The sequence below is a fragment of the Selaginella moellendorffii genome, unplaced genomic scaffold, assembly GCF_000143415.4.
Source record: "Selaginella moellendorffii unplaced genomic scaffold, v1.0 SELMOscaffold_32, whole genome shotgun sequence".
Lineage (NCBI taxonomy): Eukaryota > Viridiplantae > Streptophyta > Lycopodiopsida > Selaginellales > Selaginellaceae > Selaginella > Selaginella moellendorffii.
Genome location: NW_003314293.1, coordinates 350193 through 410157, shown reverse-complemented (window position 1 = coordinate 410157; position 59965 = coordinate 350193). Strand labels below are relative to the sequence as shown.

The window sequence follows — 59965 nt, the reverse complement described above, 5'->3', positions numbered from 1 at the left end:
GAAGCGGCGGAAGAACCTGAGTATCAAGTTCTTGATGCCAAAGCTGAGCCTCCTAGCGTGGTTGAAGAGAGCACTGATCAACCAGTGACTTTGGCTGAAGAACCAGCATCAATTGATCGTGATGTGCAAGAACCAACCATCGGGACAATGGGACCAGCCGAGGTTGAAGAACCAGCTCTTGGGACGCCAGAGACAACGACAGTGGAAGAACCAGCCGGGGATAAGTTGGAGACTATGGATGACGCTATTGGTAAAGAGGACGCAACAGCATCTGAGCCAGGTTTGGAGGAACCTGTTGAAGGAAAAGCAGAAGAACCAGCATCAACTGATCGTGATCTGCAAGAACCAACCATTGGGACAATGGAACCAGCCGAGGTTGAAGATGAGACGCCAGAGACGGAGAAACCGCCCGAGGTTGAAGAACCAGCTCTTGGGACGACAGTGGAAGAACCAGCCAAGGATGAGTTGGAGACTATGGATGACGCTATTGGTAAAGAGGACGCAACAATATCTGAGCCAGGTTTGGAGGAACCTGTTGAAGGAAAAGCAGAAGAACCATCATCAACAGATCGTGATCTGCAAGAACCAACCATCGGGACAATGGAACCAGCCGAGGTTGAAGATGGGACGCCAGAGACGGAGAAACCGGCCGAGGATAAGCTGGATACTACTACGTCAACTACGGATGACGCTATTGGTAAAGAGGAAGCAGCAGCCTCTGAGCCAGCTTTAGAGGAAACTGTTGAAGCAAAAACGGAAGAACAAGAACCAACTATGGAAACAGCCGAGGTTGAACAACCAGCTCTTGGGACGCCAAAGACGACGACTGTGGAGGAACCAGCCGAGGTTGAAGAACGAGCTCTTGAGCCGCCAGAGACGACGACTGTGGAGGAACCAGCGGAGGTTGAAGAACGAGCTCTTGGGACGCCAGAGACGACGACTGTGGAGGAACCAGCCGAGGCTGAAAAACCAGCTCTTGGGACGCCAGAGACAACGACTGTGGAGGATCCAGCCGAGGGTAAGTTGAAGGAACCTGCTGATGGTGAAGCTTCGCAAGAGCCGGTGGAGACACCCCCCGTGGACGAACCAGCTCACGAGCCTGCTGAAGTTTTAGAACAAAATTTGAAGGAACCCGTGACTGAGGAACCATCAACTGCTAAGTTGGAGGAAGGTGAAGCTTTGGAAGAGCCAGCGGAGGCACCTGTCGTGGATGAACTAACTTCTACTCGAGATGAACCTGTCGAAGTTCCAGAACAAGATTTGAAGGAACCGGGGGTTGAAACAGTTCAAACGACGAGCGAGGAGGAACCATCTGCTAATGTGGAGGAGCCTGCTGAAGTTGAAGCTTCAGATCCTGTCAAAGTTCCGGAAGAGCATTTAGAGGATGAAATAGCTCCAACCACGAGCAAGGAGGAACCATCGGCTAAGTTGGAGGAGGCTCCTGAAGAGCCAGTAAAGTCACCCGTTGTGGACGAACCAGCTCCTACTCAAGATGAACCTGTTGAAGTTCCAGGACAACATCCAGAAGAACTGGTGACAGAAACAGTTCAAGCAACACGTGAGGAGGAGCCTGCTGAAGTCGAAACTTTGGAGGAGCCCGTTGAGACATCCCCCGTGGATGAACAAGCTGCTATGCCAGTCGAAGTCCCGGAACAACATGCAAAGGATGAGACTAGTGAGAAAGAACCATCTTCTATGGCCGAGGAGGACGAGCCAGTTGTGGATGAACCAGCTTCTGCTCTAGGTGAGGCAGTCGAAGTTCCAGAGCAACATGCAGAGGATGAGACTACGAGCAAGAAGGAACCATTGGTGGTGGAGGAACCTGCTGAAGTCACAGCTTCGGACGCAGTTCTGGATCAACCAGCTTCTACGCTAGATGCTGAGCCAGTCGAACTTCCAAAACAACATGCAGAGGATGAGACTGTTCAAACGACTCGTGAGAAGGAACCACCTTCTATGGCCGACGAGCCAGTTGTGGATGAACCAGCTTCTGCTCTAGGTGAGGCAGTCGAAGTTCCAGAGCAACATGCAGAGGATGAGAATACGAAGGAACCGGTGGAAGTTACAGCTTCGGATGAGTCAGTTGCGAATCAACCAGATGCAGAGCCAGTCGAAGTTCCAGAAGAACATGCAGAGGATGAGACTGTTGAAACAACGAGTGAGAAGGAACCATCTTCTTTGGTGGTGGAACCCGATGAAGTCACAGCTTCGGACGAGCCAGTTGTGGATCAACCAGCTTCTACTCTAGATGCAAAACCAGTTGAAGTTCCAGTCGAAGTTCCGGAACAACTTGCAGAGGACGAGACTGTTGCGAGTGAGAAGGAATCATCTTCTGTGGTGGCGGACGAGCCAGTTGTGGATCAACCAGATGCTGAGCCAGTCGAAGTTCCAGAACAACTTGCAGAGGATGAAACGACGAGTGAGAAGGAACCATCTTCTGTGGTGGCCGACGAGCCAGTTGTGGACCAACCAGCTTCACATCTAGATGCTGAGCCAGTCGAAGTTCCGGAACAACTTGCAAAGGATGAAACGACAAGTGAGAAGGAACCATCTTCTGTGGTGGCAGACGAGCCAGTTGTGGATCAACCGGCTTCTACTCTAGATGCTGAGCCAGTTGAAGTTCAAGAACAACATGCAGAGGACCAGACTGTTGAGACGACGAGTGAGAAGGAACCATCATCTGTGGTGGCGGATGAGCCGGTTGTGGATCAACCAGCTGCTACTCTAGTCGAAGTTCCAGAGCAACATGCAAAGGATCAAACGAGTGAGAAAGAACCATCTTCCGTGGAGGAGCCTGTTGAAGTTGACGAGCCAGTTGTGGATGAACCAGCTCCTACTCCAAATGAGCCAGGCGAACTTCCAGAACAACAAGCAGTTCCTGAAACGGTTCAAACGACAAGCGAGGAGGAAGCAGCTGCTAAGTTAGAGGAACCTGCTGAAGACACAGCTTCAGAAGAGCCACTACTTGAGACGCCAGCTGTGGATGAACCAGCTAATGAGTCTGTTGAAGTTCTGGAACAGGCTGAAGAGGAAACAGTTGCTCAAACACCAAGTGAGGAACCAGAACCAGCTGTGACTGTGGAAGAGCCCGGGGAACAAGAAGCAGACGAAAGAGCTCTTGAAACACAGGAACCAGTAACGAGCAAGGACGAGCTCGATCCAGCGGTCGTGATGGATGATCCAGTGGAGGTTCCTGAAAAACAAGTAGACGAACCAGCCAGTGAGACACAGGAGCAAGCTGAAAGAACTAGTTTGGATGAACCAGCTGCAGAATTAACCAGTGTGGATGAGCCAGTTCCTGCAATGGTGGAGCATTCTGAAGGAACTCCTGTGCCACAAGAAGCAGTCCAAACTACGAAGCTGGACGAACTAAAACAGGAGATTCCGGAAAAGCACGAGACAATCAACAATGAAACACAGGAACTGGAAGCAAAGGAACCGGCTGCCACGACGGAAGATGACAAAGCTCTTGAAACAGAAGCAGTAGCTCAAGCAGATGAACCAATGGAGGAGCCTGCAGAGAAACACGTAGAGGACGACACACGGGAACTGGCGGATCAAACGACTGGTCTGAACAAACCAGCTGCTGAAATGGACAAGCCTGCTGAAGCACAGGAGGAGGAAAGAGCTCTAGAGATACAAGAGCCAGAACAAGCTGTTACACTTCCTCCACATGAACCAGCTGAGGAGAAGCTTGTTGGAACTGCAGAAGAGAATGCTGCTGGAGTCGTGGAGACGCCTGGAGAACCCAAGGAAGTGTCGCATCAAAATGTGGATGAGACAACAGCCGAGAGTTCCAAATCTCCCACGGAAGAGTCTACTGAAACACCAAGCACAGAAGAACAACCAGCTTCGGTAGAGGAGGAAAAAGTTGGCGAACAAGTTATATTCCCAGAAGGTGGCGAGAGCACAGACGCTGCATCAATAGAAGAATCAAATCCTGCTGCAAACATTGAAGCGGCGGTGGAAGACCCAGCGGAAACTCCCGAAGCTGACATCAAGCCACTGGAAAAACTTGATGCACCAAGCCTGGAAGTAGCCGGATCTGAAGAAGCTGGAACCGGAGACCGTGCAATGCCGGAAAGCCAGCCACTCATTACAGGTGATCCCGCGAAGGTTGAAACCGTGGAACCCGAACCAATCCCTGGCAAAACCGAGACACCACCAAGCCTCGAGGAGACTCCACTGAATGCCGAGGAACAAGAACCAGTTGAGAAGCCAGAGAAGATTGAAACCACTCCGAAAGACAATGAAGTACCAGCGGCCCTAGAGCCGGGACAAGCTGATGAGAATCCAGTCGTGGAAACAGCGCCGGATGAGGTTGAGAAAGCACCAGCAGATAGTACACTAGAACAAAGTACACCAGAACAAAGTGTGGATCAGACAACAATAGTTGACCTTGGCGAGAAGTCAACGGAGGAAGTAAACGCACCAAGTTTGGACGATGAACCACAAGCGACCGAGGTGGAGAATTTAGCAGCTGTAGCAGAAGAAGTTCCTGCCAAGGAAGAAGAAGAGAGTACAATGTCAACGGCCGCTGACCCTGAAAAGGTGGAAGAACTGACTTCAAACCCAAAGTCAATTGCAGAGGAAGCGCACGAGAATGAGATGCCAGCAGAACCTGAAACCAAAACCGAACCTGAAAGCAAAACCGAAACTGAAACTACGAAAGAATCTCAGGAAGACAAGCCCGTTGACTCTGTTGAACCAGCCCATCACGAAACAACCTCGGAAACAAAACTATCAGATGAAACAGCAAAAGTAGAACCAAGCAGTTGATCGCATGACAAAACACAGAGCCAATATGAAATAACTGAAAACGCGAAACAGCTCTCTCTACGGAGAGCTTCCATGGTTTGGATAAGAAGCTCTGTACATACAGTTATATAGTATAAAGAAAATTGTGTTTGGTTGATAAGCTCTGTATATTATTCTCGTCGATGTGGTGGGAAGGAATATAAATGCTAGCTTGCATGCAACCAAAGAACTATTCTAAAAATCATCGTCAGCTTGGACAGCTTTATGTCGGTGTGAATATCTTTTAGAATTTGGATTCCAATCTTTGCCACCTTTTGGATTGCCCACATCATCCTCCATTTAAACTTCTCCACCTAGTGGCCAGGAAAAAAGAGAAAAGAATGACTGGACAGCTAGCCCTGTGTGGCCCATGCCAGGCTGGAGGACAGTTTGGACGGTGCCGACCAAAAAGAAAGGTGATGTGGATAGATGCTGGGCCATGTGGACCTGACACGCAAGCATTTTCCCGCCCAAAGTTTTTGATCCGATTCCTTTCTGGAAGGAATATTGTAGGAGACAAGACGTTGGCGGTGTATGTGGATATATGATGAGATTTTAGGGTGATTATTTCTTCTCAGTGGATTAAGATAGGTTGTCCTTGGCGCCTGGCGAGCGATCCATCGGGTTTCGATCGATCTTTGCGATCCCGGGCTTGATTCTTGGAGCAGAGGCGGAATCTGTTCTTTCATTGGAGGATCGATCGATCCGTGGTGCTGTTTTTGATCGAATACCTCTGCCATGGGCCTAGATGATGCGGAAGTAAATAGCGACGCGATCCAGGTATGGCTTAGAGATCTTTAGCATAAGATTTTAGTGGCAAGATTTTGATTTTTCTATCGCATTCTTCTCGTAGGCTGCCGAAGAGAGCATCGCCATCGAAGGCTTAGCTTTAGAAAGCAAGAGTGAGAATAGTTCTTTGAGCGGCGTTAGTTTTTTGGATAAGGAGAAGAGTGGAGTAGACAGTGATCAGAGTAAAAAGGACTTAAGCGTTAGATCTGGAGAAAAAGAATCAAAGCCTGTCGAAGATGGTAAGTCTGAGGAAGAGAATCCGGCGGCTGTTTTAGTGGAGCCTCTGGACGAGAAGAAACTTGTGGATAAAGTCGAAGAAAATGGTGGTCAAGCGTTACTTGAAAGTAAAGATGACGGAGAAGGAGCTGAGATGAACGCAGTGGAGGAACCTTTACCAGCAACCGTGACGATTAAAGCAAGCGAGAAAGGTGATCCAGCAGTAGAAGGTGATCGTGATGCTGCTCCAGTCGAGCACGGGGTACAAGAGGTTGTGAAAGATGGTGTTGACGAAGACAAGGCAAGTTCACAAACGGACGTATCAAGCGAAGATCTTGATGGTAAGGTTCTTCTCGAAGATCAGACTCTTGGAAGTAAGCTAGAAGCCGAGGATCGAGTAGCAGAGGCAACGAAAAATGGGAGTGGACAAGAGTCACTGGAAGAAACAGATCCACAGCAAAGCAATGATCAACTCAAGTTAGACGAACCAAGTCTGGCCGAGGTTGATAATCCAGCGAACACTGAAGAGGAAAGCGGATCAGTCGTCGGGGAATCTGAGAACAGGAACACTTCTGATGAAAGTTTTCACGATAGTGGAAAAGGTGGCATCGAAGTTGGAACAAGCGAACAAGCAGCACCTCGTGCAGAGAGTGATGCCCAGATCCCTGACGAAGAGAAGTCCCCTGAAAGTCATTTGGAACATCAGATCGAGGAACAGAGTAGTCAACATGAGAATGAAACAGTAGCCGAAGGGACATCGTCATTGGAAGTGGGAGGTAATCCGGAGAACTCGAGTCCGAAAGAAGAAGTTGGAGCAGCAGCTGATGTTGATACTTTGGCCTCGATTCCAGCGACAAGCGACGGAAGTGATTTGCAAGAAAAGTCGGACATGGTTGAAGAAGCAGTAACTGTTGATGCAGCAAGAAACTCTGGAGATCATGGCCAAGAAGATTCAGCGACTGAAGGCACACCAGGAGATGACATCGTGGATACGGTAGCTGAAATAACAGAGGATATTGAGCGTCAAAGCTTGCCTGATGGGGAACGCGACCTTACTGTTCCTGATGAAGATGTTAAGGTGGAAGCGATGGAGGAAAGTGGAGCCAGGAACACTGAGAAGGAACAAGGGAATAATGACGAAACGAATGACAAAACACTCTCGGACGCGGTAGAAACATCTTTAGAAACAGTTTCTGAAGAAGTTACTCCGCATGAAAACGACGCTAGCAACGAGGAAAAGAAAACAGAGGATGATACAGGAGCGAGTGTTGAGACACCAGCAGTCGTTGCAGGCACGGAGGAAACGGAACCAGTGGACGATGGAGTTAAGGAAACAGTGTCTGATCAGACCGCCATCGCTGACGAGAAGGAAACAACATCCGATAGTAAAGAACAGGTCGAGGAAACTGACGTGCAAGCATCTTTAGAAACACCAAAGGAGATGGAAGCAGCCGATCATGAAACTAGTACTAAGGAAACAATGCCTAATGACTTGGAGACTTCTATAGAAACACTGGTGGTGGATGAAGTTGCAGCCGATCACGAAGGAAATACTGTGCTTGGCGGAACAGTGACAGAAAATAAGGAGCTGGTTGATGAAGAGGAAACAGTGGCTAGCCAGGAAAACACTTTCTCAGAAACAGTAAAGGCACCAAAGGTGGTGGAGGAGATTCCGGAAACAACAAACGATGTAAAAGTTGAAGAGACAGTGGCTGACGAGCTGGATACTTCTGTAGAGACACAAGAACCGGCTCAACCGAACGAAACAGCTATGGACGAGCCAGTTGAAGTGATGGAGCAGGAAATAGCTCTTGAAACACACAAACCAGCTGTAGCAACGGGCGGGGATGAAGAAGCTGCTACAACTTTTCCAGAAGAACGAGCTGAGGAGGAGCTTGTTGAAGCTCCGGAAGAGGAAGTTGTTGAACCTGTGGAGACATCTGCAGAAGCCACTCATCAAAATGTGGATGAGACAACAGCCGAGACTTCCAAACCTCCCATGGAAGAGTTGACCGAAACACCAAGCACCGAAGAACAACCAGCTTCTACAGAGGAGGAAAAAGTCGACGAACAAGTTATATTTCCAGAGGCTGGCGACAGCACAGACGCTGCGTTGATAGACGAGTTAAATTCTATTACAAGCATCGGAGCGCCAGTGGAAACTCCCGAAGCTGACATCAAGCCGCTGGAGGAACTTGTTGAAGCACCAACACTGGAAGTAGCCAGATCGGAAGAAGGTGGAAACGGAGACAGCGCAATCCCTGAAAGCGAGCCACTCATCACAGGTGATCCCGCCAAGGTTGAAACCGTGGAACCCGAACCAATCCCTGCTGAAACCGAGCCACTCATCTCAGGTAATCCCGCCAAGGCTGAAACCGTAGAACCCGAACCAATTCCTGCCGAAACCGAGCCAGTCGTCACAGGTGATACTACCAAGGTTGAAACCGTGGAACTCGAACCAATTCCTGTCGAAACCGAGCCACAACCAAGCCTCGAAGAGACTTCACTGAATGCTGAGGCAGTGAGGATTGAAACCACGCTGGAAGACAGTGAAATATCGCCGGCCGTAGGGCCAAGACAAGCTGATGAGAATCCAGTCGAGGAAGCAACGCCAGACGAGGCCGAGAAAGCAGCCGATCTTATGCAAGCACCAGCAGCGAGTACACTAGAACAAAGTGTGGATCAAACAACGCCAGTTGACAAGTCAACGGAGGAAGTAAACGCACCTGTGGAGGAAGAACCAAAACCGACCGAGGTGGAGAATCCAACAGCAGAAGAAGATGTTCCAGCGAAGGAAAAAGAAGCAACGCCCGCTGACCCTGAGGAGGCAAAAGTTGACGAACAACCTATAGCCCCAACAATCGGAGCGCCAGTTCAAACTCCCGAAGCTGATATCAACCCGTTGGAGCAGGCTACAAAAGTGGAAGCTGGATCGGAAGAAGCTGGAACCGGAGAAGCAGCAAGCGAGCCACTTACTACAGAAGAACCCGCTGAAGTAGAGACTACGGAACGAAGCCCTGTTGAAGTCGAGCCATCACCAAGCCTCGAAGAGACATCATTGAATGCTGAGGAACAACAATCAGAGGAGGAATCAATGACCGTCCAGCAGGAACAAACTGATGCGAGTCCAGTTGAGAAAACGATCCCAAACGAGGAGAAACCACTCGATCCTGTGGAAGCGGCCACAGAGAGTATATCAACTTCTGAGACGGCAGATGAAGAGAAGTTCGAGGAAACAGTGCCTAGCCAGGTAGAAGATCTCTCAGAAATAGCAGCTGCCACAAACGAGGACGACACAGCCGGTGATGAAGTAAAAATTGAAGCAACAGGCCAGGTGGAAACTTCTCTAGAAGCACCGATGGAGGAGATTCAGGGAACAGCAGACAATGACGTGAAGATCAAGGAGACAGCAGCTGCTTTAGAGACGAGTAATCAAATCGAGGAGGACTTCGCCAGCACTGAGGAAAAGGAAGCAGTGGACGATGAAGTGAAAATGGAGGCCGAGACGACTAAGGTGATTGGAGTCGTTCCCGAGGAAAAGGAAGTAGCAGCCGATGAAGCGAAAATCGAGGAAACGGTATCGAGCGAGGACGCTTCTAAGGTGATGGAGCAGATTGAAGCCGTCGAGTCGGCGAATGATGAAGACGTGACTGGAAACACAGTGCCTGACCAGGTGGAAACTACTGCAGAAACACCAGAAGTAGCAAGGGAGATTGAATTGGTCCCTGCGACGGCAACAAATGAAGCAGACACGGATGAATCTACGTCGAAAATGATATTAGAGAAGCAGGAAACGCAGGACCGTGAAGAGCCAGCAGCAGAGCAACTTGAGGCGGAGTCACGGGACCTCGTAATAAACAGTGAGCTGAATAGCAACGAAGAATCACAAGTGGAGGAGCTTCAGCTGGAAGACAGGGTCGAAGCAGCAGGAAACGCAGACAACGAAGCACCAGTAGCAGACTCTGAACAACTGGAAAGCAGGCCCTTGAAGAACACCACAATCGAAGACAAAGATGAGAAGGCTGGAGATCTCAATGAACCCGAAAAGCCAGCAGAGGCTCAGGAAATCGATGATGCGCGGAGCGAGGATAAAGTTGGGGAAAGCAAAGAGAAGGTCGATGAAAACGCGAGAATTGAGTCGGAGATTACTGGTACAGCAGAAGCCGTTGACAGTAGACAAAATGAGGACGTTGCAACAACACCAGAGAGTGTCACTAAGGAGATCCCAGATCAAGCATTGAGTGCAGCATCGGACGAAGCAGATGCTGCGTCGCTAGGAAACGAAAAACCTGGTGAGGAGCAGAGAACATCATCGCAAATTGTTGACAGCAGGGAAGTGGAGAAAGAGGATGAAGCTGCAGTGGATACAACAACAGGGACGGAAGAACGAGCTGATGAGCTGGTCGATGTGGCAGAAGATCCAGAAAGTAAAGTGCAAGCCGAAGAAGAGCTGGCTGACAAATCTGGGATACTCGAGGAAGCTGTTCCAGACGGAAGCGCAAGTGTTAGTGAGGAACAACTAGCAACAGAACCGATGGAGGAGATAGACGCCGCAGAGGAATCTGGAAGCAAAAGTGTCGAAGAAAAGACGAGCAGTGGAGATCACGAAGTAGACGCAGGCGAGGATCATAGAACTGATCAAGTATCTGCTGCGCCAGAGTCTGATGCTCAAGACAAGAAAGAAGCGGCTGAAGAAACACCACGCGAGGCTGAGCAAGTCCACGAAGCAGAGAATGAGACCACATTGCACGGACAAGACCAAGTTGACGGGACACCAACCAAAGACAAGGCTGATCAGGAAGGCGAAAGTTCCAACGTTGAAGATGCAGTACCTCTAGACAAAATCGAGGGCGACGAACTAGCTGCCGGATCATCAGAAGAAACAAAAGATACCGTTGCTGTTGACAAGAGAACCGAAGACGAACTACCAACGATGACAACAGAAGAAAGCGGGACAACTTTGGACGATGACGCCAAATCCAAAGTTGAGGCTGACGACGGCAGAGATGCACAAATTGAGAAGCTGGAGGACTCTGGAGTTACCGAAGATCATAGCATCCAGAAAAGTAAGGATACAGACGAAGGCAGTGCCGTGGAAGTTGAACCAGCAACAGATGAAAGTGTGGTCACTAAGCAAGCAGGAGAACAGTTGGATGGAGCTGAGGATCAAGCAGCAATAGACGCAGATGGCAAAGAGAGGACTAGAAACGATCAAGCGTCTGCTGGCGAACTGGTTTTGGAAAGTCAAGGGCCATTGAAGACAGATGAGGCTGACAGAGGACTTGAGCTTCAAGATGGAATTGAGAACACAGCTGCTGAAGAAGTCGGAGAGAAACCACACGAGGAGATTACGCTGCAAAGTGAAGCTGATGATAAAGGGGGAGAAGACTTGCCGTCGACATTCCAAGATGTCGAGGGAGCTATCGAAGCCAGGGAGGAAGCGGAGAACAAGGCAGTCGAAGGTGGTGACGAAGCAATCCAGAATCCAGTGGAAGGTCGGCATGAAGAAGGCGAGCAAGATATTAGAGATACCGAGGAGTCAACAAATCTGATTGAATACGAACCTTTGAAAGACGAAGCCGTGGACAGGACTGTTCCAGCTGCTGGCGACGACGAAGAAAAGGTGCAAGAAACAGTGAGCAGTGAAGAAACTCGGGCTAAGATCGCAGAGAACTTGGAGATGGAAGCAGCGGACAAACGCGAGGAAAGACTTCAAGTAGCAGAAGATCAAGATCCAAGCGGAGAGAAAGAGAAAGAAACAACAGTTCTCCGAACGGATGATCTTTCCACGAGCACTCAGGCAGCAGAAGACATAATCCCAGACAAGGAAGAGATCCACGATGAAGCTCAAGTAGCCGAAGATATAATTCCTGACAAGGAAGAGGTGCACGACGAAACCCAAGTAGCCGATGATATAATTCTGGACAAGGAAGAGGTGCACGAGGAAACTCGAGTAGACGAAGATATTATTCCGGACATGGAAGAGGTGCACAGCGAAACTCAAGTAGCAAGAGATACACTTCCGGACAAGGAAGAGGTGCACGACGAAACTCAAGTAGCAGAAGGTATAAGTCCGGACAAGGAAGAATTTCACGACGCAGATGTCGCCTTTCCGGACCAAGAAGCTGAAGAAGCAACAGTTGAAGAAACATTGGTATCTGCGGACGAAGAGAAAGAAGCGGCAGTAGCTGCTGGTGAAGGAACTCATCCAGCAGAGAATCGCGAGGATCGGGAGGCTAAGGAGATCGAAACAACAAGCATCGTCCACGAAAACGACAAGGAAGAAGCAACAACACCAGCCGACGACAAAGGCGACATTCCTCTAGACGAAGCAGTTTTCATCACTGCCGAAGACGATGGAACTCAGCTAGCAGAAAGTCAGGAGGAAGACAAAGACAAAGCAGTACCAGAAGTTTCCACACCAGGCGAAGACAAAGGTCTCATTGTTCCAGACGAAGGAACTCAAAAGAAAGAGAAAGAAGCTGAAAGAGTACCACAAGATTTCACACCAGCCGAAGACAAAGGCATCACTGCTCCAGACGACGCAGCTCTCATCACTGTCAAAGACGAGCCAGCAGACGCTCAGGAGGAAGACAAAGAGCAAGTCGAGGAAACGACTCCCACCAGCGAGGAAGAGAGTCCGCTGCTACAAGAGGATCCAAAAGCCGCTAGCAAAACCGAAGAACCAGCAGTAATCAGCGAAGGAGAAGAACCTGGAGTAGCCGCGAAGGCCATAGACATCGATGATCTTACGACCCCTCCAGCAGCAGAAACTAAACAAGAGAGCTCGCCACCACCGGCAAGCATCAGCGTCGCGTCAGCCTTGAAGAGCATTGTGGCAGCGTTGTCCACAAAGCCTTCCAAGAAGAAGAGGCTGAGACTAAAAAAGGAGCTGGCCAAGGAGCTGCAAGCATGAAAGCAAGGATGTTACTACACTTAGATTTGTTTGAGAAATAAAAGCACGTTATTCCAAATTCACAAAAGAGTCCTTTAGTCTAAGCACTGCCAAGTAGCTGCCTCAACACATAGTGCAAGATTCCACCGTGATTAAAGTAAGTCTTCTCAACCTGTGCATAGCCAAGTGTAAAGCCAAAGATCAAAACTCCACCAGCAAAAAGAAAAAAAAAAAGTTTTCATACCTCCGTATCAAAGCGAAGTGTGCAAGTAAACTCCTTCCCCGTGTTGGTCTTCACAAGCACGTCCTGCCCGGGCTTGATCTCCTCGATCGTGGATGGCAGCTCGATGGTGAAGGTTTCATGTCCAGTAAGACCAAGCGATTCTGCGTCTTCGCCATTCTTGTAGCACAGAGGGATGATGCTCATTCCAACAAGGTTGCTCCGGTGAATTCTCTCGAAACTCTTAGAGATGACAGCTTTCACTCCCTGCCAACAAAGCGATCCATGACTTTAGCTTGAAAACTTAATTGGTCTAACCTGAAGGAAGGGCCCTTTGGCTGCCCAATCTCGTGAACTGCCACTGCCATATTCTGCTCCGGCAAGAACCACCATCTCCTTTCCTTCGTCTTTATATTTCTGCAAAGGAAACCTCAGTTCTCTTAAAGACCAAACATGAAATAGAAGAAATACCTGCGCCACATCGAAAACCCAGTGACATTCCCCAGAAGGAAGATGGACGGTTTTTGGTCCCACTTCACCTTTGAGCAGCTTATTCACAATTCTGATGTTTGCGAACGTCCCACGAACCATAACCTCGTCATTTCCACGTCGGCTGCCGTAAGAGTTGAAGTCTTTCCTCTCGACGCCTCTTTCCGTCAAATATCTGGCAGCCGGACTGTCTTTGTGGATGCTCCCGGCTGGTGAAATATGATCGGTAGTGATACTGTCCCCGAGATTTAGCAAAACGGCTGCGTCGTGAACGCCATGAACACCGGGTGGATCTCGAGTCATGGTCTTGAAAAATGGCGGCTCGTGAATGTACGTTGATTTAGGATCCCATGAGTAGAGATCTCCAGTAGGAGCAGGCAAGTCATTCCACATAGTATTGCCCTTCGTGATGGATTCGTATGTAGACTTGAACATTTCGGGCAACACAGAAGCTTCTGCAACCTGGAAGTGAACGAGTTTTAAGAAAAAAGATGAAAGTGATTCACAATACATACTTTTGCGACTTCTTCCGACGTTGGCCAAATGTCTCTCAAGAAAACTTGTTTCCCAGAGTGGCCAACACCGATGGGTTCCTTCTCAAAGTCGATGTTTACCTGCAAAGAAAATCATAAAAACACGGTTGTGCTGAAAACAAAGGCTTACCGTTCCTGCTAATGCATAAGCTACAACCAGAGGAGGAGAAGCCAAATAGTTGGCCCGCGTTAAGGGATGCACCCGTCCTTCGAAATTCCTATTTCCCGATAAGACCGCTGCAGCAACAATATCTGTTGACAGAAGACAGTAAGTAACAAGAGAAAATGCAGAGAGCTACGTACCATTATCCGCTATCGCTGTAGCCACAGCCTCATGTAGCTCGCCAGAGTTTCCAATGCAGGTAGTGCACCCATATCCCACAACACTAAATCCTTGCATATCAAGGTACTTCAAAAGACCACTGCAGTACTTACATGTGGTTCAGAATACAGGCATGCGGCAATCAAACAATTACCTTTTTATAAGGTACTTCGTAACAACGCCTGAACCAGGAGCAAGACTTGTTTTTATCCAGGGACGAACCTGCTTACAAAACTAAGTTAACCATCTAGAGAACATATTGATGGCATACCTCGAGTCCCAGTTCCGTTGCCTTCTTGGCAACTAGTCCAGCTCCAAGCATCACGTAGGGATTGGATGTATTCGTGCAGCTTGTAATCGCGGCAATGACGACATCCCCATGTCTTAGCTCTGCCGGCTTTCCTTCGTATGTAAATTGAGCGGTCTTGTGCTGAAGATCCTTCGGAATGTTAAAGCCTTTGAAGCCAACTTTATTGTCTAGGCAGGCCTGCCAATCAGCCTTCATGTCCTTAAGAGAAACCCGATCATGCGGACTAACAGAAAAAGTTGGATGTTAGAGAAGGAGCGAGCCATCAAAAATCGACAAAAGCTAACCGTTTAGGTCCAGAAATGCAGGGTTCAACGCTTCCCAAATCGAGCTCTAGATATGCTGAATAGACCGTCTCAGGTTGTTTCTACGCGAATAATAAAAAACTGTTAGGCAAATTTCTATAGTATCTTGTTACCTGAGAATAGTCCACAAACATATCATTTGCACGCAAATAAGCTTCGACCATTTTCACCTGTATTATTATACTAAATCATAAGGTTTTATTTTAGAAATGTATAAAGTTACCTTCTCTGCATCACGGCCTGTCAAGCTTAAATAATTTAAGGTCATCTGATCGACAGGGAAAAATCCCATAGTAGCACCATATTCCGGCGACATGTTAGCAATAGTTGCTCGGTCAGCTAGTGAAAGGCAGCTGACACCCTCGCCTGAAATAAAAGGAAAACGTTAGGAGTATAAAACTCAAGTAGATACAGACCGTAAAACTCAACAAACTTCCCAACCACACCATGTTTCCTCAACATTTGCGTTACAGTAAGGACCAGATCTGTTGCAGTGACTCCAGCCTGAAGTTTGCCTACTAGCTTAAACCCCACGACTTCCGGAAGAACCATGCTCATTGGCTGTAACAAAAATGGATGAATTTGAAAAATCCGGATAGATGTTGCAAAATCCTGAATCAAAATACCTGTCCAAGCATTGTTGCCTCCGCTTCGATTCCTCCAACTCCCCATCCGGCAACTCCAAGTCCGTCTATCATGGTGGTGTGCGAATCAGTACCAACCAAGCTATCCGGATAAAGAAAGCCATCTCTGTTGAACACTACTCGAGCGAGATACTCCAGATTCACCTGACAATAATGACAAATGTAAACTTCCAGATTTAAAAACTGGGCTCATACCTGATGGACAATACCAGAACCAGGAGGAACCACCAGCATGTTTTTGAAGGCAACCGATCCCCACTTCAGAAACGCAAACCTTTCCTTGTTGCGATTAAACTCAAACTGCATGTTGCTCGCGACGGCATTAGCCGAGCGAGCGACATCGACTTGTACGGAGTGATCAATCACGAGGTCGACAGGTATCTAAAAGCAAGAACCAACTTTCCTCATGAGAAAAAAGAACAAAGGTTTTACCAAAGGATTGATTTTTGTGGGATCGCCACCGAGCCTCTTCATAGCATCCCGCATTGCAGCTAGATCCACCAGAGCTGGTACACCAGTGAAATCCTGAAGGAAAAAGAAAAAAAAAAAAAACACAAGAGTTGGAACAAGTCACATCACAATTGTTTGATTCGTAGCTTCCAAACCTGGAGGATAACTCGAGCAGGCTTGAAAGGAATTTCCACTAGCTTTGGAGCAGTGTTAACCCAGTCGGCAATTTTCTCTACATCGTCCTTTGTAACCTGGAAGTTGTCACAGTTTCGAATGGCCGATTCCAGCAAAATCTTGATCGAGTAAGGCAGCTTCTCTGTGCAATCGAACGAAAAAGAGAGAAAATTTGAGATCAAATCAAGAGAGAACACCAGCATACCAATTCGTGGATCATGCAAGTCTGGAAGGCTGTAATATTTCCCATACTCCCCACCGTCGTCCTTGGACAAGGAAGTGAGAATACTCTCGAATGGATGCCCCGACACTGCCAAATTTCGCGTCAGAGGAGAAATTTCCAGACATCGCGCTCACCCATTGCGATCTCCTGTCGCTGCCGCAAAGCGATCGAGGCGCGGAAGTGCACGGATCGGACGCGATGGAAGCAGCTCAGCCGGGGAGGCGAAAGGCCTGAATCTGCATTGAAATCGATATCGCGAGGTTGCTATTGCGAGAGATGACCTTTCCGGACGATTGGAGCTGCCAGACAGAGATTCCAAGCAGCTGCGAGCATAGAATGCGCGGCCCTAGAACGATCCGAGCGGTCGATCTATAAACCCTAGAGTCAATTTGCCACGGCTTGTGTGCTCCACGTGGTCGAGAGATGGAGAATTTACCATCTACCACCGCATCGACGGCCACGATCGCTGGTAAATAAGAGGGAAAGCCGTACCCTTTGGTTTTATTCCTAAATGTAGGAAGCAAACATCCAGCGCCGCCCAAATAATTTTGGCGGTTGTCACGAGAAATTAGGACTGCTGGGCAAATTTTAGGGTTCTTGGGCATATGGTCTTGGCGGGATCGCGATGATGAATGAGGCATCCGGATTCCGCGGCCTACTGCGCGCTTCTCAGGCAGAAGATCAAAGCCGGCGCCATCGCCGACGGCAGGAGGATCCACGATCATCTCAGGGCGGCGGGATCGGACGGGGAGACGTTCCCGGGCAATCTCCTCGTGCAGCTCTACGGCAAATGCGGCTGCCTGGGCGATGCACAGCGGGCATTCCACCGGATCTTCCGCAAGAACGTCTTCTCCTGGACGGCGCTGCTGGTGGCGCACAACAGGAATGGATTGTTCGCGGAGGCGAGGGATTTGCTGGCCAGGATGCCGTGCCACAACGCGGTGGCGTGGACGGCGGTAGTCGGGGGATTTGCCCAGCTAGGGTTTATGCGCCAGGCAAAGATGCTCTTCGATTCCATCCCGGAGCTCAGCGCCATCCCTTGCAATGTGATGATCAATGCCTACGGGCAGAATGGATTCGTCCAGGAGGCCAAGAGGATGTTCGATGACACGCTCGAGAGGGATGTGGTCTCCTGGAATTCTCTCATGGCGGCATATGCCCAGAACGGGCATTGCAAAGACGCTGTTCATCTCTTCACTATCATGGATCTCGAGGGAGTCGAGATTGACGAGATCTCGTTTCTCACTGTCATTGACGCTTGCACAAACCTTGGAGAGTTCCATCTGGCCAAGGGGATTCACTCTTCCATCGAGGATTCAGCTCTAAGCTCCAGGCTCGACTCCATGGCTTTCACATCGATCGTCAACATGTATGGAAAGTGTGGACGAGTCGAGGACGCGCGGAGAGTTTTCGAGGGGATCCCCCTTCTCGAGCACGACGTTGTCTCGTGGACGGCGGTCATCACAGTCTACTCTCAGAACGGCGAGGCCAAGAGGGCGATCGAGCTTTTTCGAATAATGGGAGTGGAAGGAGTGGAGCCGAATCGCGTCACCTTTGTCACCGTCTTGGATTCGTGCGCGGAGCTCGAGGAGCTTGCAACTGGCCGGATCATCCACGCAGAAGTTATCAACTCCAAACTTCCGGTGGATATCATCATGGGAACAGCTCTCGTCAAGCTCTATGGAACTTTTGGTTGCTGGGACGAGGCAAGTCAAGTTTTTGAGAAGCTGTCGCGGGAAGACGAAGAAGGGGACGTGATCCTCTGGAACGCCATGATCTCGGCCTACGCTCTCAATGGATTCAACACCGAGGCACTGGAGCTTTTTTGGAAGTTAAGTCACAGTGGCATGAAGCCCGACAAGGCCTCGTTCGTTGCAGCTCTGGACGCGTGCTCAAACTCGCTAGCATTGAAACAAGGCAAGCTTCTTCACTCGGGCATTCTCGAGCACGGCTACGAGTCGGACCTCGTCGTGGGGACGGCGCTCGTCAACATGTATGGGAAATGCGGAAGCTTGGACTCGGCTCTCGAGTTTTTCCAGGGGATGAAGAAGAGAAACTTCATCACCTGGAACGCCATGATGGGAAGCTTTGCCGAGAACGGTCACGGGATGAGAGCTTGCGGAGTTTACAGGGAGATGGAACAGGCGGGTGTTCTATCCGACCAAGTTACGTTTCTGAGCGTTTTGTTCGCGAGTAGTCACGCGGGATTGGTGACCGATGCCTTGGAGTTTTTCCACTCGCTTCAGGACGATTATGGACTGCGTCCCGGCTTGGAGCATTACAGATGTATCGTAGATCTTCTGGGACGGCTCGGGCAGCTCGAGGACTCAGAGGAAGTGCTGAGCTATATGCCGTTTGAGCCGGATGCTGCTGCCTGGATGGCATTACTGGGGTCGTGTAAGATTCATGGAGACGTAGGACGAGGAGGAAGAGTCGCTCGACTGATTCTTCGTTTGGATCCTTGCAACTTGGCCGCCTGTCGCCTCTGGTCGTCCACTCCTACCTCGTCATCCGATGACTGGCTGGCTGATGAATCGTAGTTCCACCTGCAGGTAAAATCTTTCAGGCATATGTTCTCTACACTTTACGTGACGTATCGAGCTTTTTCTGATCTCATAACTTTCAGGTTTCAATAACTTTCAAACCGGTACAGTGGCTAATCATCTCCAGGTAATTTTTTATGTCACAGTTTCTCTTGTTTTTCCAGGTGAATGTTCTCGACACTTTTCTTATGCTTCCACGAAGAAGCATCACAGGTTTGTCTCGTGCAATGCTTTATATGTTTTTCTCGTCGATAAGTCGTCCTGTTTTTCTAAAGCTGACGCGGAGTCTGAGTTGTTTTCTCGCTAAGATCGAAGGTACTATTCTATCTCAATTGCTGCATCATACGGGGATTCTTCTAGGCCGTGGACGTAACCTCCATCAGTGCGATTTCACGGATCCCTCCCGTGTCTCACCGATGAAGTTCGTAACGACAGCGGCATTTTCTAAGGTCTTCCGTATCCAATCTCGCGATGATTTGATAATGTTGGATGAAATACGGGCCACCGTGACTGTATGCTGGAATCGTTGGTATCACAAACAAGCTTTTGTTCCGATTCTACTTCGAGAAAAACAAATTGAAATTGCCGGTTAGTCACAGATAGGTAGACGTGGACGGCTAAGATCCATGACCACCGACGGCAGAGTTTAGGGTTTGCGCTTGATCGCTGCGGTTGGGGGAATGAAGAAGGTGCGTCCGGATCTCTACATTGGCACCCTCCAAGACGCCCTCGCTTTCTTGTCTGGTGCGAAATGGGGAGTTACCCATATCTTGTCCGTGGCCCCGCTCTGCTTCGCCGACGGCATGTATGTGTCTCAATTTTGCAGCTCAGCACTTTCGGCTCAACAGAAGCAGGCGCTGGGGCGAGTTGCATGCGAGCTGTCTGCCAAGTGTCCATGCGCTGACCCAGATTTGAAGCCAATCCAGAAGATCATTCCCTTGGAGGACAGCAGGGATCAGAACTTGCTGGATTATTTGGAGGACTGCATAACTTTCATCGAAGAGGGCGTGCAGAAGGGTATAGTGCTGGTCCATTGCATTGGTGGCTTCTCTCGCAGGTACGTAACAGAGTCTAATCTTCATTCAAATGTTTGTTAAATGTGCAGTGCGGCTGTGGTCACCGCATACCTTATGTGGAAGGAGAAGCTGTCAGTTGAGGGTACGTATCCTTGCGTGCTCCAAAGTTTAAGCTTGAGTTATTCTTTCTTTGATGCAGATGCATTGGGGACCTTGAAACAAGCTAGCGAGACAGCCAGCCCAAATGATGGATTCATGCGCCAGGTAATTTTCCTTTCCAACATCAAGGGTCCTAACCCCCAGCCACCTCGCAGCTACAGGCTTTTCAACTCTCCACCACTGGTCAAACGGAAACTGGCCGGAAAGAGGCTATCAAGTGCGGGAAAAAGATCAAGCAGCGGACTGTGGTGAAACCAAAACAACCTGTTGAGCCTGCCACTACAATGTACCGCTGCAAACTGTGCTCCAGGATGGTATCCTTCCAGGAGACTGTGTCGACTTCTTTCTTCCAAGTGAACTGTAACCTTTGTTCTCAACTAGCCACTAGTTTGAAGCCATAAGCTGCTCCATTTTCTTTTGGTGGAGTGATAGAGAAAGAGATAGTGAAAGTTAGCTCGTCGAATTCACGTACCATCCTCTCCTCTTGGAGCAGATCCCGAGCATCCTTTGCAGCTGAAATCTGCAAGCTTCAGATTTACTAAATGTGAATTAGGCAACAAAAACCTATCTCTAAGTGCTCAGGATCCATTAGCAACAACGGTTAGTTTGCTTGATAGTAGTATTATTCTTACTTATTAATTCACTAGATTAAATAGAAGTTGTGAGGGCCAAGTGTACGGTTACGATGCTATATATTAATATTAGCGTAATGGAATTTTGGTAGCCGTCAGATTGGTTTCATTCCAGACCACTCGCTCTAAACTAGGGTTTTTGGGTTAATTGATATGCACATTTCTGTATTCCCTTTCTATATTCCATGCACTCACATTGGTGGAGATGAGGAGCACCTTTGATTGTCCCTTGGGAGTGTTTGGATTTGGGATTTCAGTTTAGATCTAGCTTTTGCATTGTCTAGATCTAGCTTTTTCCATTTTCCATTTCCTTTCTTTTGTTCTTTCCTTTCAAGATTTTGGTTTAGATCTAGTTTTTTGCATTGTCTCGATCTACTATTTCCTTCTAGCTTTTTGTCGTTTCTCTTCTTTTGCTCTTTCTTTTTCATTCGTCTCCATAGCAAATCAGTAATCTCCTCCTTTGATTCTGGAGCAGCAATTGGTACAATTGCTTGATGCTATGCACTTGCAATTGAACAACCAAACTCAATTGATGGCGGCGTTCATGGCACATGGTACAACTCTTCCTGCTCTTGGTACCAATCCTCGCGTTCGGCCAGAGTTCTTTCGTAGGAATCCTGGGGATGATGTGTACCATTAGTTCGATCACTTTACGGTGATTGCCACATATTATTCTTGGGATGATGCTCGACGTTTGTGTGAGTTTCCCACGTGTCTCCAAGGGACAGCGTTGCAGTGGTACAACGGTTTGGGAGCAACCACTCGCGAGGATTAGAGTGTTCTTCCAGATGTTTTCAAATGTGCCTTCGAACATGCTAATGACTGTGATGATGCTTTCCAACAATTGCATCGTCTTTGCCAAGGGCCATCTGAGTCGGTGATGCAATTTGGTGTTCGTTTCCGAAGTCTTTTGCTTCGTGCGAAGTCAAATATGTCGGAGCGGATCAAGCTAGGAATGTTGTGGCCAGCACTTCGTCAAGATCTTGTTGGACTTGTGCATGCACTTGCTCCTGCCACCCTTGACGATGCTCTTCGCTTGGCACAATGTTATGAGACGTTGCTTCTTCCACTTCTCGCTGCACATCCTTCAGCTCCACTTCCTGTGGGCGATGGTCCTATTCCAATGGAGGTTGATGCTACTGCTGCTCAAGTCCAAGGTCAAGGGTGAGGATGTGGTCGTGGCCGTGATGTTCGCTGTTGGGCATGTGATGAAGTTGGTCATACTTATCAGCATTGTCAGGGTTTTCCGGATTGGCGACCTCTATTTCCTAGGTGGAGACCTTGGCGTCAGCAACGTCCTGTTGGTGCTGCTGCAATGGAAGGTTTGGACACCGAGATGCATCCGGGAAATGAAGAGTTGCACTAGTAACGGAGGGACCTTGCACGAATAAGTCAGTGACCCCTCCATCTTTCTGTAAGCAACCAAAGGGAACGACTTGAGAGACGATCCATGGGGTTCAAATATAGAGGGAAAGGGCCCATGAATAAAAGTGCACCCCCTTTTCCAATTGGTTAAGGGTCTTATGATATTTGGGGTTAAGCGTCCTTGGGTTAGAATAGTACTGGGTTGGGTGACCTTCCGGGAAGTCCAAACTCAGGAACTTACATTTGGTATCAGAGGGGTCTCGGGTCCGACTCTGTTGGTTGGCTAGAGGAATTGCACCACATGTTGATTGACATCTGGCTGGTCCAATTTGCTCCTGTTGGGCTCGACCTGAGGGGTAGGGTGTCAAGAGAGCAAGGCTCTCGAGAGAGCTGCGGCTCTCAGCTTTCGTTCATGCCCTTGCTCCTGCTGGGCTCGACCTGAGGGGTAGGGTGTCAAGAGAGCAAGGCTCTCGAGAGAGCTGCGGCTCTCAGCTTTCATTCATGAGGGCATGAACTTGCAGGGAAGCATGGTGGATTGTAAGCAACCAAAGGGAACAACTTGAGAGATGATCTATGGGGTTCAAATATAGAGGGAAAGGGCCCATGAATAAAAGTGCACCCTCTTTTCCAATTGGTTAAGGGTCTTGGGATACTTAGGGTTAAGTGTCCTTGGGTTTGAATAGTATTGGGTTGGGTGACCTTCCGGGAAGTCCAAACTCAGGAGCTTACATTTGGTATCAGAGGGGTCTCGGGTCCGACTCTATTGGTTGGCTAGGGGAATTGCACCACATGTTGATTGACATCTGGCTGGTCCAGTTTGCTCCTGCTGGGCTCAACCTGAGGGGTAGGGTGTCAAGAGAGCAAGGCTCTCGGGAGAGCTGCGGCTCTCAGCTTTCATTCACGAGGGCATGAACTTGTAGGGAAGCATGGTGGATTGTAAGCAACCAAAGGGAGAGCTGCGGCTCTCAGCTTCCGTTCATGAGGGCATGAACTTGCAGGGAAGCATGGTGGATTGTAAGCAACCAAAGGGAACAACTTGAGAGACAATCCATGGGGTTCAAATATAGAGGGAAAGGGCCCATGAATAGAAGTGCACCCCTTTTTCCAATTGGTTAATGGTCTTGGGATACTTAGGGTTAAGTGTCCTTGGGTTTGAATAGTACTGGGTTGGGTGACCTCTCGGGAAGTCCAAATTCAGGAGCTTACATTTTCTTTTGGGAGTATCATCAAGGGGTTCACTCGGCACTAGTTCATCCAATGTTTATTTTCCAAGCTCGTCTTTATAACAAGAGGTCTCCTATTATTCTCTCCGTGTTGGTTGATACAGGTTCGAGTTTATCTTCTATTGCTCGACCTGTTGCAACACGTTGTCGTCTACACTTGCATCGTGCAGCGGAACCCTTTATGGCAACTGCCGTACACATGCATGTGCACGGGATGAGGCAGACTTGGTTGTGTGTGTGGGCGATCTCAAGCTTGAGTTGCAGTCGTTGCGGGTGGTGCCGAGTTAAACTTTTGACCTCATTTTTGGTATAGATTGGTTGCAGCGCAATCATGCCAAGTGTGACTTTAAGGCTTCTCCCCCTTATCTCATACTTCCTTATATTTCATCCCTTCCTCTCATTTTTTCGTCCCTTTACTTCTACCTCTGCTTCCATTACTTTTGTTTCCCCACTATTTCCTCTTGTGTTTCCATCTTGTTCTGCTCTTCCCTTTTCCAATTTCTCTGACAATATTTATGTTGTAGCAGTTGACCAGCTCATGAAGGAGTATTCTGATCTCTTTGACTTTGACCTATCGTCTAGAGCCAAGATTGCCACGCGTCATCCGATTTCTACTGGGGATGCTCATCCAATCAAGGTTCCTATTCGTCATCGGTCACCAAAGGAGATCAAGATTTTACGTGCAAATGTCAAGGAGATATTGGAGAAGGGTGTTATTCGAAAGTCACGGAGTCCTTGGGCATGTGAACCTCATCTTGTGACGAAGCCTGATGGGAGTATTCGTTTCTGCATCGACTATCATCCGTTAAACGACGTAACAATCCCAAATGTGTACCCTCTTCCTCACACTGCTGATCTCTTAGATCGTCTGGGGCAAAGTCGTTGGTTCACCAAGCTCGATCTTGCTTCTGGGTACTGGCAAGTACCGATGGCCGAAGAAGATATTCCTAAGACTGCTTTTCGTACACCATTTAGTTTGTATGAGTTCTTGGTGATGCCATTTGGTTTGAACAATGCTCCAGCAACTTTTCAACGGATGATGGATGAGGTTCTTTGCGATATGCCGGAGGTGACTGCTGACTTCATTGATGATGTCTTGATCCACTCGGAGGGGATGTGGGAGGAGCACGTTCGTGATGTTTGTAAAGTGTTGGATCGACTATGCGACGTTGGTTTAAAGCTGAAGCGGTCGAAGTGCGTGTTTGGATCCAAGGACAACTTATCTTGGGTACCGTATTTTTCGTGAGGGTTTGCAAGTTGATCCTGACAAACTTGTGGCTGTTCTAAAGTTCCCTACTCCGAAGTGTGTGAATGACGTGCAGTGCTTCTTGGGCAAGGCGCAGTATTTCGGGCGTTTTGTGGATCATCTTTCTAATCACACTACACTATTGCGAGCGTTGCTGAAGTCATCAACGTCGTTTTTCATTTGGTCTCCGGATTGTGAGTGGGTGTTTGGGGATCTCAAAGAGTTATTGACAACTCCTTCGGTTTTGGCATATCCTAACTACACTTGACCTTTTATTTTGCGCGTGGATGCTTCTGACATTGGTTTTGGAGGTGTGTTAATGCAAGAGAGCTCGAGTGTGCCTGGTCAGCGCCATCCCATTGCATATATAAACCGTACATTACAACCAGTGGAGATGAACTACTCCACGATAGAGAAGGAGTGTTTAGCAGCAGTCTGGGGTTTTGAGAAACTTCATGCATATCTACATGGTTCTCGGACGTTACTTGAAGGTGACCATGCTGCTGTTACTTCGTTATTGAAGTGGAAGAACCTGTTGGTCGTACTGCTTGGTGGGCTTTGAAGCTTTAGATATATAATTTTGATGTTGTTCACCGCCTAGGGAGTTCTATGGCTGATGCTGATGCCCTTTCTCGAGCTCCTCTTCCCTCTTCACTCTCTTCTCATGTTTCTGATGAGCCTATTGTTTCAGTATTTGTGGATTTTCTAGACGAGGATTTTGTGCCCTCGGCGGTTGCTATACTTCATGTTCAGTGTCCACAAGGTGCAGAGCAAGATCTAACTTTGCTTGATGAGGTTCATGAGGCTCAAAAGATTGAGCCATGGATTCAAAGGCTTCAAGATAGGTTTGAGAATCCTGCATTTCTTGCTGATGACTTGCCTTTCCAGCATTTACATTCTCAATATCGTCTTGAAGATGGCCTTCTTTATTTTGTGGGGACAAATCCTAATGATCATTTACGGCTGGTGGTGCCTTCTATCTTTAGTCCATGGTTTCTCCATGCCTACCATGATTCTCCTGTTCTAGGTGGGCATATGGGACATCGTCATGTAATTGAGAAGCTATGCAAGTCTTTCTATTGGCCAGAGAGGCGACGTGATATTATCCGGTATGTGCGTAGTTGCGTTTGGTGCCAAGCTCGTAATACTCCCCCTCGGGCTGCGAAAGGACGGTTGGAGTCAATTGCAGTTTCCCGTCCATTTGAGTTGGTGGTGTTTGATCTTATGGGACCTTTTCCACGGTCGACTGCTGGGAATGAGTATGTTATTATTGCTTCTGACTATTTGACTCGTTAGGTGGAAGTTGGTGTTCTTGCTAGCACCTCTACAACTGTTGTTGGATACTTCCTCCTCAATCGAGTGGTGTTCCAGCATTCTTGTCCAGAGCGGATTCTTTCAAATAATGGTCCCACATTTATGGCTGAGGCATTTCATGTTTTGACGTCTCAGTTGGGGATTCGCCACACTTTCACGAGTGCTTATCATCCACAATCAGACGGTCTGGTGGAACAGCTCATTCGGACGTTCAAGGGGATGATTGCAAAGTATGTAAACTTTCAGCATTCGGATTGGGATGGTTATTTGCCGTCTCTTCGGTATGCATATGTCACTGGGGTGCAGAGTTCTGTTGGTGCTTCACCATATAAACTCCTATATGGTCATGATCCAATATTACCAACGGAGCTGGGTTTACCTTCGCGATTGCCACGAGCTGCGGATGCTAGGTCATGGGATTAATATTTGACAAACATTCTTCCACTTGTCCGAGCGGAGTCTATTGAACATTTAGGCAACAACGGCAGCACTACAACTCCTATAACGAAAACAACTCCTACAACGGGGACAGCAACGGCGCTACAACTCCCATCATCGTCCACCTGCGGAGTACAAAGTGGATGATTTGGTGTTAGTCCGTTTTCCCCATCTTACAGTATGTGGTTTATCTAAGGGGCTCCTTGCACAGTGGAAAGGACCGTATCGAGTGTTGTGGCAAGTTGGACCACAAGTTTATAAGGTTCAGCATGATGTCCAGTAGGCCGATCCTCCAAAGATTGTGCATGTGCAGTGGTTGAAACACTTCATACAAAGGGATCAAGAGCGGTTAATACTATCTACAGATCCGCCAATGCCTCCTCCTAATGTTCCTTTAGATCCCAGCCCGTCTACAAGAGAACCCTGATAGTCTTCCATTATTTCGAGAGGTGGGGATGATGTGAGGGCCAAGTGTACAGCTACGATGCCGTATACTAATATTAGTGTAGTGGGATTTTGGTAGCCGTCGGATTGGTTTCAATCCAGACCACTCGCTCCTGTATATAAGCTAGGGTTTTTGAGCTAATTGATATGCACATTTCTGTATTCCCTTTCCATATTCCATGCACTCAAAAAGTTTATATTATAAATATGTTTATAATTTATAAACAGAAAATTAATTATAGAAAGTGTTTAGGAAAGTTTATAAACTAAGATATGTTTATAAATCATAAATACAAGATTAATCTAAATGAATAACAACTGTTAAATGGTGAAATATCTTAGAATATCCAAGCATAATTTAGATATATCCACTACTACCCACTTTTGTTTAACCAAACTAAAAAGTGATTGGAATAATTTTTAAAAAAACTCTTTATAAAATAGTAGTGTAAGTGCATGGAATATGGAAAAGGAATACAGAAATGTGCATATCCATTAGCCCAAAATACCCTAGCTTATATACAGGAGCGAGTGGTCCGGATTGAAACCAATCCGACGGCTACCAAAATCCACTACGCTAATATTAGTATACGGCATCGTAGCCGTACACTTGGCCCTCACATCATCCCCTCCTCTCGGAATAATGGAAGGCCGTCAGGGTTCTCTTGTAGATGGGCCGGGATCTGGAGGAACGTCAGGAGGAGGCATCGGCGGATCTGTAGACGGTATTAACTGCTCCTGATCCCTTTGTATGAAGCGTTTTAACCGCTGCACATGCACAATCTCTGGAGGATCGGCCTGCTGAACGTCATGCCGAACCTCATAAACTTGCGGTCCAACTTGCCGCAACACCCGATACGGTCCTTTCCACTGCGCAAGGAGCCCCTTAGACAAACCACGTACCGTAAGATGGGGAAAACGGACTAACACCAAATCATCCACTTTGTACTCCGCAGCTGGACGATGATGGGAGTTGTAGTGCCGTTGTTGTCCCACTTGTATGCGGCCTAAGTGTTCGGCAGACTCTGCTCGGACAAGTGGAAGAATGCTTGTCAAATACTGATCCCATGACCTAGCATCAGGAGCTCGTGGCAATCGCGAAGGTAAACCCAGCTCTGTTGGTAATATTGGATCATGACCATATAGAAGTTTATATGGTGAAGCACCAACAGAACTTTGCACCCCTGTGACATAGGCATACCGAAGAGATGGCAAATAACCATCCCAATCCGAATGCTAAAAGTTCACATACTTCGCAATCATCCCTTTGAATGTCCGAACAAGCCGTTCCACCAGACCGTCTGATTGTGGATGATAAGCACTCGTAAAAGTGTGGCGTATCCCCAACCGAGATGTCAAAACATAAAATACCTCAGCCATAAATGCAGGACCATTATCCGAAAGAATCCGCTCTGGACAAGAATGCTGGAACACCACTCGATTGAGGAGGAAGTATCCAACAGCAGTTGCAGAGGCGCTAGCGAGAGCACCAACTTCCACCCAACGAGTCAAGTAGTTAGAAGCAATAATAACATACTCATTGTCAGCAGTTGATCGTGGAAAAGGTCCCATAAGATCAAACGCCACCAACTCAAACAGACGGGAAACTGCAATTGACTCCAACCGTCCTTCCGCAGCACAAGGGGGAGTATTACGAGCTTGGCACCAAACGCAGCTACGCACATACCGGATAATATCACGTCGCATCTCCGGCCAATAGAAAGACCTGCGCAGCTTCTCGGTGACACGACAGTGTCCCATATGCCCACCTAGAACAGGAGAATCATGGTAGGCATGGAGAAACCGCGGAATAAACACCGAAGGCACCACCAACCGTAAATGATCATCAGGATCCGTCCCCACAAAATAAAGAAGGCCATCTTCAAGGCGATATTGAGAATGTAAATGCCGGAAAGGCAAGTCATCAACAAGTGATGCAAGATTCTCAAACCCATCTCGAAGCCTTCGAATCCACGGCTCAATCTTTTGAGCCTCGCGAACCTCATCAAGAGAAGGTAGATCTTGCTCTGCGCCCTGTGGACACTGAACATCAAGGACAGCAACCGCTGACGGCACAGAATCCTCATCTAGAAAATCCACAGACGCTGGAACAACAGGTTCGTCAGAAACATGAGAAGTGAGTGGAGAAGGAAGAGGAGCTCGAGAAAGGGCATCAGCATCAGCCATAGAACTCCCTGGGCGATGAACAACATCGAAATCATATATCTGAAGCTTCAAAGCCCATCGAGCCGTACGCCCAACCAGGTTCTTCCGCTTCAATAATGAAGTAACAGCAGCATGGTCACCTTCAAGTAATGTCCGAGAACCATGTAGATATGCATGAAGTTTCTCGAAACCCCAGACTGCTGCTAAACACTCCTTCTCCGTCGTGGAGTAGTTCATCTCCGCTGGTTGTAATGTACGGCTTATGTATGCAATGGGATGGCGCTGACCAGGCACACTCGAGCTCTCTTGCATCAACACACCTCCAAGACCAATGTCAGAAGCATCCACGCGCAAAATAAAAGGTCGAGTGTAGTCAGGATATGCCAAAACCGGAGGAGTCGTCAATAGCTCTTTGAGATCCACGAACGCCCGCTCACAATCCGAAGACCAGATGAAAGATGACGTTGATGACTTCAGCAACGCTCGCAATGGTGTAGTGCGATCGGAAAGATGATCCACAAAACGACCGAGATACTGCACCTTACCCAAAAAGCGCTGTACATCATTCACACATTTCGGAGTAGGGAACTTTAGAACAGCCACAAGTTTGTCAGGATCAACTTGCAAACCCTCACGAGAAATACGGTACCCAAGATAAGTTGTGTCCTTGGACCCAAACACGCACTTCGACCGTTTCAGCTTTAAACCAACGTCGCGTAGCCGATCCAACACTTTACAAACATCACGAACATGCTCCTCCCACGGCCCCTCCGAGTGGATCAAGACATCATCAATGAAGTCAGCCGTCACCTCCGGCATATTGCAAAGAACCTCATCCATCATCCGCTGAAAAGTTGCTGGAGCATTGTTCAAACCAAACGGCATCACCAAAAACTCGTACAAACCAAATGGTGTACGAAAAGCAGTCTTAGGAATATCGTCTTCAGCCATCGGTACTTGCCAATACCCAGAAGCAAGATCTAGCTTGGTGAACCAACGACTTCACCCCAGACGATCCAAGAGATCAGCAGTGTGAGGAAGAGGGTACACGTCCGGGATCGTCACTTCATTTAACGGACGATAGTCGATGCAGAAACGAATACTCCCATCAGGCTTCGTCACAAGATGAGGTTCACATGCCCAAGGACTCCGCGACTTCCGAATAACACCCTTCTCTAACATCTCTTTGACGTTTGCACGTAAAATCTTGATCTCCTTGGGTGACCGACGACGAACAGGAACCTTGATTGGACGAGCATCCCCGGTTGGAATGGGATGACGTGTGGCAATCTTGGCCCCAGACGATAGGTCAAATTCAAAGAGATCAGAATACTCCTTCATGAGCTGGTCAACAGCTGCAACACAAAGATCATCGGAGGGATCGGAAAAGGGAAGAGCAGAACAAGATGGAAACACAAGAGGAAATAATGGGGAAACAAAAGTAATGGAAGCAGAGGTAGAAGTAGAGGGACGAAAAGGTACGGAAGTGAGAGGAATGGATGAAACATAAGGAAGTATGAGACAAGGGGGAAAAACCTCAAAGTCACACTTGGCATGATTGTGCTGCAACCAATCCATACCAAGAATGAGGTCAAAAGCTTGACTCGGCACCACCCGCAACGACTGCAACTCAAGCTCGAGATCGCCCACACGCACAACCAGGTCCGCCTCATCTCGTGCACATGCATGTGTACGGCCGTTGCCATAAAGAATGAAAACTGGATCCGCCGCACGACGCAAGTGTAGACGACAACGTGTGGCAACAGGTCGAGCAATAGAAGATAAACTCGAGCCTGTATCAACCAACACGGAGAGAAGAATAGGAGACCTCTTGTTATAAAAACGAGCTTGGAAAGTAAACACTGGATGAACCGGTGCCGAGTGAACCCCTTGATGATACTCCCGAAAGAAAGATGGAGGGGTCACTAACTTATTCGTGCAAGGTCCCTCCATTACTCGCGCGACTCCTCGTTTCCCGAATGCACCTCGGTATCCAAACCTTCCACTGCAGCAGCACCAACGGGACGTTGCTGACGCTAAGGTCTCCACCCAGGAAATGGAGGTCGCCAATCCGGAAAGCGCCGACAACGCCGATAAGTATGACCAACTTCATCACACGCCCAGCAACGAATGTCATGGCCACGACCACGTCCTCGCCCTTGTCCTTGGACTCGAGTAGCAGCAGCATCAACCTCCATGGGAACAGGACCATCACTCATAGGAAGTGGAGCTGAAGGACGTGTAGCAAGAAGTGGAAGAGGCGACGTCTCATAACGTTGTGCCAAGCGAAGAGCATCGTCAAGAGTGGCAGGAGCAAGTGCATGCACAAGTCCGACAAGATCCTGACGAAGTGCTGGCCACAGCATTCCTAGCTTGATCTGCTCCGACATATTTGGCTCCGCACGAAGCAAAAGACTTCGGAAACGAACGCCAAATTGCATCACCAACTCAGATGGCCCTTGGCGAAGACGATGCAATTGTTGGAAGGCATCATCACAATCGTCGGCGTGTCCGAAGGCGCGTTTGAAGACGTCCGGAAGAACACTCCAATCGCCACGAGTAGCTACGCTCAATCCATTGTACCACTGCAATGCCATCCCTTGAAGACATGTGGGGAACTCACGCAAACGTCGAGCATCATCCCAAGAATGATATGTGGCAATCACCGTGAAGTGATCGAACCAATGGTACACATCATCCCCAGGATTCCCACGAAAGAACTCCGGCCGAACGCGAGGATTGGCACCAAAAGCAGGAGGAGTTGTACCATGTGCCGTGAACGCCGCCATCAACTGAGTTTGGTTGTTCAATTGCAAGCGCATAGCATCAAGCAATTGAACCAACTGCTGCTCTAGAGTCAAAGGAGGAGATTGCGGATCGGCCATGAAAATGAATGAGAAAGAAAGAGCAAAAGAAGAGAAATGACAAAAAGCTGGAAAGAAATGGTAGATCTAGACAATGCAAAAAGCTAAATCTAAACCAAAATCCTGAAAGGAAAGAACAAAAGAAAGGAAATGGAAAAAGCTAGATCTAGACAATGCAAAAGCTAGATCTAAACTGAAATCCCAAATCCAAGCACTCCCCAGGGACAATCAAAGGTGCCCCTCTCCTCCACCAATGTGAGTGTATGGAATATGGAAAAGGAATACAGAAATGTGCATATCCATTAGCCCAAAAAACCCTAGCTTATATACAGGAGCGAGTGGTCCGGATTGAAACCAATCCGACGGCTACCAAAATCCACTACGCTAATATTAGTATATGGCATTGTAGCTGTACACTTGGCCCTCACAGTAGTATAAAGAATATACTAGGATATTCTAATAATATCTTTAAAAATTCATGTAATTGTATAATAGTTTTCTGTGAGGTTATTAAATTATTTTACTATAATATTAGTAGTTTTATTATTTTATTAATATAACTGATTATTTGGAATTTTATAATTTAAAAAATGTTTATAATTTATAAACACATTGGCACATTGGTATATACTAGGAAGTTCTTTGGAAAGTTAATAAATTTTTAATATGCTATAAATTATAAATACAAGATTAATCTAAATAAATAACAACCATTTAAAAGTTGAATCAAACTCATCTAGATTGTAACAATATTAAAATAATTAAGAATATAAACTCATAACCAAACTTAATCTTGTGAATTTTATTTCATGAAACAATATTTAATACTTAAATTGTATTATTATTAATATATATTAAAATATAATGTAAGAAAATTAATTTTTTTATATAACTGAACTTCGTTTTCATTTCTAAAGCTTCATGCTTCTTTATTCAAACTGATAAACTATTAAGAAACTAGTGAGCCAAAATGTCATTCATTTCACGACTATTATTATAGTACATACATACATTGATATTATTCTTTTCCTGATAACATTATAGAATAGTAGAATATTCCTATGAATAATTTTGAAATTTTGAGCGGGACGACATTAGAATATGCGAATCAAATTTGACTTTAGGGGACAAGGAAGCAGCGAGGGAAAGAGTTGCGAGGCTAGGGCAAGGATCAGGGCAAACGAGTGAAGAGAGAGAGAGAGAGCAATGCTGAGTCCTGATCAGGGAAAGACGAGTGTTGTCATCTTTCTGGATGACTGTGTTCTCAAAGTGGCGAATCCAGGGCTTGAAGATACCAGGCAATCTACGCTGGTTGGATTGCAATTGGAGCCGATGGCGAAGAAGGATTGTCGATTCCCAAACCGATGGAATTCATCCCGGAGCTGCGAAGTGCACCTGGCCACATTCTCGAACAGATCTACGGGAACCCTGAGGTTTGGATTGGATTTTCATGTCATTGTGTGACACATGCTTGGCTTGCAGACGGCGAAAGTGTTGGGAAAACACGGTTCTTGCCCAGCATTCACAATGGAGAAACTTCTTCCTATCCAAGGACATGAGCAGCTACTCAAGGTGCGGTTTACAGATAAGGGCTGTGCAAGGCTGGCTGAGCGATTCCCCCACCTCAAAGTTTCGGCCCTGGCTACTGAATTTGGGAAGTTTTACGGCTTTCTCGTCTTTCAAGCTCATCTAGACGGATGGGATATCGAGTTCTACCTGGCTAAGGGAGCCAACAACATGACGAGATTCTCAGCACTCGACTTTGGATGCTGCAAGGCTGTGGCAAGCTATGAGACCAAGAATGTGGCTGCCATCCTCCAGAAGGGGCCAGCAATTCCCACGAGATATATCAAGGAGTACAAGGCAGGTTTCATGAACGGGGCTCTTGCTAACCTGGACAAGAGAGAAGCGGAGCAGAGAAAGAAGGTCGTAGGCCGGGTTTTAGAGGGAATAAACAAGTGAAGGAACTTGTCCTGAATGAACTTGTAACGAATGACTTGTAAATGAACTTGCTATTACTTTGCTGTTGAGAAGCTTGCAGAGGAGAGAGCTACGGCCGCTTTTCATCTATCTCCAGCTTTCCTATGATGACAAAACAAGAAAAAGACAACACCAACACAATAGCACACGACGCTCGCATCACTGTACCTGGTTTCTTATAGTTTGATCCTGAGTTTCTTAGGATGGATTGCAGAAAACATCAGTAAATAACACGATAGATGAAGTTGTACCTGATCTTGTCTATATCACTTATCAAGACATGCCGTTCAAGGTGTGGCTGACTTGAGTGAATATCTCCAAGAAAAGAGAATCCGTGTGTTGGTCATACGTAAAGCTCACATTGTCATAACACATCAAAAGATAAAATATTATAAATGTAAGACAAGTAAGTTTTTTCATCATATATAGCTAGTTAATTAATGATCTAGCAAGTTACATTTATTGTTTCTTCGAGTGCTAGATTTCTTGATTCTACTTGCTATATTGAAGAGTTCTCTGCAAATATCAAATTTCACAACTATGATATTGCAAAAGTTGTTCAACCAACCATAAAGCGTATGATTTAGGAAAAGAGCCTCAACAACAACTACTAAAGATACACTACCAAAACCAATAGCAACTGTTAAGCTAAAAAACATTTTGTACTTTACTATTGCCAAAATCATTGCTAATGCAAAATAGTTCAGCCATACTATAAAACCCACTAGACACATTATGCTTTTAGAGTTTGGCAGAAAAGCAAAACTAAACTAACTGTTGTAGTGAAAAATTGAATATTCAAGGTTTTTGGTGAGCAAAAATAGACCAAAACCATCTAATGTATTTAGTTTGTTATGGTAGATAAACTAGAATATTCAGAGATTGGAACGTTGTCCATCTTCTATATAACTTATTTTCTATGTTTTGATGCATTGATCTTTCTCTCACACCTCCCACTCATTCCATGGTGCATGTTAAAGGTTTCCTAGATTGCAGCTTTGGAGGGTATTTTATTTAGCATATGAAGTAGAGATCTAGTTGTAAAAAGGCTTTGAGTGTATGGTTCTAGTAGATAGGGTTAAAGCTCATTCGCTTGTAGCCAACAACCTAATCTAGTTTTCAATACCAAACCTAACCAAGAAGATGTAAAGGAGGATGGTTATATGAATACTAAAGAGTATCTAGATGAACCATATGGTCCAAAAGATTATGGGTCTTATTCCCAGAATAATAGTAATCACATTCTAAAAGATTTATTAAAGGTCTTGACAAATGTATCTTTATCTACTAAAGGAAGCTAATGAATAATCAAATGCCCAATAAAACATTTACTAGAATATATAAAATATTCTTATGATGAATTTAGACAATTTGCACTGTTGGTAGAGTTTAAATGATTTGAAATTTGTTAGTTTATTAAAGCTCAAATCACATTCACCATTTCTAAAGTGTTACCATAGAAGACTATTAGAAAGTGATTGATACAACAAGTCTTGCATGCACTCCTTGTTACAGTAGCTTGACAAGAACAAAATCTCACTTAAGCAAGTTTAGGATGTAGAATGCTAGCTAGACTCATTGTTCACTATATTACACTGAATTTATATAGCTTATTTTGCCTGAATTCAAGGGACTTGCATGCAAAGTGGTGCAATTTTGATATACCCATTTTTGGTATATCAAAAATGGGTGATATTCATTTTTGCAATAGCTTGCAAGATCTAATTGGGTTTGCAACTATCGTTTGACTGTTTCAAGTCTCTGCCAAAACCAAGATCATGAGGCATTGTGCCGCAAAATGCCAACATTATAAACATGCTCTAAAGGGTGACAACTTGAGGCTCCAAACAGGTTTAGGAGGAGTCAGTGGAAGCCATTTTTGAGGACAATCTCAATTAGCTTCTACACCATGATTAAAGATTAGCAATAGCTATGCCAATAGGATGAAAGAATGCATGTATATAATAGTGTGGCAAGTGGTATTTGACAAGCCAAAATAAGTGGCAAACATGGTATGGGTAGGTTTTTCCCACTCCATGATGATGGAGACATGCTAAAGACCCTACCAGAAATTTTACTTAACATATTGCCTAGCATTGGTATAGATATGCTTCTTTAGGTTTTCTAGGTCCATACAATCATCCAGCCAAATCAATCTATTGAATGCCTATAGTTTAGCAATAATATAGGGGAGAACTTGCGTATTTTGATCATTGAATCATCATGGCTATAATAAATCACTATAAAGTATAAAGTGAAAACCATATGCATTAGATTCATGTGAATGGCTGATTAACTTATAGCATATTACTATGGGCTAGGAGTACAATGTTCATGAGACTAGTTGGGATTCAAGACTTTATGGGGCATTTAAAGGGATGTGAAATTGAGATTTGGTGATTGGTTCTTCATCTTGGACAATTGAAGACTTCTGTATAAATTTGCGATGAAGACTCCAAAGGACAGTAAGATTGTTTAGCATCTATAGTCACTAATTAACACTTCAAGGGGGATCCAATGAAAATTATGTTGCAGGATTCTTATGAATAGGGTATGACTCAGATAGTTGAGTTCAAGTTATGAGAATGTTTCTACAAGGTGAACAAAGCAATAGAATTGGCAAACCAAAAGAAGATTGCAAAGAATATTGAGAAATATGTGGAAGCAAGTATAATCTTGGCTTGAAAAAATTGACATTCGATCCATGAAAGGGGCGAAGAATGCATAGATATGTATTATAAGGTGGGGTAAGTGCCTTCTAGCAGTAGCTTTACTGAAACCTTTCCAGCATCCAAGAACTTGCCAAAGTAAAATAAGGATAGGTAGATGGAGGAAGAAACTAGTGATATAGGATGCAATTGACATTAGTGAAATTCGCTGAGGCAAGGGATTTGCTGGCCAGGATGCCGTGCCACAACGCGGTGGCGTGGACGGCGGTAGTCGGGGGATTTGCCCAGCTAGGGTTTATGCGCCAGGCAAAGATGCTCTTCGATTCCATCCCGGAGCTCAGCGCCATCCCTTGCAATGTGATGATCAATGCCTACGGGCAGAATGGATTCGTCCAGGAGGCCAAGAGGATGTTCGATGACACGCTCGAGAGGGATGTGGTCTCCTGGAATTCTCTCATGGCGGCATATGCCCAGAACGGGCATTGCAAAGACGCTGTTCATCTCTTCACTATCATGGATCTCGAGGGAGTCGAGATTGACGAGATCTCGTTTCTCACTGTCATCGACGCTTGCACAAACCTTGGAGAGTTCTTTCTGGCCAAGGGGATTCACTCTTCCATCGAGGATTCAGCTCTAAGCTCCAGGCTCGACTCCATGGTTTTCACATCGATCGTCAACATGTATGGAAAGTGTGGACGAGTCGAGGACGCGCGGAGAGTTTTCGAGGGGAGTCCCCCTTCTCGAGCACGACGTTGCCTCGTGGACAGCGGTCATCACAGTCTACTCTCAGAACGGCGAGGCCAAGAGGGCGATCGAGCTTTTTCGAAGAATGGGAGTGGAAGAAGTGGAGCCGAATCGCGTCACCTTTGTCACCGTCTTGGATTCGTGCGCGGAGCTCGAGGAGCTTGCAACTGGCCGGATCATCCACGCAGAAGTTATCAACTCCAAACTTCCGGTGGATATCATCATGGGAACAGCTCTCGTCAAGCTCTATGGAACTCTTGGTTGCTGGGACGAGGCAAATCAAGTTTTTGAGAAGCTGTCGCGGGAAGACGAAGAAGGGGACGTGATCCTCTGGAACGCCATGATCTCGGCCTACGCTCTCAATGGATTCAACACCGAGGCACTGGAGCTCTTTTGCAAGTTAAGTCACAGTGGCATGAAGCCCGACAAGGCCTCGTTCGTTGCGGCTCTGGACGCGTGCTCAAACTCGCTAGCATTGAAACAAGGCAAGCTTCTTCACTCGGGCATTCTCGAGCACGGCTACGAGTCGGACCTCGTCGTGGGGACGGCGCTCGTCAACATGTATGGGGAATGCGGAAGCTTGGACTCGGCTCTCGAGTTTTTCCAGGGGATGAAGAAGAGAAACTTCATCACCTGGAACGCCATGATGGGAAGCTTTGCCGAGAACGGCCACAGGATGAGAACTTGCGGAGTTTACAGGGAGACGGAACAGGAGGGTGTTCTATCCGACCGAGTTACGTTTCTGAGCGTTTTGTTCGCGAGTAGTCACGCGGGATTGGTGACCGATGCCTTGGAGTTTTTCCACTCGCTCCAGGACGATTATGGACTGCGTCCCGGCTTGGAGCATTACAGATGTATCGTTGATCTTCTGGGACGGCTCGGGCAGCTCGAGGACTCAGAGGAAGTGCTGAGCTATATGCCGTTTGAGCCGGATGCTGCTGCCTGGATGGCATTACTGGGGTCGTGTAAGATTCATGGAGACGTAGGAAGAGGAGGAAGAGTTGCTCGACTGATTCTTCGTTTGGATCCTCACAACTTGGCCGCCTGTCGCCTCTGGTCGTCCACTCCTACCTCGTCATCTGATGACTGGCTGGCTGATGAATAGTTTCACAACGTGTAATGGCTAATCACCTCCAGGTAAAATCTTTATGGTGCCAATTTCTCACAGCTTCTCATGTTTTTCCAGGCATATGTTCTCTACACTTTCCGTGATGAATCATGATCTCATAAGTTTCAACAACGGTGCAGTGGCTAATCATCAGGTAACTTTTTTATGGTGCCACTTCCTCACAGTTTCTCTTGTTTTTCCATCGTGTAATGTTTTATATATTTTTCTCGTCGATAAGTCCTGTTTTTCTAAAGCTGACGCGGAGTCTGTCTTGTTTTCAATGAAACGAAGTTTCATGGCTTTAGTTTCGGTAAGATCGCGGTTTCTTCCAAGGTATTGTTCTATATCACTTGCTGCATCGCGCTTCACACTGTGATTTTGTAGGCCGTGGACTTTGTCGCGCACTCGACAAAACTCCATCAGTGCGATTAAGCCCAGTATTGCTGGCTTGCCTACCACCACTCTTTAAGAGGGAGGGATCCATCCATTTCACTTCCGTCCTCAACTCCCTCACGGCCATGAACTCCACCGACGAAGTTCGTAACATCAGCGGCGTTTTCGAAGGTCTTTCCTATCCAAATCCTCTGGTTTTCATCACAGGAATTGCTGCTGCGGTCTTCCTCGCGGTGCTTCTTTCTGCGGAGAAAAGAGATCACAAGGGACCAAAGAGATGGCCTCTGGTCGGTTCTTACTTCCAAGTCGTGAAGAACTTCCCAGTGCTTCACGACTGGTTCCTTAGCTATTTCAGCAGCGAGTGTAGGACGATTGCAGTGGACTGGGGGACCTTCTACAACATTCTCACGGTCGACCCTGCCAATGTCGAGCACATTCTCAAGACAAATTTTGCTAACTATCCCAAGGTATGATTCGTTTTTACTGATTCAAGTTCTTACTTGCGGTATGGTGAGTAGGGACGTGTCTCGCACGCCAGGAACTACGACTTTATGGGAGATGGAATCTTCAATTCGGACGGGGAGATGTGGAAACGGCACCGCAAACTTGCAAGCTACGAATTTTCGTCCAAGAAGGTGAACGAGTACAGTGGCCAAGTTTTCAGGAAGGCTGCTGTGAGAATGATGGAAGTGTTGGAAAATATTGCAAGCAAGAAAACCTCTTTCGACTTCCAGGTATGGTTATGAGAGAAATAGTATTTCAATCTCAAGCTTTTTTTAATTTTTTTTTTCCTTTGGCAGGACATATCCATGCGAATGACATTAGATTCTATCTGCGAGGTTGCGTTTGGAGTGGAACTAAACACTCTGTCACCTTCCTTACCAGCAGTTCCCTTCGCAGCTTCTTTCGACCGAGTTAACGAGCTGATCGTGCGTCGCTTAATCGGGCCAGTGTGGAAAATCCTACGAGCTCTCAACCTGGGCTCTGAGCGGGAGCTAAAGAACCAGATCCAGGTACTGGACTCATTCACGTTCCAGGTGATCGAAAACCGACGACAAGAGATTGAAGCCTGCGAGAAATCTGGCAAGGAATACGTAAGTTTTTTCCTCCCAAATAAGACTTTTTCTTACAGGTTTGTCTTCCAGGAAAGGCAGGACCTCTTGTCCCGATTCATGACTTCCACTGGAGCAAGCGATGCGTATCATGACAGAGAGCTTCGTGACGCCATCCTCAACTTCATAATTGCTGGACGAGACACGACGGCCATCACTTTGTCCTGGTTTATCTACTGCATTTGCAACAATCCTCGAGTGGCCAAAGAGATTCGCCTCGAGTTAGACCGGACCTTTGGGAGTGAGAGCAACACACTCACTTTCAGTGCCTTCGCACAGCTCCTCTCCACTGAGAATCTTCGCACGCTTCACTACTTGCACGCGTGCATCAGCGAGACTCTTCGTTTATACCCGCCGGTACCACGAGTAAGTCCCACCAAGCTTTCTTTACACCAGTAAAGAGCTGACTAACTTGAGCTTTCTCCAGGATGGAAAGTATGCAGCCAACGATGATGTTCTTCCGGACGGGACTAAAGTTAAACGTGGGGATTCTGTGGCTTACGTGCAATACTCCATGGGAAGAATGGAGTTTCTGTGGGGACCTGACGCTCTAGAGTTTAAGCCGGAGAGGTGGATTAAAAACTCCGAATACCAGCCTCAATCACCATTCGTCTACACCGCATTCCAGGTATGAGAGATCTCTCTTTATCTCTAGTTCATCACGACTAAAACTTGAAAACTCTACCAGGCCGGGCCGAGAATTTGCTTGGGAAAGGATGCCGCTTACTTGCAGGCCAAGATCACTGCCGCGATGCTCATGAGGTTCTTTAACTTTGAGCTAGTGAAGGATCACGTTGTCCACTACAGGCTGCTCATGGTGTTAGCAATGGTGAATGGTATCAAAGTTAATGTCTCCACGCTATAGCTTGCGATAGAAATATAATTCCGGTTCAAGACATACCGAAGACATGGTGTTTTCAATTGTGAAGTGTGCTGGGCTCCGCCGAAAGCTCGATGAGCTTGGCGTTCTCTTCGACGTGCTCTACTCTGCGCATGCCCGCGAGTGCTACAAGAACGTTTGGCGTGGTTCGCACGAACTGTAAGGCACACTGAGCGCCAGTGAGCGTCTTGTCACCTTGGGAGAATTCTTTGAGGACCTCGGCCGGGATAGAGTTACAAAGCTTTGCCTAACGAAACGAGCCATTATAAGAACCGAAGCAAGAAAAAAGAGAAGAAAAAGTGCAAGCTTTTCCATGAGAACTTGCCTGCATCAGCGATGCTGAAGTCGCGACTGAGATACCAAGCTCTTTCGCGGCTTGCAACAATGTCATTTTGATCCCTTGCACGAGCTGCGTTTGGCTATTCGCTGCTTCCTGAAGCGCCATGTTGTATGGGAGCTGAAGGATCTTAAAGTGGTGTCTTTCTCCTCCTGGAAAACAAGCAAAAAACCTTTGATCAGAACAAAAACCATTACAAACAAGTGAAACGACTGACCAGCTTCATACGCAGCGCGAACTAGTTCTTCCAGTGAAAGGTGGCCCTTCGACTCGGGTGGAACTCGAAATCCATTCCATGTTGCGATCCCATAGATCCCAACCTTGCCTTCGTTACAAGCTTCTTCCAGCACCGTAAACGCAGCCTTGATCCGCTTGTAAAACTCTTCACGGGACACCTCCCCGAGCTGAGTTTCTGGATTGTGGATGTAGTAAACGTCAATGGTTTCTAAGCCCAGATTGGCTCGACTCTTGTCTAGCTACAAAACAAAAGAAGAAAACAAAAAGGGGAGTCAAGTTCTAGATACATAAAACTTCCAACCTGATTCTTGATGTATTCTGGTTTCATGCAGTGACAGCCAGCCACGAAGTCCTCCCACGCAAAAATACCAGGCCGGACATAATTTTCTTCGATCCAGCCCCGAGGATTTGGAGGACGGATTGTATCAAAGCTTAAGAAGCCACCCTTGGTACAAACCACGACTTGGTTTCTCTTTACCACTCCCCGGGACACGGCCTCAGCAAGAGCGAGTCCTATGGCTCTCTCGCTCCTCATGTTCCTGTAGTTTATCGCTCTACACAGAACAGGCAAAGCATCGATCAGGAGAAGATCGAAATGAAAATGTTGCGATCAAACTTACGAGTCAAGCACATTGATCCCGAGCGCCAGAGCACGCAAAACAGCGTTTTTGTACTCTTCATCGGCGACATCGGTCTCTGGACCGAGGTATGTTCCTAGTCCGAGGGACGAGACGGTTAAATCGCCTGTACTAGTTTGTGCCGGAAGACTCCGATAGTTTCCAGCTCCTGAGGAAAACAAAACAAGAAACATGAGACGAGCACCACGAAAGTAAAGAAGAAAAGAACAAGCTGCCATGAAAAAGCAAGAGGAATCGTTGTTCGACAAGAAGATCGAAGAAGAAGAAAACTTCGCTCGAGACAATCACGCTCCTCAGGAGAACAAAACAAAAATACTTGAGACGAGAAGAAAGAAAAGAAGAAAGAACAAGCTGCTACCGAAAAAGCAAAGAGAAGAAAGAAAATTATCTCCTTGCTTGAAGAAGAAAATCCAAGAAGAAAAAACATTCGATCGAGACAATCACGCACTTACCAGCTGTTGTAGCGAACATTTTTGCAAAGAGCGAGGTGCCATTGGAATCCGCGCAGCCAGGGAGTAGCGACGACTGCTTGGTGGAGCAATGCTCTTGCTGGGACGACGCCATTTGCGAGCAAGATCTGCCTAAAAGAGAGTCACACCTCCAAATCTTGATCCTCTTCTTCTCTCCAATGCAGTTACCTCGCCGATTTCTTGGACAGCGCCTTTGGAAATAGAGATGAAGACCAAATGCGCGCTACCATGGCCATTCTTGTACTAGAACCCTAAAATAATGCTGCCACGTGTTTAGCAGAGATCCTCTGACGCGTGTCAGATATCCACGTGGCCTTAGGGTGGCATGTAATCCCAGGTGGCAGAACCGTGGCATACCGTGGCTGGCCTACGCTGGCGCGTGCTGTGTAAGCTTCCACGTGGCTATGTCGCATTGGGTGCTTTGAAATATCAAATGTGCATATACACACGTTAGCTTCTCTGTTTTGTTTTAGGTCAGCTGGATCGATCGCGGCATGGCGATCTCTAGCCGCGCTGATCTCTGGCTGCGTGATCCAAGGCCTTTGACGCCGATGTCATCGCTGGGATCAGCTGGGTGCGCGTCAATTGGACGTCGATCGAAATCTATCATTTGCTCCTCCAAGAATGCGGCTGAAGCGAGTCCGGCGAGCTACAAGGAGTTCAAGCTCTCGGATTTTTCGCTCTGTCCTCACGTTAGCATCGGCTTGTCAGGGAGAGTGAGTATTGTTTTAATGGTAGTCTTCTTTCTGACTTAAAGAACTTTGGTTTGGTTTTCTTAGAGCGATGAGCTCTTGTTTGAAGGAGTGGTGCAAAGTCCCAGCAGGTTGATTCACTTCGTGATTTTATTTTCTGGCAATTGAAGCTTAAGATCTCTTTGGCAGTGACTTGAAAGGCATGCGAGTGGTTCTCAGGCAATTAACCGGTGCTCGAGCTCAGCGTAGAGGAAAACGAGCTTTAGAGGTCAGTACTTTTCTTTGTCGCTCGAGAAAAAAATCTTTGACAGCCTTTCAGATAGTCTCCAAACTGATTTGTAAGCAAGATATATTTCATTCTTATGCGACACGAGTGCATGGCTTTATTCCGTCGTCCGACCAAGATTCTCTAACGCTTGTCCATGGTGTAAGTTCTTCGATAATTTCTCACTCCGTTGTTCTTGACGAAGAAAGTTTTCTTTGCAGTACTATGGATGCTCTTTACACCAATGGCTACTTTGTGTGGACTGGCTGCCAAATCTCGAGCAAAGGCTTGCACTCGGCGAGGAAGCTGCTCGAAGAGTGGGAGATCATACAACTGGTGGCCCGGAGGTGACTCGACAACTTCGACTTGTTCGAATGATAATGCGCGACATTTTAATCGGGGTAAGCTTCTGATTTCATGGTTTTTTTTTTCGTTGCTTCTAATCGGCTGTTTGTAGGTAAACTACTTACATAGCCAAGGTCTTGCTCACACTGAATTACGATTGAACAATATTCACATTAGTGCGGCCGATAGGCACGTCAAGGCAAGTAGCTTTCGTGATGGGAATTTAACCAAGAGTTGGAATGCACAGGTTGGAATTTTAGCAAATGCAGTAGAATTTTCCGAAGTTGATGATCAAGTTACTGTGCCATCTGGGAGTCAGCTCAAGAATCGTCGCAAGCAAATCATCGCTTATGACATAAGGTAAAGGCTTTTTCTTTAGAAACCTGAAGGTTAACGTGAAAAAGTACAGATGCGTAGGCTATGTGATGGCACGAATGGTCCTTCGGGAACTCATGGATCCTTTAATTTTTTCTCACTTCAAAACCTTTCTTAGAAAGGTTCTCTCGTTTCTACGGTGAGAAACGCTCTTACCCCGCGTTGTTTAATACAGGGCCATGATCCTGTAGGCCTCCGTGAGTTCCTCCTCCCCCATTTACTTTCCAAATCGCCTTCTGGAAGCACAGGCTTACAGGTTTGAGCCGGATAATTTATCTCTGGTTAAAAACTTTTTCTTTTCTTTTTGTAGATTCTCGATAGAGATGGTGGCGCTGGCTGGAATTTGTTAGCAGCCATGCTTGCCATTGATCCTGGAAACCGAATCAGGTACCTTTGTCTCGACCATCTCTTTTGAACGACGAAGATAGGCTTATAATTGTTTCGTGTTTACGACAGTTGCACAGATGCATTAAGGCATCCGTTTCTGTGTGGACCAAGGTGGCCAGTGAATTCCTCCATTGATATGATACGCTGGAGTCTAGGCTCCGCTGCGATCAGAATTGTAGAAGAATACATTTACATGACTCATCAGGTACACTCACAATTTATATCTTTATATCTTCTAAAACAATCGTTTCTCTGCTACCAGCGAAACAGGCTAGCACAACTCATTGATCTTCTAGAACGAGTAAATTTCACGACAAGACGCGAGGTAAAAGATCAGAGCTCCAGTCAAAGTTGATATTGATATTGATCTACAGGATTGGATGAAAACGCTACCAGGAAAATGGAGGCTCATCTATCACACAAGCAGGCAAATTGGACTTACAACGCGACAGGTAAGAAATTCTCATTCTCATTCCAACCAATAAGTAACTTTCGTCTCATTCTCCAACAGGCTTCTCCGCCAGTTCTCATCAAAGACGTAATGCAAACCATCTCCGTGACAAGCCAAACTCTCGCCTCAACAGTGGACGTGACCTTCACAGTGCTCCCGAGCGACACAAACTGGCCTCACGACAAGTCTGGAAACAGCGGCCGGATCCAAATCAACGCCACAAACATCCAGCTCCGGCAAGGCGAGCGCCTCTACCAAACGGACACCGAAGTCATCGACCAGAGCCCGGCGCTGGAGAGGCTGCGAGAAGTGGAGAGCTCGGCAACCAGAAAGCGCAAAGGACTGGGCCACTTCCTCCCAAAGGACGCGCCAAAGTCACTCCCCATCATCCGGCTGGACGTGGACGAGTTCGACATCGGCATGGAGCTGGAGGAGGCCCTGCCGGACGCAGACTGGGCCCGCCGGATCGTGCAGGAGGTCCGGCTCCAGCTCCCAAAAGAGATCTTTGCAGTGTCCAAGCTCGCCTGTGCGACTTACGTCGACTCGCGGCTGTTGGTCCTGCGTGGTATCACTGGTGCTGCGTTGCTGTTCATCAGGTCCCCCATGAAATAGAGAACCAAACCTTGTTCCGTGCTCTACCTGTGTACTCTTTCTCGTTTTGTCCGCGTAGCAAACTCGTCGCTCCGGAATCGCGAGTACTCGCCAGCTCGCTTCTTCTGTGAGTGGAACGTTTCTATGCAATTACAAACTAACAGCTATAGGTGTTAAAACATGAAGAAAGTCGAGGCTAAATAATTTTTCCCTACGTTTTCGTGAAGCTTTACCGTTTGAATGCTTCGCCAAAATAAAAATCTCTGCAGCTAGCCGCGTTGTGTTCTTCATCACCTCTCACTAAAACAACCATGTACCACGGTATGAACAAGCAGCGACTGGAAACGAAAAAACGAAAAGAGAAGGGCTGGATGTCTACCTCAAAATTATTTGCTCCGCTGGAAGCTGGCCGGGATCCAGACGAGGAGGAGGATCTCGAAGCGCAGCAGCCTGTCAAGCTTCCTCGTCTTTGGCCTGCGTCTTCGCCTTGCTCTCGTCCTCCATAAGCTGGACCGCCGCCACCACCCGGAAGAGCTTGTCTTTCGGAATGTCCTTGGCGCTCAAGGTGACCCCGACGTGGGACTTGCACTTCCTCTGCCCCGTCCCCGTCACGCACTGCAGCCCGCTCGACGTCCGCATGAAAAGCTTGGCGGCGAAGCGCACCACCTTTCGCTGGTCCACGTACATATGCGGCTGGAAGGGATACGTGCATGGCCGGCAGTGCAACGCAACCCACCAGGTCTCGTCCCCGGTGCACGACATCGTCACCTTCCACCTCGAGCCCCCGAAGAACACGTCCTTCTCGATGTTTGAGCAGTACCACGCCTTGTCCGTGAACGTAAACTCCGTCCCGAATCGAAACGGCGGGAAGTCGCTCATCTGCATCCCGCTGTGGAGCTTCGCGGACCAGCTGAATCCCCCCGTGCTCTTCCTCCTCTTGCCATCGAACGAACACTCGTCCACGGTTGAGAAAGGCACCAGCGTCGCGGCACTGCTCGCTGCTGCCCTGTCCAAGCCGGAGTCCTCACCGCCGCTGCTCGCGTTGCCGGCCTCGTCCTCGTCCGGGCTGCTCCAGTCCGACTCGCTCGACTCGGAGGAGCTGCCGGACACGCCCGACTCGGAGGAGTCGGAGTCTTCTTCTTCCTCTTCGCAAGGTGTGCCTCCGAGCACCCGGGTCTTGAGCAAAACGTTCTGCCATATCGCGTCGTTGACGACGTCCGTCGGCATGTTGGCGTCCTCGAGCTCTTTTCTCGCCTGGAGCCCCTCGTTGGCGTCCATGTAAGCAAAGGTGATGCCCCCACCGCAGAACAAGTCCATCACCATCTCAAACCCGTCCTTTGATGAAACCTCTGCTGCTTCCTCGGCCGCGTCTTCGTCCCAGAGCCTTCTCAACATTTTTAGCGGGGTCGAGCTCAAATCCTCCTTTTGCTGCGACGAGGCGGCTTTCTGCTCGCTCGAGGCCTCGCCTTTCTTCTTGGTTTTGTCCTTGGAGCTTGGCTTGCTGCCTTTGTCCTTGCTCTTGCCCGAGGCTGTCTTGGCGGCCTTCCTTGCGGAGTTCGACTTTGCAACCCGCTGCCTCTTTGACGATCCACCCTCCACATTGGAAGTTCTCCGCGAAAGCTTCCAGTCTACCAAAGCCTGCTTCGCAAGCTTGTATCTCTCCGACTCGTTCGTCACCCAGAGCTCGTCAGACTTTAGTAGCCGGCAAAGCAGCTGATTAAAAAAAATCCATCAGAACTTTTCACAAACCACAAAAACTTTTCAAAACATGCTCTAGCGGGAAAGACATACAAAAGGAAGGAAGAAACACGACTTACCGGAAGAGAAAGCTTGGATAGTACGTGGGAGAGCTCTCGAGCAGCATGGAAACAAAGGTAGCTCCAGCAGGCATCGCGAATTCCTTCGGCATGGTGTCCATAGCAATGCCGCTCCGACAGCTGCTGATAAGCCAGGAAGGTCTCCACTCTGATATCACTCACCATGAACTGGACGCACTGCTCGCACAAATTCTCGATGCACAGGAAGCATCCAGCCGCAAGAACGCCCACCGCATTCTCGTTGCTAAACGCCGGCGCCACTCCATACAAGTACGCAAACGCGATCTCCAATCCCTCCACCGTCACATTGTGATCGTCAATCTTGAGCTCCACGCGCGGCTTACCGGATTCCTTCCAGGGCCCGGACAGCAGCGATTTGAAGTAGAGGCTCTGCGAGAGGATGATCCGGTGGAGCTTGTAATCCTTGCTCTGGAAGCAAACCGTGATGTCGGAGAAGAGATGGCCCTGGAGGCCATGGCGCTGGACGTGATCGCACAGCGCCGCCCCCGGATTCTCGAGCGCGCACATCGTCGCTCCTCCTTCGCTCCCTGCCCTACCCGCGAAACCCTAGAAGCTTTTATACCACAGCTCGCTAACGGACTTTTTCACTCGTTTATTCTAACTTAGTGAATTCTATCAAATGTACAAAAGCTCGTTTTCTTTGCTTTGATCAATCCATAGCGCTTACTGATTGTGGACCGCAAATGCTTAAGAGAACCTGGAGAGAAAAAAAGTTCTTGCGTGAGAACCAAGAACAAAGAAGAAGAAGAAGAAATAATCTCGACTCACTGGAAGAAAGACGAGGCCGTGGAGAAATCCCAAAACCACCAATCCGAAATACATTCGAAAGTAGTAGATCTGAGAACTCCAAGCTTAGAACAAATCAACCAAAAGCAAGGTTTAAATCGTTACCACAAAGATCTCCGAGCGAGCAAAGACGAGAACCACGACTCCGACGAGTTTGGTTAAGGTGATCCCACTGCAGTAACCAAGAAAAAAGATCAAACAAAGCAGTGACAATGTTTTACCAGACCTGAACACGGAGGCTCCCATTGTTGTCAGAGCTTTTGTTGCTCGCATTGATCGATCGCCTGTGCTAACCGAGAATGCGTGCGTGATGTGAACGCAGAACTCCACGGCAATCCCCACGGACATGATGAGATTGACGACCGAGACAGCGTTCAGCTGAATGGTCCAGATTGACATGAGCCCCTGTGACTCACAAGTTCATCGCGTTATGAAACAACCGAGAGTTTTTCACTTCGAGTTCTTACGAGTAAGTTGATGACTATCATTAAAATGACGAGAAGGATGATTCCTGCCGTAGCTAGGCTGCAGAAGAAAAAAATTCCAGAAAAACGTTTTAGACCTTGCGAAAAGTGATTGATCACGAACCTGGTGGTCACAACTAGACAGACGAGGAATACGGCAGCTGAAATTCACAATTGCTACAGTTAGATTATACCAAGCAAGCCACAGAAACTACGAACCAACTGCGAGCACGAGGCTGATCAGTGTGTTCTTCCATATGTCTAAGTACTGCTCGAAGAAAATATAGAAAACTGAATATGGGAAAACTGATATCTGCACACGAACATTCATAAGAAAAAAGAAAACTTAAAGTTGTAAGTACTCACGTTTAGTGACTTTGACACGCGAGCGGTGAAGTCCTTCACAGCTCTCAACGCATCAATATAGTCAGTTTGTTTGTTGAGAGCTGTATGATAGGTGCGGAACTCAAATGCTCTAATAGTTCCATTCTTGTAACCTGTTCAAAGGACGAGATATAAGAACAAAACTAGAGATGATCTTACTCACCACTCAAGTTGAGGCTGTTGGAGTATGCGCCTCGACCTCCTTTCGAACAATCGGCAGACGGCAACGCATCCAAGAACCATGGTAGTTTCTTTCTAAACTGCTCAGTGGTAGGACGCCCGTCGATCAAATCAGACTGGAGGAAGCACTACAAAAATAAAGATATGTCATTTGAGCACGCAATATAAATTTCAAAGCAAGATAAAACGTACCGTAGTGCAGTCCTTGCAAGTCTCACTCAAACCGCAGTAGTCCTCCCATTCAGGACAACAAGGGGGCTGGCGGAGTCAACAGCTCTCAAACCATAGAAATAAACTAGAAAGCACGATACCTGGTCATCAGGAGGGCAGTAACTGCCGTCAGGGAAAGTACGACAGCATCCAAATGCATCCGGAGACAGCCAAACGAGAAAATCATCTAGCCATGAAGCCGCCGGTCTAGCTATGAAGCTTGTCTGAGGCGTAAGGGCGGCCCTCGAGACCTCGTTAAGCAGTGAGTCTGGATGGCAGTGACTGATAGAGCACAATTTGTTGGTCTGATTACTTTGTGCGCTGCATAGTCAAAGCTAGTTATTAGATGAAACTAGACGACAAAAACTGCGAACCTGTAGTTATAGTCTTGAACCACAAAATACAGAGGAGGTCCTATTCTTAAATGACTTGTCACGTTGTTGAAATAACCCTGCAAGAAACGTTCATAGATTCATTTCATACAGCATATCGCACTACCTGTAAGTAAGAATCCCGAGGAAGGACAATTTGTTGGTTCAGACCAGCCGGAAGCCTTACAGCAAGTGCCTTCATAACCAAGACGTGAGCAACAAGAAAAATCTCGTCATCATCTACTTACGATGCTCACTAGAAGTAGAGCAGAAAAAGCTGCCAGGACAACGGCCTTCACAGCAGGCTTGAGAAGGAACGGTGCGTGCACTTTCTGAAACAAACACGCTGCAGTAGTTTTTAAAAAAGCGGAAACGTTACCTGCATATAAACAGAAACTAGACCAGCTCCTCCTTCCCCTCTGAGTCCTTCACGGTTCGCTGGAAAATGAAATTATGTCAAAAGCAGAGCACAGATGGGAACTACATACGGTATCCTGCATTGTAGTCACGCTCTCGGGCTTTGATACAAGGCAAACAATCTACGCGGTTCGCTTCAGTTCTCGTAAAGTCGTAAGTAAGAAGAGAAACAAAAGCCGTAATCTGAAGTAGAAAATCTAAGAGTATCGCAAAAGCTGCATTCAAAGAGAGTGTAAGTACAAGTCAGGAAACTTGCAACATTTACCCGCGAACATAGAAAACACACGGCAGGCAGGCATGGGCGTGAACGATCCAATAGCGAAAGCTAAGAACTCTGCAAGGCTTGCGAGTGTGATAGATGGACCTACTTCGGCAAGAGCATATCCAACTCGAAGGTCGAGAGGAAGTTCAGGTTCCTGGCGTTTAAGCGCATGCACTAGAATACACATGTTGTCGACTCCCACCTGAAGCAGCATTTGATCAATTCTAATCTAACGGACCAAGTAACAATAGCTTACCGCAAGGACAAGAAATGGAATGACTTCAGCAATGATAAGCGTGGATTTAACACCAACAGCACTGAAAAAACCAACAGATCCTAGAACTGAGAATGCAACAATGATAACCCCTCCTAAACCAAGAAACACCTGCAACTCAATGTTAATTTGGAGTCAAAGTTTCGCGAAACCAACCTTGGACGTGACATAAAACGGAGCAACTTCTGGTAATGAATCTCCCAAAGTGAAGGATATATACAAGAACATAACCAGATAGCTCACCTGCAAGCCATTGTTCAAGAAAATGAATCCATCATTGAAACACTTACAAGAATCGTTACAACATCCGCATAACTTTCTCTCTCTAGCTCGGACTGTACAGAGCTCTCAGACGAAAATGCGAGAGTCAAGTTGTGTGAACTTGCCAATTGCTGAAGCTCTTTCTGCGAATTTCATGGAATAGAACACATATATCGAGGTAAGTTCCTTACCTTTGCCAAACGCACAAAAGCCTTCTCCCAGGCAATAGCAGCATCATTTGCACCTTCGGTGCTGCTCACAGCATTGTTGACGGGATATGTTACAACAAACGCAGTAGCCTACGTATTCAGAGAAAATCATTAACACTCTCGAAGTTATTTTTATACCTGAGTATAATTTGTGCCTTCGAAACCACCAACGGCTGTACTAGGATCCACAGGCGACTGGTATGCACTGAGACAATTTTCCGAGGACGAGTAATGCTGAAAGAAAAATTAATCAAGTAAAAAAGCATATTAGAGAAACAGAAGCATCTCGAGTTTTTGGAGAAGTTTACATCAAAGCAAAATGCCGCATGGCTCGCTCCCTCATCGTCGTCAAATTTTTGGCGGTCCATCTTATAATACTGCAGCAGCAACACAAATTATTAAGAGTCAGGGAAGACAGTTGCGTACCTGCAGAACACTTTGCGTAGCACAAACTGTTCCGAAAGGTTTCATGCAAATATCTTGGAGAGAAACCATTCTTCCAGAAAGGTTTCCTCTCAAATCGTCAACCTGCTTTTATGAATTACTGCGAGCACAAATCTAATAATTTTTTACCTTATTTTGGATTTCAAACATAAGCTTAAGGTTGTCATCTGTCAAAATAGGAGGAGACACTCCGTTTTCATCCGGAAGGGTTGCCAAGATCAGCTAAAAACGCAAAGCATGATTAGGCATGAGGCGATGCTCACGTTTACCTGTTCAATTCTATAGAAAGGAGTAAGCTCCGTATCAAAAAACTTTTTCTCTGTCGCTGCTGCGCTCCCGGGACTAACCCAGAGCTGCACGAAATATGTGAGTTTGAAAAAAAAAACCCAAAAAAATGACTGAAATGCTTACGTTTTCAGGGTTCGTTTCAACATTCATTTTGACAAGCCCAATGCACAGAATTATGGTCACGAGTATCGACAGAAGCAGAACCACACCAGGGTGTCTAGCGATCCACGTTCCCTGCGACCTGGCGAGCGTAAAAGGTTATGACAACAAACAAATTAAAGCACGAGGCTCGCACCTGAACCATCTCGACAAAAACTTTTCCAGAACAGGTTCATGAGATTCAGGTGTGGATGTTTCGTCCTTTTCCAGTCCCTGCAACACACAAAACATGAGGTGATGAAGAACATGAATTAATGCACCACCTCAACCGGGGTAATTTCCACCCCATTCGTCTCTTCTGATTGCAAAAGTTCCTCTCTAATCTCTCCGTCAGAAGGTTCTTCGTAACGACGAGTAGTAACCCATAGCCAAGCCACAATTCCCACTAATAACAGAAGGTATAAGATTCCAAGCCCCAGGTCTATACATAGAATCTGGAAAGAGAAAAACGCTTGATACTGATGGGCACAATTTCTGATAAGATGCGAACCTTTGTCCCGCCAATTTCGACACTACAAGCGTTCTTCTGAGGAGATGGTGGTAAAGAGGATTCTGTACATTCCTTGGCCCCCGGGCAGTCGCCACACGAACAAGAGAGTGACGCATCCCAGCATGGAAACATTTTCGTGTTGAGGAGTGACATTGGCGAGGACTCGTTAGCTGACGTGTGGAACTTGATGTAATAAGGTGATCCAGGTTCATATAAATCAGCCTGCCGGCCAATAAATGCAAGCCACTCTACACAGAGAGCCGTTCTCAAGCCAAAAATGCAAAGAGAGAAAAAAAAATATACCTTTGTATGTTTTCGCTCCGCCACCCACAAAGTCCATTGCTCGAGTATTAAGAGCTCCAAATTGAACATCTTTGCAGGAGTTAAAGAGATTTACTCCAAACTCCTCGGAAAGGAAAAACTCAATGCCGTCTACAGTAGACGTCGTAGAGTTTTGCTGCAAACTGTTCGTTGGCAAAAGACAAATAGAAACGAAACGAACCTGGACCGTAGAAGTCACGTTAATAAACAGGCTCTGGTCGGGAGAGCAAGAGAGCTCACAAAAAAGATTAAGAAAGTTCCTCAAGCACGCAGGGCATCCAGTCAAAAAAGGAACAGCCTGCCAAAGTCGCGACTTAAGAGTAGCAGCAAAGCAACTCCAAAGTTTGTGCATCGTACCTGCTGAACTTGGCTCCGGAGAATATCAAACTGCTGCTCAGTACAACAGACATCTCCAGTAATAGTCGGGCAAAGGCTCTGGACTTTGTGAGAGAACGAAGAACTCGGCTGCAAAGAACAACCAATCCCATCAAACTTATCAAGAAACAAAAACGAGAACACAAACTTACCGTGACCGCAGGCACCGAAATCGGACAGTTCAACGCCTTTCCATCCTCTCGTTGTCCACAAACATCATACATTGCGCAGTGATTTTTCGCATGCTTAGTCCTGCGAAGAAAGATCAACTTTTGCTGCTCTACAATCCAAATCCGACTTACAATCTCGTCTCTAGACGATCATTTACACTCTCAATCTCTGCCAAAGCCGCTGGAAATTGCCCCAAACCCTGGACACAGCACGAAAATCAGCTCTAGCCACACAAAACCCCCCATTCTACCCTAAGAAGCGAGCATCGATCGAGCTCAATCGAAATCCCTACCTCCAGCGCCAGTAGCAGCGCGAGCGCGACGGCGGAGCGCCATCCAATCGCCATAACCCTCCTCCCTCGCGTGCGCAAAGCGAGTATAAATAAGCAACGAATATGCCAAACGAATCCAAATACAAAACCTCTACCCAGAATATGCCTTCCACTCAAACGAAATATACAGCAACTTAAAAAGTTTATTCCGTTAACGATGTTAGAATTTAATATTCTTTGATATTCCAGAGATCACACTTTTGACCTTTGCCTTAGAATTCCACAGCAAAACCATCTTTTTTCTTTCCTTAGAACCATCCATAGCGCATCTCCAAGTACTTGTTCTTGATCCACCGGAAGCTATTCCTCACCGACGATTTCACCTTGCCTTCCACCGTGAAAACCTTGTAAGACGCGACCCTCTTCTTCCTCTTCATCTCCGGATCGTTGCGGAAATCCCACGATCGGCTGCTGGAGCTCTTCTTGTGCTCCTTGATCTGGTACCCAGCCTCCGGATTGTTGTAGCCGCTCGAGTACGAGGGCGCCGAGTGAGACGCCGAGGAATTCCTGTAAGAATCGTCGTGGTAGTAGTGCATACCACGATCGTTCGCAAGCTCCCGGTTCATAGCTGATGGAAATCCCTCACAGATTCCTCTCTCTGATCACCGCTCCTCGCAGATCTGTGCGATAATCACCGAAATCCCCCTGTTATCGATGATCCAATCCACAATCCAGCCAAGGATCGGAGCCATTACCTTCCGGCCGCCGAAGAAATCCGAGGGAGTGACGATGGATCGAATTTCGCATGGAGCTGGGCAGATCTGCGCTCCAGCCACGCCGCGATCCTCCTCACGACCCCAGCGCCGTCGCGATCATCGTCACACAAAACCCTAGCGCGCGACTCTTCTGCTAACAAAGCTATCACTGTGCGTGGATCATTGCCCGTGGTTAACCCTTGTAACGCACGCGGCAAGCCGCATGGCCGGCGAGCGATCGCTTGAGCACCACTAGCGTTCCGCCACGTGTCTTGTACGCGCGAGACTTTTTATTTCAAATATTTTACCGGGTGGAGGGGGATCGATTCCGGGCGACGAGTCACATCCTTTAGGGTTTGGTGATTTTGGCGATGCTGCCCTGCTCGAGGAGCGCTAGGCGAGGGCGAGGGCAGGAATCGCGGCGGCCATCGATCAATCTCCTTGACGACGGCTGCCTGGTGCGAGTTCTGGGATTCCTGGCGCCATTTCCAGGTGAAGATTTTGTCTTCCCACGCCGGGATTTCGTCAATGCCAAGCTCCTGCTCGTGTAGATCGCTTCAATGCCGCGAGCGTGTGCTCCCGGTGGCACAAATTGATCGCCGACTCCCGGATGTGGCTGAGGGTTCAATCGGCCACTGCTAACTCTAGTTACAATTCTTTTATTCAGTCGGGCGAGTTTGCAACTTTGCAAGACGCCGTCAATGCGGCCAGGTCTGGGAGTTTTCTAGTTCATCCTTTTCGCGATTCTAATGGATTCTTCTCTCTTTCTCATCAGGCCCGGAGACACGATATTTATCGGGCCTGGAGAAGTCCACGCAGTTGCAAACGTTGCCATTGACAAGCCGCTGTGCTTGGTCGGTATTTTTGCAAGTTTCTTCTTTCTCCAACGTATGAGCACCCCGTTTTGTTGTTGGCATTTGGATTCTTAGATGGGTGGAGGCTCTTCTCCAGAGGAAACGGTGCTAATCTCCCCCAGTGGTTCCGAAAGGTCGTTTTTTTTTTATTTCCTTCTTCTCCTTTGCGAGCGAGAACTTCGATTTCCTGTTTCTAACGAACTCGAGCACTCACTTTGCAGCGCGTTGGTTTTCTCGGCAAACGGCAAGATCGCCAACCTGACCATCAAAGCCGAGCTGGGGAGCTGCTTGCTACACAGGCGTGGCAGCCTGACGGTGGATCGCTGCGCCCTCGAGTGTGAGGAGCATCCTCTCGAGTACCTCTCGTGTCCGATCGTCACAACTGCGGGTGGCCTAGCAGCGCATCATCTCCCAGGCAAGAGCGATGGCTTGTCCGTGATCGAGACGCGGATAGTGGGAGGGACTTGCGCTGTGAAAACGGTGGGGAGCCTCGTCTTGCAACAGGTGCGCGTGTTATACTCGCGGGCCGCCGTGATTTTCTGGTTCACAGTGGCTCAACAAAGCAAGAGCGCGAGCTCCATAGGAGTGGCAGCAACAGCGTTTGTGCATGCCTCGTGATCTACTTGTAATCTTGTGCGTAATTTCTCTAACAAATGTAGAGTTTTTAACTATAATCGAATCACTAAGTAGGGGATCTCATGATCATTGACCTCTTAAACTAAAGGTAACTTATCATTAGTTAAAGTTCGAATAGCATAAAAAATTTAAACTAAATTAAAATCTTTTAATTTAAAAGTTCTAATTTAAAGGTGGGTGAGAAAGCTCCCTTAAGTTAAATTTCTACTTTATTTGAATAATACACAGTTAAACACCCTCTAGCTCTTTCTTGGTTCGCTGGATAACGCGAACTGGGATTCCTCCCATGTTAAAGTCCTCGCGAATGGCGTTGGAAATGAATCGAAGCTCGTGATCTTCGAGGCTGTAAAATCCCGCCACGAACAATACAAAGGTTGGAGGTCGGGCCTTCACCTGCGTTATGTACCTCGGCTTTGCTCTCTTCTCGTCTTTTCTCTTGGGATGTCGAGCAAGCACCTACACATCGCGATGAAACAAATCATGATCGCACCAACAAAGCCATACAAAAGGAAAGAAAAAAGAAAAACCAACCTTGTGAAGCCAACGATTCAGTCTCGGAGTCGACACCCTCGTACACCACTTGTCATAAGCCTCGAACGCGAGCTTCATGATCGTCGATCTTCCACGCCCCTTGAGAGCTGAGACAAAGATGATAGGAACTCCAAGCACCTGTTGAATGCTCATCATAAAAAGATGGCAGCCTAAGGAAGCACTCCAGTACCTGAGGAAGCGTAAGCTGGATTTCTTTGGGAACTGCCTCCATGAGTTTCTTCCTCAGGTCGGCATTCTTTTGACCTTTGAGAACGTCCATCTTGTTCACGACGATGATAAGTGCGCGGCCTTCGTCGGTCACCCATCGTGCCAGTGCTGCCTCGGAGTTTCGAAGTGTCATCTTTGACTGTGCGATCTACAATCCAAAGTTACAGAACAGTGAGAAGGTAAAAAAAAAAGACACACACACACACACAGAGAGAAAAGAAACAAAGGAAAAACCTCTTGCGCGTCGAGTACTATTGCCACCACATGAGCAGTCATTAAGCTTCTTCGAGCGAGCATAGCACTGAGAGCCATGGGACCTTCTTCCAGCTGGGAGCGTTGAATCCATCCAGCAGTATCAACCTGGAGAAGAGAAGAACGTTACGGATTTCTATACAAACGAAAGATGCTAGCTTACCAGACGCACTGGCTTCTTGTTAAACTCAAAGTCAATCGTGATGGCGTCTCTCGTAAGCCCCGGCTCTGGTCCCGTGAGAACTCGCTCTTTTCGTAGTAGTGAGTTTATCACTGTGGATTTCCCAACGTTTGTTCGACCAGCGATGGCAAGACGCAGAGGCTTTTGGCCTCCTAAGCTCTTCTCTTCCTCTGTCAAAAACGATAAACACAAGTTAGAAAAACAAGGAGAAGAAGAAACGTCTCACCTTCTTCTTCGTCGACGAGCTTTTCTTTTGCGGCATCCAAAATCGGCTGGAGACGTTGGAACAAATCAGCCAAACCTTCTCCAGTTTCTGCTGAAACCGGGACAGGATCGCCAAGCCCGAGGCTATAGCTTTCCGCGATGTTTGCCATTATCTGGTGATCGCCTGTGATTTTCTCAGCTTTGTTCACCACCAAAACAACCGGGAGATTCAAGTTGAGTTTGCGAAACCACATGACAGCCTCTTTGTCCAGAGGGCTCACACCGGCCCTGAAAGAAACAACAGAAAAAATATTAAAGCTTTGCTGCGAGGACAAGAAAAGGGAAAGTTTCACCTCCCATCGATCAGAAAGAGAGCGGCATGGCAAGTTCGAAGAAACGTTGCTGTTAATCCCGTTGTCCTCGCAAGAACAGTCTCGCCTTCTTCGGAGGTTTCCAGCCCGGCCGAGTCGAAAACTTTGAAACGCAAGTCCGAGAGCTTTGCGGAGCCTTCGCGAATGTCGCGTGTTACATGGCTGTCCGGAGTATCATACACGATGGCTTCTTTTCTGTGTACAAGCCTGCCAAGGAAAATTTTGAGAACCTCCGACGGATCCAAAACCAAGAGAAAAATGAAGCATCTCACCTGTTGTATAGCGAAGATTTACCAACATTTGGCCTTCCAAGGATGATCACACTCGGCATAGGCTCCACAGCACGCTTTGCCTCTTCCTCGATCTTCTCAAACGAGATCCCTTCCTCGAGAATCTCTTCCTCCTCAGACTTTGCCAGAGGAACTTCATCGTCGACCAGTTTTTCTTCATCCTGTCCTCCAGAAGTTAAGGAGGGCGCTCCATCTTCGTCGCTCTCTTCTCTTTTCTCGGGCATGGATTCTTCCTTCCCGCTCGAAACATCCACACTCTTGAACTTAGGATTAAGTGCCGGGACTGCCCTGGAGCGAGGAAATGCGGCCAAGCTGGCCGTGAAGAACGACCTTTCCAGCTGCTGGGGATGGTCTTGGACGGATGTAAACGCCGTGAATGGCTTGGGTTTGGAGCTTGACACGGTTGTCTAGAAGGGCCTTAGCAGAGCCAAGTGGGAAGATTTAGCGCTTGAAGGAAGAACGAGGAAGAAGGACTCACCCGGTGCGCCATCCATTCTAACCGCCGTTTGATCGCTCTCCTCATTCCAAACCCTAAACCCCACTAAACCCTAAACCGTCGTTATTTTAAATTATATTTTCAATGCGACCCAGACACAATCTCCTTCCACGGCATCCCAGAAAGACGGCTGGTCCTCTTCACAAACAAGTCAGGTCAGGTGGCAAGAAGCAACAAGACTTGACTCTGAGGCTCTATCAATGCAGATCTATCTATCCCTCGTGGAGATCTCATGCGCCTTTGAGCAGTTTCATCATCTTCAGTGCCACTGGGAATGTGTACAATGTGACGCTCTGGACTGTGATTGCCCAGACTTTGGCCGCTGGCACATGTACTACACAAAGTTAAGAACCGATTGTTGCTCTCTAGGAACTCTAATGGTTGCATTAACTTATGCTGCCAAAGCTCTAACATAGTCACAAAGCAAGTTTTACCCCAGATTGGGAACTTGGACACTTCTAATTAAATAAATAAAGTATTTTTAAAACAATACAAATACATATCTAACAAATGTAGTACAGTATATTCAAAAATTTAAATATAATTGTAAATAAATTATTTCAAAAAAATAAAATTTAATATTTTCTTATTTAAACATTAGAAAATACTAAAAACTAATGTAATATAGATATATACATGATATAGATATTTACTTTGTATATCTTTAGTTTTTGATATTAAAGATATGATATCTCTCTTATATAAGACTTAAATAATTTAACTTAATATTAAATATGTGAATGGAAATGGAATAGAGAAATGTGCATATTAATTAGCCCAAAACCCTTACATTATATATAAGATTGAGTGGTCCAGATTGAAATCAATTTCAAAATCCAACCTTATTAATATTAATATATGGCATCATAACTATACAATTGGACTTCATATCATCCCCTCCTTTTGGAAGGATGAAAGGTAATTAAAGTTTTTTAGCTGAAAGAATGGGATTTAGAGGAACATCAAGAAGAGGCATTAGTGAATCTGTAAATGGTGTTAGTTATTTATGATCTCTTTGGATAAAGCATTTAATTACATATTTATAATTTAGCAAGAAGCCCCTTAAACAAACCACATACCCAAAGATGGAAAAAACAAACTAACACCAAGTCATTCATTTTATACTTCATAAGTAGATCATGATAGGAGTTGTAGAGCCTTTGTTTTTGTATTTATATGTAGCCTAAGTGTTCAATAGACTCTACTCAAACAAGTAGAAGAATATTTATTAAATAGTGATCCCAGAACTTAGTATTTACAACTCATGGTAATCATGAAAATAAATTCAACTTTATTAGTAGTATTGGATTATGACCATATAGGAGTTTATATAGTGCAACACTAATAAAACTCTCTTCCTTATGACATACGTATACTAAAAATATGGCAAATAACCATCCTAATTTAAATGCTGAAACTTCACGTACTTTATAATCATCCTTTTCAAGATTCGAACAAGTCATTTTATCAAGTCATCTATCTATGGATGATAAATACTCATGAAAGTATAGCATATCCCCAATTGATACATTAAAACATAAAAT

At 46.9% G+C, this 59965-nt stretch overlaps 14 protein-coding genes across 19 annotated transcripts in view; 8 read left to right on the top strand and 6 right to left on the bottom strand.

Annotated features, from left to right (window-relative positions):
- The window catches only part of LOC9649944 (titin), a 7714-nt gene extending 2799 nt beyond the window's left edge, over window positions 1-4915 (top strand). For 2 of the 3 annotated variants that reach the window (XM_002976902.2, XM_024681840.1), the window contains exon 5: window positions 1-4915. This exon is cut by the window's left edge and continues 1716 nt beyond it. In XM_002976902.2, the coding sequence (XP_002976948.1) occupies window positions 1-4779 (4779 nt within the window). In that variant the 3' untranslated portion in view covers window positions 4780-4915. The other variant, XM_024681842.1, reaches the window with a different exon arrangement.
- A 460-nt stretch (window positions 4916-5375) lies between these two features.
- On the top strand, window positions 5376-12780 carry LOC112348744 (titin-like). Its single transcript, XM_024681839.1, has 2 exons — window positions 5376-5577; window positions 5651-12780. The coding sequence occupies exons 1-2, from the start codon at window positions 5536-5538 to the stop codon at window positions 12716-12718; spliced, it is 7110 nt and encodes a 2369-aa protein (XP_024537607.1). The 5' UTR covers window positions 5376-5535; the 3' UTR covers window positions 12719-12780.
- On the bottom strand, window positions 12718-16788 carry LOC9638405 (putative aconitate hydratase, cytoplasmic). Its single transcript, XM_024681843.1, has 20 exons — window positions 16646-16788; window positions 16499-16600; window positions 16347-16451; window positions 16123-16283; window positions 15950-16042; window positions 15713-15898; window positions 15500-15661; window positions 15290-15434; window positions 15097-15239; window positions 14987-15043; window positions 14856-14935; window positions 14533-14794; window positions 14416-14483; window positions 14243-14361; window positions 14070-14191; window positions 13922-14020; window positions 13389-13868; window positions 13236-13334; window positions 12942-13184; window positions 12718-12869 (listed from the first exon to the last, which is right to left on the bottom strand). The coding sequence occupies exons 1-20, from the start codon at window positions 16695-16697 to the stop codon at window positions 12798-12800; spliced, it is 2850 nt and encodes a 949-aa protein (XP_024537611.1). The 5' UTR covers window positions 16698-16788; the 3' UTR covers window positions 12718-12797.
- A 108-nt stretch (window positions 16789-16896) lies between these two features.
- Window positions 16897-19465, top strand: LOC9638404 (pentatricopeptide repeat-containing protein DOT4, chloroplastic). 2 transcript variants are annotated; one of them, XM_024681845.1, is made up of 5 exons: window positions 16897-18916; window positions 18991-19011; window positions 19072-19120; window positions 19183-19222; window positions 19268-19465. In XM_024681845.1, exon 1 carries the CDS (start codon window positions 16997-16999, stop codon window positions 18902-18904), a length of 1908 nt encoding a protein of 635 aa, XP_024537613.1. In that variant the 5' UTR covers window positions 16897-16996; the 3' UTR covers window positions 18905-18916; window positions 18991-19011; window positions 19072-19120; window positions 19183-19222; window positions 19268-19465. The 2 variants fall into 2 exon arrangements, with proteins under 2 accessions (XP_024537613.1, XP_024537612.1); XM_024681844.1 differs by having other exon boundaries at window positions 18991-19120.
- An 82-nt stretch (window positions 19466-19547) lies between these two features.
- LOC112348745 (dual specificity protein phosphatase 22-B-like) lies at window positions 19548-20656 on the top strand. The gene is made up of 4 exons (XM_024681846.1): window positions 19548-19964; window positions 20013-20065; window positions 20123-20187; window positions 20238-20656. The coding sequence occupies exons 1-4, from the start codon at window positions 19588-19590 to the stop codon at window positions 20481-20483; spliced, it is 741 nt and encodes a 246-aa protein (XP_024537614.1). The 5' UTR covers window positions 19548-19587; the 3' UTR covers window positions 20484-20656.
- Window positions 20657-37074: 16418 nt separating this feature from the next.
- On the top strand, window positions 37075-38579 carry LOC9638402 (pentatricopeptide repeat-containing protein At4g20770). Its single transcript, XM_024681888.1, has 2 exons — window positions 37075-38304; window positions 38354-38579. Exon 1 carries the CDS (start codon window positions 37106-37108, stop codon window positions 38270-38272), a length of 1167 nt encoding a protein of 388 aa, XP_024537656.1. The 5' UTR covers window positions 37075-37105; the 3' UTR covers window positions 38273-38304; window positions 38354-38579.
- Window positions 38580-38652: 73 nt separating this feature from the next.
- Window positions 38653-40678, top strand: LOC9649943 (cytochrome P450 704B1). Its single transcript, XM_024681885.1, has 6 exons — window positions 38653-39135; window positions 39187-39402; window positions 39469-39762; window positions 39814-40146; window positions 40208-40408; window positions 40469-40678. Exons 1-6 carry the CDS (start codon window positions 38794-38796, stop codon window positions 40643-40645), a joined length of 1563 nt encoding a protein of 520 aa, XP_024537653.1. The 5' UTR covers window positions 38653-38793; the 3' UTR covers window positions 40646-40678.
- LOC9638401 lies at window positions 40599-42597 on the bottom strand. 2 transcript variants are annotated; one of them, XM_024681886.1, is made up of 7 exons: window positions 42511-42597; window positions 42325-42449; window positions 41855-42020; window positions 41536-41788; window positions 41215-41473; window positions 40986-41149; window positions 40599-40907 (listed from the first exon to the last, which is right to left on the bottom strand). In XM_024681886.1, exons 1-7 carry the CDS (start codon window positions 42576-42578, stop codon window positions 40698-40700), a joined length of 1245 nt encoding a protein of 414 aa, XP_024537654.1. In that variant the 5' UTR covers window positions 42579-42597; the 3' UTR covers window positions 40599-40697. The 2 variants fall into 2 exon arrangements, with proteins under 2 accessions (XP_024537654.1, XP_024537655.1); XM_024681887.1 differs by having other exon boundaries at window positions 42325-42453; window positions 42511-42573.
- A 224-nt stretch (window positions 42598-42821) lies between these two features.
- LOC9649942 (probable plastid-lipid-associated protein 14, chloroplastic) lies at window positions 42822-45493 on the top strand. The gene is made up of 14 exons (XM_024681783.1): window positions 42822-43058; window positions 43122-43165; window positions 43224-43302; window positions 43354-43461; window positions 43521-43700; window positions 43757-43843; window positions 43892-44004; window positions 44054-44141; window positions 44195-44275; window positions 44330-44406; window positions 44476-44611; window positions 44669-44731; window positions 44781-44858; window positions 44918-45493. The coding sequence occupies exons 1-14, from the start codon at window positions 42837-42839 to the stop codon at window positions 45467-45469; spliced, it is 1908 nt and encodes a 635-aa protein (XP_024537551.1). The 5' UTR covers window positions 42822-42836; the 3' UTR covers window positions 45470-45493.
- Window positions 45494-45576: 83 nt separating this feature from the next.
- On the bottom strand, window positions 45577-47829 carry LOC112348726. The gene is made up of 3 exons (XM_024681785.1): window positions 47266-47829; window positions 45828-47161; window positions 45577-45748 (listed from the first exon to the last, which is right to left on the bottom strand). Exons 1-2 carry the CDS (start codon window positions 47791-47793, stop codon window positions 45902-45904), a joined length of 1788 nt encoding a protein of 595 aa, XP_024537553.1. The 5' UTR covers window positions 47794-47829; the 3' UTR covers window positions 45577-45748; window positions 45828-45901.
- Window positions 47830-47854: 25 nt separating this feature from the next.
- Window positions 47855-53742, bottom strand: LOC9649941 (NPC intracellular cholesterol transporter 1). Of its 2 annotated transcripts, XM_024681782.1 has the most exons (36): window positions 53645-53742; window positions 53484-53551; window positions 53334-53433; window positions 53164-53271; window positions 52988-53104; window positions 52789-52942; window positions 52486-52733; window positions 52259-52429; window positions 52132-52208; window positions 51960-52077; window positions 51818-51901; window positions 51678-51770; window positions 51531-51632; window positions 51413-51481; window positions 51243-51338; window positions 51087-51194; window positions 50925-51038; window positions 50791-50877; window positions 50617-50745; window positions 50364-50562; window positions 50170-50313; window positions 50061-50119; window positions 49930-50013; window positions 49809-49877; window positions 49685-49761; window positions 49412-49631; window positions 49293-49358; window positions 49084-49228; window positions 48903-49033; window positions 48756-48849; window positions 48661-48697; window positions 48540-48597; window positions 48299-48477; window positions 48178-48244; window positions 48055-48123; window positions 47855-47983 (listed from the first exon to the last, which is right to left on the bottom strand). In XM_024681782.1, exons 1-36 carry the CDS (start codon window positions 53696-53698, stop codon window positions 47936-47938), a joined length of 3843 nt encoding a protein of 1280 aa, XP_024537550.1. In that variant the 5' UTR covers window positions 53699-53742; the 3' UTR covers window positions 47855-47935. The 2 variants fall into 2 exon arrangements, with proteins under 2 accessions (XP_024537550.1, XP_024537549.1); XM_024681781.1 differs by having other exon boundaries at window positions 52789-53104.
- An 83-nt stretch (window positions 53743-53825) lies between these two features.
- Window positions 53826-54580, bottom strand: LOC9638400. Its single transcript, XM_002976776.2, has 2 exons — window positions 54379-54580; window positions 53826-54303 (listed from the first exon to the last, which is right to left on the bottom strand). Exon 2 carries the CDS (start codon window positions 54247-54249, stop codon window positions 53932-53934), a length of 318 nt encoding a protein of 105 aa, XP_002976822.2. The 5' UTR covers window positions 54250-54303; window positions 54379-54580; the 3' UTR covers window positions 53826-53931.
- A 136-nt stretch (window positions 54581-54716) lies between these two features.
- LOC9649940 (F-box protein SKIP5) lies at window positions 54717-55937 on the top strand. Its single transcript, XM_002976896.2, has 5 exons — window positions 54717-54870; window positions 54930-55089; window positions 55154-55232; window positions 55308-55366; window positions 55454-55937. Exons 1-5 carry the CDS (start codon window positions 54750-54752, stop codon window positions 55848-55850), a joined length of 816 nt encoding a protein of 271 aa, XP_002976942.1. The 5' UTR covers window positions 54717-54749; the 3' UTR covers window positions 55851-55937.
- Window positions 55938-56059: 122 nt separating this feature from the next.
- Window positions 56060-58452, bottom strand: LOC9649939 (GTPase Der). The gene is made up of 9 exons (XM_002976775.2): window positions 58404-58452; window positions 57908-58332; window positions 57618-57842; window positions 57287-57552; window positions 57043-57230; window positions 56862-56987; window positions 56590-56775; window positions 56400-56537; window positions 56060-56324 (listed from the first exon to the last, which is right to left on the bottom strand). Exons 1-9 carry the CDS (start codon window positions 58446-58448, stop codon window positions 56097-56099), a joined length of 1827 nt encoding a protein of 608 aa, XP_002976821.2. The 5' UTR covers window positions 58449-58452; the 3' UTR covers window positions 56060-56096.
- Window positions 58453-59965: the final 1513 nt, after the last annotated feature.

What these genes read in the sequence shown, in the direction of transcription:
- LOC112348744 (XM_024681839.1), top strand. Translation starts at nt 5,536, where the DNA reads ATGGGCCTAGATGATGCGGAAGTAAATAGCGACGCGATCCAG. An exon ending in TAAATAGCGACGCGATCCAG is followed by an intron (nt 5,578 to 5,650) that starts GTATGGCTTAGA and finishes TTCTTCTCGTAG; the next exon opens with GCTGCCGAAGAGAGCATCGC.
- LOC9638405 (XM_024681843.1), bottom strand. Translation starts at nt 16,697, where the DNA reads ATGCTCGCAGCTGCTTGGAATCTCTGTCTGGCAGCTCCAATCGTCCGG. An exon ending in GCGACAGGAGATCGCAATGG is followed by an intron (nt 16,452 to 16,498) that starts GTGAGCGCGATG and finishes GAAATTTGGCAG; the next exon opens with TGTCGGGGCATCCATTCGAG. An exon ending in CTTGCATGATCCACGAATTG is followed by an intron (nt 16,284 to 16,346) that starts GTATGCTGGTGT and finishes TCGATTGCACAG; the next exon opens with AGAAGCTGCCTTACTCGATC.
- LOC9638404 (XM_024681845.1), top strand. Translation starts at nt 16,997, where the DNA reads ATGAGGCATCCGGATTCCGCGGCCTACTGCGCGCTTCTCAGGCAGAAG.
- LOC112348745 (XM_024681846.1), top strand. Translation starts at nt 19,588, where the DNA reads ATGAAGAAGGTGCGTCCGGATCTCTACATTGGCACCCTCCAAGACGCC. An exon ending in GGAGAAGCTGTCAGTTGAGG is followed by an intron (nt 20,066 to 20,122) that starts GTACGTATCCTT and finishes TCTTTGATGCAG; the next exon opens with ATGCATTGGGGACCTTGAAA. An exon ending in ATGATGGATTCATGCGCCAG is followed by an intron (nt 20,188 to 20,237) that starts GTAATTTTCCTT and finishes GCCACCTCGCAG; the next exon opens with CTACAGGCTTTTCAACTCTC.
- LOC9638402 (XM_024681888.1), top strand. Translation starts at nt 37,106, where the DNA reads ATGGAAAGTGTGGACGAGTCGAGGACGCGCGGAGAGTTTTCGAGGGGA.
- LOC9649943 (XM_024681885.1), top strand. Translation starts at nt 38,794, where the DNA reads ATGAACTCCACCGACGAAGTTCGTAACATCAGCGGCGTTTTCGAAGGT. An exon ending in AGAAATCTGGCAAGGAATAC is followed by an intron (nt 39,763 to 39,813) that starts GTAAGTTTTTTC and finishes TTTGTCTTCCAG; the next exon opens with GAAAGGCAGGACCTCTTGTC. An exon ending in TCGTCTACACCGCATTCCAG is followed by an intron (nt 40,409 to 40,468) that starts GTATGAGAGATC and finishes AAACTCTACCAG; the next exon opens with GCCGGGCCGAGAATTTGCTT.
- LOC9638401 (XM_024681886.1), bottom strand. Translation starts at nt 42,578, where the DNA reads ATGGCCATGGTAGCGCGCATTTGGTCTTCATCTCTATTTCCAAAGGCG. An exon ending in AATGTTCGCTACAACAGCTG is followed by an intron (nt 42,021 to 42,324) that starts GTAAGTGCGTGA and finishes TGTTTTCCTCAG; the next exon opens with GAGCTGGAAACTATCGGAGT. An exon ending in GGGATCAATGTGCTTGACTC is followed by an intron (nt 41,789 to 41,854) that starts GTAAGTTTGATC and finishes TGTTCTGTGTAG; the next exon opens with AGCGATAAACTACAGGAACA.
- LOC9649942 (XM_024681783.1), top strand. Translation starts at nt 42,837, where the DNA reads ATGGCGATCTCTAGCCGCGCTGATCTCTGGCTGCGTGATCCAAGGCCT. An exon ending in ATCATCGCTTATGACATAAG is followed by an intron (nt 44,005 to 44,053) that starts GTAAAGGCTTTT and finishes GAAAAAGTACAG; the next exon opens with ATGCGTAGGCTATGTGATGG. An exon ending in ATTTCACGACAAGACGCGAG is followed by an intron (nt 44,732 to 44,780) that starts GTAAAAGATCAG and finishes ATTGATCTACAG; the next exon opens with GATTGGATGAAAACGCTACC.
- LOC112348726 (XM_024681785.1), bottom strand. Translation starts at nt 47,793, where the DNA reads ATGTGCGCGCTCGAGAATCCGGGGGCGGCGCTGTGCGATCACGTCCAG. An exon ending in TATCCAAGCTTTCTCTTCCG is followed by an intron (nt 47,162 to 47,265) that starts GTAAGTCGTGTT and finishes TTTTTTAATCAG; the next exon opens with CTGCTTTGCCGGCTACTAAA.
- LOC9649941 (XM_024681781.1), bottom strand. Translation starts at nt 53,698, where the DNA reads ATGGCGATTGGATGGCGCTCCGCCGTCGCGCTCGCGCTGCTACTGGCG. An exon ending in TGATAGTCATCAACTTACTC is followed by an intron (nt 48,478 to 48,539) that starts GTAAGAACTCGA and finishes TGTGAGTCACAG; the next exon opens with GGGCTCATGTCAATCTGGAC. An exon ending in ACGGCCTCGTCTTTCTTCCA is followed by an intron (nt 47,984 to 48,054) that starts GTGAGTCGAGAT and finishes TTTTCTCTCCAG; the next exon opens with GTTCTCTTAAGCATTTGCGG.
- LOC9638400 (XM_002976776.2), bottom strand. Translation starts at nt 54,249, where the DNA reads ATGAACCGGGAGCTTGCGAACGATCGTGGTATGCACTACTACCACGAC.
- LOC9649940 (XM_002976896.2), top strand. Translation starts at nt 54,750, where the DNA reads ATGCTGCCCTGCTCGAGGAGCGCTAGGCGAGGGCGAGGGCAGGAATCG. An exon ending in GACGCCGTCAATGCGGCCAG is followed by an intron (nt 55,090 to 55,153) that starts GTCTGGGAGTTT and finishes CTTTCTCATCAG; the next exon opens with GCCCGGAGACACGATATTTA. An exon ending in TCCCCCAGTGGTTCCGAAAG is followed by an intron (nt 55,367 to 55,453) that starts GTCGTTTTTTTT and finishes CTCACTTTGCAG; the next exon opens with CGCGTTGGTTTTCTCGGCAA.
- LOC9649939 (XM_002976775.2), bottom strand. Translation starts at nt 58,448, where the DNA reads ATGAGGAGAGCGATCAAACGGCGGTTAGAATGGATGGCGCACCGG. An exon ending in TAGAATGGATGGCGCACCGG is followed by an intron (nt 58,333 to 58,403) that starts GTGAGTCCTTCT and finishes AGGCCCTTCTAG; the next exon opens with ACAACCGTGTCAAGCTCCAA. An exon ending in TAGTACTCGACGCGCAAGAG is followed by an intron (nt 56,776 to 56,861) that starts GTTTTTCCTTTG and finishes TTTGGATTGTAG; the next exon opens with ATCGCACAGTCAAAGATGAC.